Source organism: Monodelphis domestica, chromosome 6 (genome assembly GCF_027887165.1).
Source record: "Monodelphis domestica isolate mMonDom1 chromosome 6, mMonDom1.pri, whole genome shotgun sequence".
Taxonomy (NCBI): Eukaryota; Metazoa; Chordata; class Mammalia; order Didelphimorphia; family Didelphidae; genus Monodelphis; species Monodelphis domestica.
In genome coordinates this window covers 18,688,869-18,759,019 of record NC_077232.1, presented here as the reverse complement: position 1 = coordinate 18,759,019, position 70,151 = coordinate 18,688,869, and the positions used below count along the sequence as shown (strand labels likewise).

The 70,151-nt window shown below is 34.4% G+C and overlaps 3 protein-coding genes across 3 annotated transcripts; all 3 read right to left on the bottom strand.

Moving 5' to 3' along the window:
* Nucleotides 1-14,725: 14,725 nt before the first annotated feature.
* On the bottom strand, nucleotides 14,726-15,670 carry LOC100026445 (olfactory receptor 5B12-like). Its single transcript, XM_001377025.4, has one exon. The coding sequence runs from the start codon at nucleotides 15,668-15,670 to the stop codon at nucleotides 14,726-14,728; it is 945 nt and encodes a 314-aa protein (XP_001377062.4).
* A 21,065-nt stretch (nucleotides 15,671-36,735) lies between these two features.
* On the bottom strand, nucleotides 36,736-37,692 carry LOC100026459 (olfactory receptor 5B12-like). The gene has a single exon (XM_001377031.3). It carries the CDS (start codon nucleotides 37,690-37,692, stop codon nucleotides 36,736-36,738), a length of 957 nt encoding a protein of 318 aa, XP_001377068.3.
* An 18,228-nt stretch (nucleotides 37,693-55,920) lies between these two features.
* On the bottom strand, nucleotides 55,921-56,868 carry LOC100026475 (olfactory receptor 5B2-like). The gene has a single exon (XM_001377039.4). It carries the CDS (start codon nucleotides 56,866-56,868, stop codon nucleotides 55,921-55,923), a length of 948 nt encoding a protein of 315 aa, XP_001377076.4.
* Nucleotides 56,869-70,151: the final 13,283 nt, after the last annotated feature.

Sequence of the window (70,151 nt, the reverse complement as noted above, 5' to 3'; positions counted from 1 at the left end):
GCTGGTGGGAGATAGCCACTGTTCTGGCAGAGTCCCCAGGTTAGCTGGGTGGGTAGGGGAGGGGTGGTACAGGGAAAGGCCAGCAGAAGGCTGGGCGGAGCTCCAGCCCACAATGGAACAGTTCCTAGAACCAACTAACCAACTACCAGACACTTTTAACACCCTGAAAAATATAGCAATGGCTTTACTCACAATTTTTCCTTCTATGTACTTTTGTGAGACCTTATTCTCAGTGTTAAATAATATCATAACCAACAAAAGAAACAGATTAACAGATGAAGTTAGTAGCACTTGCTTGGGCTTGAAGTGTACAAAATAACAACCTTAAATTGAAGATTTAGCCATTGAAATTCAGCTACAGAAAAGTCATTAATAGGCAGGTTAGTTAAAGAATTCCTTCTCCCCCTCACTTATCTTAGTTTATGGCAAACCCACATAAGTTAAATAATATCAAGACCAACAAAAGAAAAAGACTGACAGATGAACAAAAAAGTCACTAAACAGGCAAGTTACATGATTAATTTTTGGTTTATTAAGTAGTTATATATTACAATTATAATTTTTTGCTATTTAAACTATATATATCATGAAATGATGATGCTGTTGTTTTTTTAAGTGACATGCCACTTGAGTAATGCTTGTTTTTTTTTGGAGAATTTTAACATACTAGCCTCAAAATCTTGCCCATTCCATCACTGTCCTAGGTCCAAATCTGGCCTCAGACACTTCCCAGATGTGTGATCCTGGACAAGTCACTTAACCCCCATTGCCTAGCCCTTACCTCTCTTCTGCCTTGAAACCAACACACAGTATTGATTCCAAGACAAAAGGTAAGGGTCAACCCCCTCCCCCTCAAACTTGGCATGAAGTGATGAGTAATTTCATTTATCTAAGCATCTGCCAGAATGTTTTCTCTTATTCTGGATCTCGACCTATCTCTATCTCTCTTTGTATCTCTCTCTTTCTCTGTGTCTGTCACTCTCCATCGATCTCACTATATCACTATAAATTTCTTTCTCTCCCTATGTGTCTATTTCACCCTTTTTTCTGTCTCTCTATTGCTATCTCTGAGTTTCTTTCTATCTATCCATCTACTATCTATCATCTATCCACCTTTGTATCTTTCTGGCTCTCTCTTCAAAGAACAGCTATTGATTTCTTATGGATAATGTTATTTTTATCCATCAAAAGCTGAAAAGCAAAATAAAAAATATGAGATTATTCTGCATTTGATTCATAAAAGTAATGAGGAATTGGTAGTTTGGGATCAAAATAAATAGGAATATTACAAGAGTCAGTGGAAAGTAGTTAAATCAGCTTGCAGTCTGAAATAGATAAAGGAAAACTAGGAATTGTCAAATATATATATAAGGTTTCAGGAGAGTCAATTATAACCATTCAAGAGAAGGATAAAGTATGATCCTATGGATTAAATCGAAAGAAAGTACAAATTGGAAAGGACAGAAAGACAAGAATGAAATTTTGAACACAAAAGAAAAAATTGTTAATTAAGTATCCAGATATGAAAAAAATATTCAAGAAAGGAAAAAAGGAAAAGTAAGAAAGAATGAATACAAATACCAATACTGGCTTATAGTAATCAAGGAAGAAGAGTACTAAGTCTCAGGAGAAGAGAAGGGAAGCCCAGAAAGCTGAAGATTGAAAAGGGGGCATGCATTTTTAAAAATTGGCCATTAATGGGGAAAAAATCAGTAAGGAATTGAAGTGATTCTCAAAGTTGATAAAAGTCCAAAATCAACTTGATTCATATTTTGTTTCTTTTTTCTCTGACAAAGAAAAAGAACTTTAGATTTAGAAGAGAACATCTACATCTACTAGGAAATTGATACCAAAGATAATAATAATTAGCACATATATTATTACAGGAATGGAAGAAGCATTTCTATAGCATGTGTCAGGGATTGTGCTAATAACTTTAGAAATATTATCCCATTTGATTGTGATTTTCACAGAAACCTTGTGACATATATACTATTATTATCCCCATTTGTGAGGAAACTAAGGCAAACAGAGATTAAGTGATATTCAAAGTATAACAAGTATCTGAAGATGGATTTGAACTCAGGACTTCACTACAGTCCTACTACTCTCTCCACTGTACCAGTTGCCTCTTTAAAGTTTGCAGTGAACTTCAAGTACATTTGGATTCTTGATCTCTCCAATTTTATGACATACATAGGAAAAAAGAAAACCAGCTTTACCTTACACTTCATGGGGAAGAATAGTATACAGGTGCACTAAGGTGGTTGTCTCTACTCTTTATTTGGAGCAACATAATCAGTTTTGGGTACATACTTTGTAGAGACATTAATAGGCAAGAAGTAAGTTTTCCAGAGGGGTTCAGCTAGGATAGAAAAAGAAAACCTTTAAATTTTGCCATATAAGGATTATTGGGAGGAAGTGAAGGCATTTAGCCTAGAGAAGATAAAATATGAGTGTCAAGGCAGGGATTCGGATTAGATAATCTTCAAACATCTGAAACACTGTCATGTAGAGGAAGGATTCCTATCAATATCCAAAGGGAAGAACTAGGAACAAAGGGTAGAAGTTAGGAAGAGACTAATTTCTATTTGATGTAAGGTAAATACTCCAAAAAGAAGGTTTTTATATTATATATTATATATTACATATATATATAGTATAATTATAATAAATTAGTTAATTAAGGCAGGGACTGCCTTAATATGTACTGTATTTCCCTTCATTTGAATTCTTGAGAGAAGGGCAACTAGATCATAGTATTCTTCTGAATATAGAAGAGGTAATTCTGTAAAGTGTTTTGCAAACTTTAAAGCTCTATAGAAATGTTATCTGAGGTTTTTATTTTAAGTACTATTGATACTATTTATTTTATGTTTCACTAATTCCTTAAGGTTTTTTATTACTATGATACTATGTGCCTCAGTTTGCTCATATATTAAAAAAATTCATTAGAGTACATGACCTCTGAGATTCCTTCCATCTCTGAATCAACGTTTTGAGGATACTTTTAACCTGCATTATTTTTAACGATATTCACTGGTCTTCTTAACACTACTGTAAAGCAACTTTTTTTTTTTAATGTGGGAGGGATAGCTAAGGCTAAAGTCAATAGTTAAAACTTCATCTCATACATTATCAGAGGAATAGAGAAAAAAAAAACCCTTTTTTATAATTAATGACTACTAGGGATTTCCTCTTAACCTATTAAGAATTATATAGAATATGAACCACCCACTTAGAGTGAAGATGTATTGTAGCATTAGTATCATATGAGGTACTATTGATCCATTTTAGTAATCAGTACTATTGAATCAAATACGTGTAGCCATAAGCTAGGACAATCATCCTACTGATGGACTTGATGTTAGGTCTTCTAGAATTCCCAAATCTAGAGAAAGTCCTTCTGGGTAACCAAGACAGATAAGATGAATTGTTTTCTGCTCAGAAATGTCCCAATGTTGGTGGATAGTATTAAGTTGGAGAGAGCACTTGATTGGGAGTCTCAAGTCTTGGGTTCCAAAGTTGACTGGATTTGCACTATTCTATTCTATAATTCTCTAATCTGTTCTATAATTTCACAGAAATTAATCAATCCTTGTGGTTCTCTGTTCTCATTTGGAAAAAGGGAATACTATTCCTGAAAGTCTGTAGTTTGCACTGTGAATGTAAGAAAAGTGTTTGCCAAGTATCAAGTGCTATACACATGAGAGCTACTCTGCTCAGTACAGGTTATTGGGCTTCTACCTGATAATGGATGAGTGGGTGTTCTGAGACCCACAAAGAAATAGAGAAAAGAGGATAGAAGTGCTACTGCACTATAAAGTATTAGTGTGACAATGTGATGTAGTGCTTAAAGCTTTTTCTTTGATTCAAGAAGATGTGGGTTGAAATCCCACCTCAGACCAGTATTAATTGTATCTATCTAGAGAAGTCATTCAAGTAACAGCCTCAAATTACTTAAGTGTAAAAGAGGTACAATAATAATGGTATTTTTCTTACATAGTTATTGGGAGAGTTACATAAGAATATCCATGGAAATCTCTTTGCAAATATTGGAGTCCAATATAAGCGTGAGCTATTATTGTTGATGGCACTGGCCACATCTCATTTCAACTTTCTTATCAACCCCCTCCCTGGACAATTCGATGGAGTGCTCTGCACATAGTATGCTCTTAATCACCATTATTTAATTTAGTGCCTGACCCTCAAATCGCTTCTTCAGTTACTGAAGAATGGTGAGAGTGAAAAGCTGCAAGTGGAAGATAATAACTGATGTTTATAGGAGTACGTAGATTTTGGAAAACAATTTATATACATGATCTCTTTGAAACCCCAAGAAAATGCTATGAGATAAGTACCTCAAGGGTGATTATACACATGTTTGTGGATAAAGAAGTTGCAGAATTCAAATGACTTACCAATAAAGAACTAGGGAATTAGTGTCTGAGATAGGGAAATTTTTTCTCCAGGGCTTCCAGCCTCCATATCCAGCAATGTTTTTTATACTATATTCTTATTTATATAAGTACAGCAGTCCTAGTTTGGATATCCTAGAACCTACTTGGCTTGACATGGAGAAAGGTGGCCAGGACTCCCAAGAAGAGAGTTAGCCAAAAATGTTATATTCAAGGTTTAGGCTGGAAGTCTCATACCTAGGAAGCATGAAATCCCATTGTAGAAACTTCACTAGTTGCTCGATTAAAAATCAAAAGATTCCCATTGGCAGAGTTGTAACTCCTGGCCATTGCAGTGGTATGGATTGCAGCAGGCTTTGTAATACTCACCGTTCTTTCAGCTCAGCTTCAGGAAACAGTAATTAATGAATGACTCAGGGAATTGGACTCACAAGCTGGTACCACATCACTGAGTCTTCTAATGAAATATTTCAAAGACAGCAACTGAAGTTAGAGTTGAGGCAGGGACTTTATTCAGACCTGGGAGCCATGGAGTGATTAGGAGATGGTGATCCCTTAGAGATATATGGTAGCTCTGTTGTCAACTCATGACCAAAATAAGCAATTAAATTTTGCTCTGACCATGGGGAAAAATGCATGAGTACACACAGAGACCATTTTCTCTTGGGTACTTTGACTTGCTTAGCTTATTAGCAAAGTCACATAGAAAGGGACCTGGACAAGTCCATAGGCTGGATTTTAATCCTAATTCTTCCACCTCCATTTTATATAACATAGTCTAAGTTGATGAATACTGCCAAGTCTCTTTAATCATCTTTGAAATGGGTATTATTATATTAAACCCCAATACAGTAAAAAAATTTTGGTGAAGATGAAAGATAATACTGAAAATGAAAGTGAGGTGGTTAGTGAAAAGATCTCCACAATGTGGGCTAATGAAAAGATCATTGAAGTTGGTGGCAGAAGATCTGGGATTGAATTCGACATCACTGTGAAATTTTAGGGAAGTCATATTCTGAAGGAACCTTGATGTCCTCATTTTAAAAATACATATGCACATATTTTGCATGCTCTAACTCTCAGGATCATTGTGAGAATAATAATTTGTAAATTTATAATGATATTCTTATTATCCTGAATATTACTGCTATTCTTTTTTAAAATCTACTCAGAGTTCCAAATATACCTATCTTTTCAAACTCCATCTGACCCTGTTCTACTCTGCTTTATACCTCTAACTCTAGATGACACATGCTCTAAAGGTTCTAGTTCAGTGATAACTGAAGAAAATGCTGGAGTAATTTGTCAAGGTTGAAGTAGGATATTTGACATACTCCTCATTCTCTTCTTGAGGAAAAGATGAGAGAAGAAAAATAAAGAACCCAGTGTAGCATATTCAGAATTTGTTGAATATTTATACCCAAGAAAGATTCTTGGCTCATTGATAACTTGAAAGGTGGTCATTCCTAATTTTCTGCCTGCTAGCATTCCCTCTGGATCACAAAATCACTTCATATTTTCTCTTTGTCTATTTTATGGTCATTTATTTGTATATGTAGTTTCACCCATAAAATTTTGTTCTTTACAGACAGAGTCTTTTGGACTTTTTTCTTGGTATGTACTTGGAACCTACACTGGACCTTCCTCAAAGTAGTGACATAATAAATTATTGTGGAATTAAATTGATCACTCATCCCCTCCTTGGACAAACACATATAGGGATCCTTATCAAATTCCCAGATAGGAAAAGCAAGAAGGGACAGCTAACATACCAAGCAATCTATTCATGGTTCAGAAGTATCTTGGAATGCTAAAAATTTCAGTTAAACAGAAGAAAAACAAGTGCTTGATCACATGGTTTGATGGGGATATGATTGGGGATGTAGACTCTAAATGATAACCCTAGTACAATTATCAATAATATGGAAATAGGTCTTGATCAATAATACATGTAAAACCCAGAGGAATTTGGAGGGGAGGAGAGGAGGAAAAGAACATGAATCATAAAACTATGGAAAATATTTTAAATTAATTAATTAAATTAAATTTTTAATAAAGAATTTTCAGTTAAATTTAACAAGATATAATGTTGAAGGGAAATGAGATAATGTTTGTACTTGGTGTTTCTGTACTATTAAGTGTACCATCCCAGATAATGTAGCTTATATTCTAGATGAAGACAGACCAGATTCATCTCATGAGTATATATTTATTTTGATGCATGTTTGGAAGCTTCTAACTATGATGAAAACTTTTGTCCTAAAAAGTCATAAGAAAACACACATTTTCTTATTATAATTAGTAATACAAAATACTTTCTACCTTTCATTTTGAAAACTAAGTAGGAATTTCTATAACTAATTAACTATTATAAATAATTTGTGGAATATTTTAGAATAATTAAAAAAGAAATAATCCAGAAATAACTCAAATGCTTTCTTTTATGTCCTATTTCTTAAACCACTACTTTTATAATTCATTTTATTGATTAGTAGTAGCATTTTATTAAAATCACAAATATATTCTTGTTTAACATAATGTAATGTTTAACATGATGAAATATAAGAGATAGGGAAAATTGTAAGATGTAAAATAGATAATTTTGAGTACATTCAATTAAAATGGTTTTGCATAAGTAAAATAAATGTTGCCAAGATGAGAAGAAAAGAAAAAGATTGGATAGGAAATTTAAGGTAGTATCTTAAATAGAGGTCTAATATCTAAAATATATAGAGAATTTTGCCAAATTTATAAGAATAAGAGTCATACTTGTTGATAAATGGGAAAAAGTTAAGAAAAGACAATTTTTGGATGAAGAAATCAAAGCCACATATAGATATTTTTTTAAAATGCTCCAAATCACTACTGATTGAAATATAAACCAAAATAATTCTGAGGTGTCATCTCACATTTGGCATATTGGTTAAAATGAAAAAAAAAAAGATAAAATTGCAAATGTTACAGAGGTTGTGGGAAAATGAGGACATTAATATACTGTTGGTGGAATTTTGAACAGATTCAACCATTTTGGTGACAAATTATAATTATTCACAGATTTATAAAATTATTCATATTTTTTGACTCAGTAATACTGTTGCTATTTCTGTTTCCCAAGGAGATCAGAGGAAAAGGGAAATAATCTATATATTCAAAAACATTTTAGTGGCTCTCTTTGTAGCAGAAAGAACTGGTAATCTAGAGGATAGCCATCAATTAGGGAATGGCTAAAAAATAATGGCATATGAATTTTTGGGAATACCACTGAGCTATAAGAAATGATGAGTAGGATAATTTTTTAAATACTTGAAAATAAGTTCATGAGACAATGAACAGCAAAATGAGTAGAACCAAAGCAACAATATATAGCAACAGACTTTATTTGTGAATGTTCACCTACAGAGAATTAACTGAAAGACAGAAACTCAAAAGACCTAATTTATATATACATATCAGACTAAATTTTAAAATATTTAGAAAGAACTACATGAGATTATGAACAGCAAAATGAGCATTACCAAGAGAACATTGTGTACCACTACAGGCTTAATACTTGAAGAATAGCTTGTGAATATTCACCTCCAGAGAGTGAACTGAAAATTGGAAACATTAAAGACATAATCTATACGTACTTATTTGTTTGCCAGATGATGCCTTCTATGGTGAGGAGAGGGGATTGTGGGGTTGAGATACTTGGAAAAAATTCTATTAATAAAAATAAAATTTAAGAGGTGATGGGAAATTACCATTTAGTGTAAATGAAATCACTATTTGGAAAAAAATTGTTGGGACAACTGGAAACTGGTTTGGAAGAAACTAGGTACAGACAAATATGTTGCAACATTCACTAAAATAAGATGAAAATGGATGATATTAGCATAAAAAGATATAAGCAAATTAGAAGAATAGGGAACATAGTAGCTGTCAGATTTATGAACAAGAGAGAAATTTATGAATCAAGAGATAGGAAACATTATGAAAAGTAAAATGGATGACATTAAGTACAGTAAATGAAAAAGTTTTGTAAAAATAAAACGAACACAGCCAATATTATAAGGAAAGCAGAAAATCGGGGGAAAATTTCTGATAGCTTTTAAGATAGAGGTCTCATATCTAAAATATAGAGAGAATTTTGTCAAATTTATAAGAAAAAGAGTCATTCCCAATTGATAAATTGGCAAAAGACATGAATAGACAATTTTCAATAGAAGAAATCAAAACTATGTATTGGTATATTAAAAATGCTCTAAATCATTACTGATTAGAGAGATGCAAACCAAAACAATTCTGAGATATCCCCTCATCATTTCCATTAGACTGGCTAAAATACAGATGGTCAAAATTACATATTTTGGGGGATGTAGAAAAATTTTGGTGGAGCTGTAATTGGTCCAATTATTTTGGAGAGTAGTTTGGAATTATACTCAGAGAATTAAAAAACTGTGTATACCCTTAGATCATATTACTGGATCTATTTCCCAAGTTGATAATGGAATGGGGAAAAGAACTCATATGTTCCAAAATATTTATAACAGCTTTATTTCTGATGATAATGAATTGGAAATTGAGGGGATGTTCATCAGTTGGGGAGTGGCAAAACAAATTATGGCATATGATTGTGATGAAATAGTACTACATTATAAGAAAAGAGCAGACAGATTGAGAAAAAAAAACGTGGAAAAACTATATGAGATAATGAAGAAATGACTGAAACCAGAGAACATTATTCATATGGAAGAATGAACTATGAATTTTATCTCTAGAAAGTGTACAGAAAACCCCAAAGAGATAATAAAGAAAAAGACTTGTACAAAAGTATTTATAACCATACTCTTTGTGGTGGCAAAAATAATGGAAAATGAGGAGTTGTCCATCAATTGGGAATGGCTTAATAAATTCTTCTATATGATGGTCATGGAATACTCTTGTGATTAAAGGAATAATTAGCTGGAGGAATCCCATGTGAACTGGAAAGAGCTCCAGGAACTGATGCAGAGTGAAAGGAGTAGAACCAGGAGAACATTGTATAGAGAGATTGATACATTGTAGCACAATTGAATGTAATAGACATTTCTATTAAGAGCAATGCAATTACCCAGGACAATCCAGAGGAATTTATGAGAAGGAATACTAGCCACATCCAGAGAAAGAACTGTGGAAACAGAAATGCAGAAGAAACCTATATGATTGATCATGTAGTTCTATAGGGATGTGATTCAGGTTTTGATGTTAAATAATCACTCTACTGCAATTACGAATAACATGGAAATAGGTTTTGAACAATGATACATGTAAAGCCCAGTGGAACTGCTTGTCAGTTTTGGGAGGGGGGAAGGAAAGAGTGGGGCTCATGAATCATGTAACCCTGGAAAAATATTCTAAATAAAACAAAATTTAAATAAATAAATAAATAAAGTAAAATAAAATAAAAAAGAAGAAAGTGAACAGAAAGATGAAAGATGAAAAACTTAATGTATCAATAACATGTTGCTCTTACTGACAATATCTTCTGTAATGTGAGGAAGTTGGGGAGGGACTGGGGCACTTGTGTATGGGATTTATTATATAGATGTGAAAAAATAAGCTAAACATATAGAAGATTTGTGATTTCATTTGTTTACTATCTTCTTTTTCTTTGTATATGGAAATAATTGTTTGATTTGTTTTTTTAAAATTTGGAAGAAATAAAAATAAATTTTAAAAAGTGAATGTAAACCCTCCTCTGACCCAAATATGTTATGAGTAGGACAATCGTGAGGTCTACAGAATGTACATTCCTCAAAACCTACAGATTGTCTCCTGCCAATGACTGTAATTCCTGTGTCCTGTAAAGCCTACTGTGTTTATTGAAGAGAGTTATGTGACTACCTAGTGTGATGAACTCACAACCATAAAAAAGTAATGAATAAATGAATGATGAAATAGCATTCATTAGGTTGCTACTATATACTACTATATGCAAATTACTGTGCCAGGTGCTGGGGATATTGAAAAGCAAAATATCCCCTCTTCTCAAAGGCTTAGATTGAATCAGGAAAAAGATTCATCCTGGACTTTTCAGATTAAAGTGTTATCTAAAGGACTAGTCTGCTTTGATGAAGCACGTGGCAGTACATATTCATTAATGTAATTTCCATTAATAGGCATTTTTCATTTCATTGATTAAAAAACATTGCAATGTCTAATGTTCACCATTTAAAAGTGGTCAATGTCTTTGGTGGCAAGAATAGTTTACTCCCTAGACCTTCAGTAGCATTGGTTATAGAGAAAGTAGGGAGTATAGAATTTGGATAATCAGTTGCCAGATACATCTAGAGAAGAGCTACTCCCCCTGGACTATGACTTCAGGGAATGTGCTGGAAGCAGGGCAGAAAGTCTCCGAATTTCCACTATTCCCAACACCCTTAGGTTTCCCTGTCTTTTAGTGGCCATTGTTTAGTGATTTGTGTTGGTGGAAAGGGAAATAGTTTATGTCCCAGGGATTTTGTGAGAATCAAATGAGATAATATTTATAAAGCACATAACATAGTGCCTGGCATATAGAAGTTGCTACATAAATAATAGTTATTATTGTTATTATTATTTGGTAATAGTAGTAGTTTTTTTTTCTTTGCATGAATTTATTCTTGCAATTATGAATGTTAGACATCAGTTAAAACTGGACTCTACTTTATTGGCAGTTGCCATGAGGTTGGAAGGTGACAGTTACAGTGGTTTGATGCATCTGCTACCTGCTGCCTTCTGTCTTTTTTCCCCCAAAGGTTAATTTATGTTTTTTAGGAAGTCATAAAAAGTACAACAAGAAAGACCACTGTATTGTTATAATGACCAAACTATTCAAATAAGAGAAATGTGACTGTGTCTCTCAGTCTGCCTTAAAGAGGTCAGGGATTATGGATATAGAACAGTTTATGTATTGTCAGAAATTATTGATGTAGTAATTAATTTTGTGGAACTTTTACTCCATATATTTAAATATGTTGTTATAATATCTCTATGGTTAGACAAAGAGGAAAATATATTAGGAAATGAAAATGATGTAAAAATAAAATATATTTACAAATTATTTTAAAATTTCCAAAGGATGAAAATACAATCCTTTATTTATAAGATTTCAATTAAAGGAATTTAAATTATTATTTATATGACATATAAATACAATATATTATATAAATTAAATAATGATAGGAATTTAAAAATTCCTATAAAATCACTTGTATTAGGGATTTGAAGCAGTTTTCTTTTTTGGTTAAAAATACATTTGATGTTTTTAAAGTGTATTATTTTATGGGTACTGGAATTTGGAATCTGTATACTTTGAGGTATTTAATAGTATATACTGATGAAACTGAAAAGCACAATGTAAAAAAGAATTTATCATTAACAGGAAAATGAACCTTGAAACTTTAAAGATTTTTCTCTCCTCAAATCTATGATTTCTCTGAATATAATTTTATATATTTTTTGCTTTTTATTTTAATCTTTATTTATTTTTTCATTTTAATAACAAATTTCCACATATGTTTCTTGAAATTATATGATCCATATTGTCTCCCTCCATTTTCCCCTCTTCCCTCCCAGAACTGACAAGCAATTCAATTTGGGTTATACATGTGTTATCATACAATACATATTTTTATGTTATTCATTTTTGTAATCTTATAAAACCAAAACTCCCCCCAAAATAACCAAATAAACAAGTGATAAATGATATGTTTTCATCTGCTTTTCTACATCAACAATTCTTTTTCTAGAGGTGGAGATCATTCCTTTTCATGGTCCATCAGAATTGTCCTGGATCACTATATTACTCTTAGTAACAAAATCTATCACATATGATCATCTCACCAATGTTTCAGTTACTGTGTATAATGTTCTTTTGGTTCTGCTTATTTCACTCTGCATCAGTTTACATAGTTCTTCCCAGCCTTTTTTTGAAATCATCATGTTCTCATTCTTTATAGCACCATTGTGTTCCATCGCCATCATATACAATTTGCTCAACCATTCTCCTTTATTTTCTAATTGCCACCACAAAAAAGTGAAACTATAAATATTTTTGTACAAATATGATCTTTTCCATTTTTTGTATCTTTTTGGGATGCAGACCTATTAGTGATGTTACTGGATCAAGATGTATGCATTTTTAATAGCCATTTGGGCATAATTCCAAATTGTTCTCCATAATGATTGGGTCAGCTCATAACTCCACTATCAATGTGTTAGTGTCCAATTTTGCCACATTCCTGCCAACATTTATAATTTTCCTTTACTGACAAATTGGCCAGTCTGATAGGTCTGAGATGCTACCTCAGTGTTGTTAATTTGCATTTCTCTAATCAAGAGAGATTTAGAACATTTTTTTCATATGATTATTAATAGTTTTGATTTATTCACCTGAAAACTGCCTATATATATATGGTCAAAGATAAATGGTCAAAGCGTATGTATACGCTTGTCCATTTATATATTGGGGAATGGCTTGGATTCTTATAAATTTTACTTATTTCTTTATATTTGAAATATGAGAACTTTATCAGAGAAATTTGTTCTAATTTCCCTCGCCCCCCTGTTTATTGTTTCCCTTCTAATCTTGATTGCAATGGTTTTGTTCACAGAAAAACCCTTTAATTTAATATATTAAAAATTATTCATTTTACATCTTGCAATGTTCTCTATCTCTTGTTTTGTCATAAATTCTTCCTTTCTCCATAGATCTGACAGGTAAACTATTCTATATTCCCCTAATTATAATATTACTATTTATGTTTGTCATATCTTCATCATATCATCACGCTTTTTGTATATACCCTTTTTGACCCTATACTGGTAGGTGTGAAGTATTGATCTAAACCTAATTTTTTTCCTTTTGTTTTCCCATATTCCCATTTGTCTAATAGTGAGTTTTATCCCCAAAGATGGGATGTTTGGGTTTATCAAACACTGGATTGCTGAGGTAATTTATCCCTAATCTATTCCATAGATCTACTCTTCTATTTCTTAACCAGTAGCAGATTGTTTTGATGATCAGTGCTTTAGAGTACAATTATGAACTGGTACTGCTAGACTACTGAGCTATTATCCCCTTTTTTTCATTAGTTTCCTTGACATTCTTGACCTTTAGTTCCTCCAGATGAATTTTGTTCTTATTTTTTCTAGTTCTGTAATACACAACTACGAACTCTGTGACCATGGGCAAGTTACTTAATCCCTATTGCCTATTTCAAACTGCTCTTCTGCTTTGAAAGCAATACAGTGTACCAATTCTAAAATGGAAAGTAAGGTTTTAAAAATATTATTGAGGGAGAGGTAGAGTGATGTATTTTTCATATATTACAATCCATATTCTTGATGGTACATGAAGTTATAGATACATGAAACAAAAGGCAATAGTTTGACGGTGTTAGAAAAAAAAAACAATAACGAGGCTTAATTTTTAAACTGTGTCATATACATTTTTTTCTGACAAGCTGGTTCTTAAGAATTTAGCAGCACACTTGTGGTTGAGTGGCTGTTGAATAAGCAATGCTATTGCCATCAATGTTACACTTCTCTAGCAATTTACTGGCTTTGCTCTGCAAGTACTATATCATTCAAAAGTTAAGTAGCTGCTCTTCCTCCATTAAAAGGATAATATCTAGAATTTCTTTATCATGATTATGTGTATATATATTTATATCTATAGGAACATCTAAGTGTATATCTCTATGTGTGTGTGTGTGTGTGTGTGTGTGTGTGTGTGTGTGTACACATATACCCTTCAATCCACAAAACAATAACTCATACATTTGAGATCCTTTAAACATAAGGTAAACATAAGTCTGAGGATCAGACTTTATGTGATGTAGAAAAGGTTGTTTTTCAGTAATTTTCCAGTTCTGGTCAATACTTCAAAACCCCATGAGAAGTTTTCTTGGCAAAGATACTGGAGTGGTTTGCTATTTCCTTTGCTAACTCATTTTTCAGATGAGGAAACTGAGGCAAACAGGATTAATTGACTTGTTCTAGGTCACAAAATTAGTGTCTATGGCCATATTCGAACTCAGATATTCCTGACTCCAGATCCATTGCATTATACCTTGTGCTGCCTATTTCCCTAGTTTACATAGGATGGGCCTAATGTTACACAACATGAAAATGTTTGACATGGAATTTAAATTCAAAACTTACTTAATTCCATGACATCTGCTTCTACATGATGTAACTCCAGGAAAAATTTATGGCTTATATTTCTGTGTGAATAAGAAAAATAACCTTATTGGGGGCTGGATCACAGAAGGAGGAGGGTACAGATTGATTATTTTCTCTAATTAAAAAGGCTGATCAAATTGAAGGCGTTGTCCTCTCACAGCTTTTCTGAAAGCATTCTTAACTTCTTTGTTTCTCAGACTATAGATGAGAGGATTCAACATAGGTATAACCATGGTGTAGAATACTGATGCCATTTTGTCCGAGTCCATTGAATGGCTTGAGCTGGGTCGGAAGTACATGAAGATGATGGCCCCATAAAATATGAACACTGCTGTGAGATGGGAAGCACAGGTGGAGAAAGCTTTCTGGCGCCCATCATTAGAACGGATCTTCAGGATGGTGATGAAGATGAATAAGTAAGAGAAAAAGATAACAAGAAATGGGAAGGATGCATTTAATGACCCAAATATGAAGATTATTGACTCAGTGGTGTGAATTTCAGAGCAAGAGAGAACTAAGAGAGGGGGACTATCACAGAAAAAATGATGGACTACATTGGACCTGCAGAAGGAAAGACTAAAAACATTTTCTACGAATATGAAGGAGGTCAGAAATCCCCAGATGTAAGCCCCAGTGGTCATATATGTACACATTTTTGAAGTCATGATAGTGGTGTAATGTAGGGGTCTACACACAGCTGCATGGCGATCATAGGCCATGAAGGCTAAGATGTAACTTTCAATAGCAGCAAAGGCCCCAAAGAAGAACAATTGGGTAGCACATCCATTATAAGAGATGGCCTTATCCCCTGTGAGGAGCCCAGTCATCACTTTGGGAATAACAGTTGAGGAAAGACTCAAATCCACCAGAGATAGTTTCCTGAGGAAAAAGTACATTGGGGTATGGAGGCAGGAATCCCAGGAGATCAGAGTTACTATTCCCAGGTTCCCAACTAGGGTGATGAGATAGAAGAGGGTGACCATTATGAAAAGAGGAATTTGAAGCCATGGGTCATCTGTTAATCCTATAAGGATGAACTCATTCACTTCAGATGTGTTCTCCATAAATGTAATTTGAGAGTGATGTCATTATCCTGAAACAAAAAAGAGTAATCATCAGAAAAATCAATAATTCATATTGAATTACTCTAAGACATAAAACATAGTCATAGACATATCTTATTTGGAATGTAGAAATAGAGAATTAGGTGACTAAGATCATCTAGACAACTGTTATAGCAATTACTCTAGGTACCACAAATTCACTAATCAAGTTTCTTATAGAAATTACTTTATGTATTACTCTTTACCTTTTTATTCAAAGGTATTTTATTTTCCCAATTATATTTAACAACAATTTTAATGTACATTTTCTGAAATTGAAAAATCTAAATTGTCTTCTTGCCCTCCATCTCCTCCCACCAATTTGATGGAGGTTATGCATGTGTTATTATGAGTCAGTACTTTTGAGATGTTTTAATTTGCATTTCCTATCAAGAGTGGTTTAGAGAATTTTTATATGATTATCCATCACTTTGATTTCTTCATCTGAAATATGACTTTTCATATCCTTTGCTCATTTATAAATTGGGGAATGACTTGTATTCTTATAAATTTTGACTCAGTTCATCATAATTTTGAGAAGTTAGACATTTATCAGAGAAATTTGGTACAAATTTTTCCCATTTTATTGTTGCCTCCTAATCTTAGTTACATTGGTTTTGTTTGTAGAAAAGCTATTTTATTCAATATAATAAAAATTATTCATTTAACATCTTATAATGCTCTCTACCTTCTCTTTAGTCATTAATTCTTCCCTTTCCATAGATCTGATAGGTAAACTATTATAACTTCCCCTAATTAACTTATGGCATCACTATTTATATTTAAATCATATATCCATTTTTAACTTATATTGGTTTAGTGAGTAACATATTGATCAATACCTAGTTTATACCACATTGTTTTTAGTTTTCCCATCAACTTTTTTCAAATACTGAGTTCTCTTCAAAGCTGGGGTCTTTGAATTAATCAAACATTAGGTCATTTATGACTCTTTATTGTATATCTAATCTATTCCACTGATCCACTACTCTATTTTTCAGCCAGTACCAGATTCTTTTGATGATTACTGCTTTATAATACAATTTGAGATCTGGTACTCCTTGACCATCTTCTTTGACTTTTTTCCCATTAATTCCCTTGATATTTTTGACCTTTTTTTCTTTCAGATTAATTTTATTATTTTTTAGTTCTATAAGATAATTATTTTATTATTTTGATTAGTATGGCACTGAATCTATAAAGTTATTTAGCATACCCATGAGCAATTAATATTTTTAATTGTTTAGATGTGACTTTATTTGTGGGAAATGTTTGCAATTGGGTTCATAGAATCCCTCCATTTTTCCTAGCAAATTCCCAGGTGTTTTATAATGTCTAGAGGTATTTTAAATGGGATTTCTCTATCTCTTGTTCCTGAAGGTTTTTGGTAATAGATGGAAATGCTGATGATTTAGGTGGGTTTATTTTGTATCCTTCAACTTTACTAAAATTATTTCAACTAGTCTTTTAGTTGATTTTCTGGGATTCTCTTAAGTATACCAATATATCATTCACAAAGTGATAGTTTATTTTCTTTACTGCCTATTTAAATTCTTTTGATTTCTTTTTTTCCTTTCTTATTGATAAAGTTAACATTTTTGTTGTAATATTAGGTAAAAACTATATTATTTTGAGGAATGGTCAATTTATTCTCATGCTTTATCCTATTTTAGGAATGGGTATTGTATTTTGTCAAATGCAATTTCTGCATCTAAAGAGACCATCATGTGATTTCTGTTACTTTGGTTATTAATGTGCTTGATTATGCTGAATGTTTTCCAAAGATTAAGCAAGCCCTGAATTTCTGGTTTAAATTATACCTAGTCATAGTGAATGATCCTTATGATATATTTGCTATTATCTCCTTGTTAATATTTTATTTAAAATGTTTACATCTATTTTCATTAAGGTTATTGACTTATAATTTTCTTTCTCTTTTTGTTCTTTCTGGCTTAGAAAAGAGTACAATATTTGTGTAATAAAAATAATTTGGTAGAATTCCATCTCTGCTTATTTTATCAAATAACTTATTTAGTATCAGGATTAATTGTTCTTTAAATGTTTGAAAGAGTTTACTTGTGAATCTATTTTGCCCTGGAAATTTTTTCTTTGGGTGTGTATTTATGTCTTGCTCAATTTCTTTTTCTAAGAAGGACCTATTTAAGTATTCTATTTCCTCTTTTGCTAATCTAGTTAATTTATATATTTTTATAAATATCCATCCATTTTGCTTATATTGTCATATTGATTGGAATACAATTGGGCAAAAATAGCTCCTAATTGCTTTAATTTCTTCATTGATGGCAAATTCACCCTTTTTCTTTTTGGTACTAGTAATTTGATTTTCTTTATTTCCTTTTTAAATAAAATTAACCAGCCTTCTATTTTATTTGCTTTTTTCATAAAATCAACTACTAATATTATTTATCAGTTTAAGCTTTCTCTATACTCTTCCATCTTGGCTCTGTCATTTGTGTAATTAGAATTACCCTAAAAACTATAATTCCTGGCACCCCACTTTCCTTCTCATGTTATGTGCTGATATAGACAAGATATCAATTCTATGTAGTTCCACCTCTCACTCTCTTCTCTTCCTGTGGTGCCAGCTGTAGACATGGGGTTTTTGAGCAAGTAGAAAAACTTGTCACATGGTTTTACTTTGTTAAATAATTACCCTTTTATTTCTTCACTTCTAGTGATTATTAATAAACTTTATAAAATATAATACCTGGAGTATTGGCCATTAATATAAATCCTACACCCTTTCTTCTTGTCTCTGTGTCCTCTCCTTATTTTTTTTTTCAATCTTCTACACACTTAATAATTACCAAAGTAAAATATCTCACTTCAGGAATTGTAAATGCTTTGTTCTCCAGTGAAAATAATCATAACAAGGGGCCTATTGTTTGTAAGAGTGGAAGAACTAGACCTACTTGAATATGGTTCACTCCAGTGAAGAATAATTAAAAATAGAATAAAGGAGAAAAATGGAGGAACAAAATGACAGGAAAGTTAAGAGACTGAGTGAAGTGAGCAGAGTATCCAAGAACGTTGGCTGAGATTTTATTGGGATTCTGCTTAGTCCTGGAATTGTTGTAGCTATCAGGGGTATTCAGTGAACTAAAGTCATCAGGTCCTGAGTTGAAACAGCAGCCAGTGAATGCCAGTTCCATAGTTGTGGGAATTTTTTGTCTAAAAGATCACCGGTAGATCACTTAACAATAAATACATGATTTCTCAGTTTCTTTTCCTCACATAGCCTGTCCCTTTTTCAATATTCTACCCTGCCACTGTGCAAGCAGAAGGCAGCCACCAAGAAGGGACATTTGTCCATTTATTTAGCATAAGATTTCCCTGGGAAATCACTAATTTCTGCTTTCATCTCCTTCAAGTTTGAACTAAGACACCACCACCAGGAAGTCTTTCTTGATCCATCTCAATTCCAGTACCTTCCCTCTTTTGATGATCTCAAATTTATCCTGGATAGAGCTTGTTTGTACATTTATTTGCATTTGCCTTAAGATTGTGAGCTCCTGGAGAGCAGAGCCTCTACCTTTTCTTTGTATTCTCTAGATTTGGCACAATGCCTGGGATACAGTAGTAGACACTAAATATCACTCATTGATTGACCAGTGGTAGCCTTCCCTCTCTTAACTTAGCTAAGGTAGCCTTTGTGCACCAGACAAATCCAGAGTCATTCCCAGCCCAGAGTATAAGCCATCAGAGATAGGAAGGTCCTGCCACAGTTATTTATCATTCACTTACACTTAGAGTACCTAATTGAACTTTGCCACCATGAGATGCCAGAAAATGTTTCCAAGGTAGTTCTGAGAAGGGCTGCCACATGCTCTCTAGAACAAGTTTCATCTTGAAAATATTATAGAAAACCAAATGAGAGAATCTCAAGTCAGGATGGTCAGAGCTGGTTAATTAGGAAGAATGAAAGTTAGAAAATACAACATCCATGTAGTGTATCAAGGTCCCTCTCAAGGAAGATGAATTGAAATATTTAACACATGAATAGAGATCTAACATTCAACAAAACATGTAGGCTTGAGGCAGGCAACTCAAAGAGAATATGGTTCCGGAAAGGTTACTCCATTATTCCAATGAAATGGAATAGTTAACAGCAGGCCATTGTAATTTTTTTTTCTACTTAGAAAACATACAAGGTAATATAGGAACCAGAGTGGAGGAACATTATGGAAATAATTTATACAGTTATCAGAGTTGTGATGAGATGCTTCAATTATCTGGACATCTGCCAGGATGTTTTCCCTTTTTCTTTCTCCCTCATTCTAGTTTTGTTTTCGTCTCTGGTTCTTTTTCTCTATTTCACAGTATCTCTTCATCACTATCTGTGACTCCCTTCTGTCTCTTTTTCCCTTTGACTTTGCTTGTTTTTTCTCATTGTCTTTTTCTATCGGTCTCTTTAACTATTATCATCTACATATCAACCTATATACCGTGGCTTCTTTCTCCTCAAAAAATCCCTTTGATTTCTTGATGACTGTGATAATTTTGTCTATCAGAATTTCAAAAGTGAAGGAACAATACGTGGAAATTCCATTTTGCATTGGATTCTCAGAAGGGATGAGGAATTGTTGGGTAGGATCAAAATAAGTGGGAATGTTGAAGAAAAGAGTGGAAACTTATTAAGATATCCTAAATTTAAGATAGATAAAGAGAAACTAGCAATTGTCAGACATTTATATTTGGTTTGTGTACAGTCGATTCCCTACATTCCAGAGGTAAAATAAAATAGAAATTTATGGACTAATTCTAGAAGTAGTTGTAACCAGAAAGAGCAAAATGATCTCAACAGTGAAATTTTGAAGGTAAAAAAGAAACATTTTCAATTAGCCAGACTTGGTTATAAAAAAAATAATCTGTAGTACTGAAAAGTTTCACAAAGTATTTTAAATACATTGGATCATTTGATCCCCAACACAACTTTGTGACCTACGTGGCTAAAAAGAAAAGGAATTTGACTTTATATTAAGCAGAGAACAATAACCAGGCACACAGATGCGGTCTTTGGTATGTGGCACTTAGAGCAATATGTTGAGTTGTATGTTTTCCATTTTGGGAAGGATATTGATTGGCTAGAGAATGTCAAAGTGGAGAAATACTTTGAAATTTCACTTTTTAGAATTGGTGAATGAAACTGGGGCTGTTTAACCTATAAAAGATAAAATATGGTTGTCAGGGCAGCTATTGTGATTAAAGTTATTTTCAAGTATCTGAAGGATTGTAGTATGCCAGAAGATTATGACTTATCCTCAAAGGTAAGAACCAGGGGCAAAAGGTAGACCTTAAAAAGAAATAAATTCAGGTTTGATATAAGGAAAACATTCCAAAAAAAAAAAACCCCAACAAACAATATTCAGAAGTAGAAGGAACTTCCTGTATTTAAATACCATTTCAAATTCTATTTAATATTATATATGAAAAAGTCACTTACGTCAATTGCCCTCAAGTTATTTATCTATAAAAGGGGGGGGATAAAAATAACTGTATTCATCTCACATAGTTCTAAAGAGATTCAAATGAGAAGGTCGATGGGAAGTTTTCACAAATGCTTAAGTCCTGTATAAATAAATGAATGATTAGCATTGACGGCAAAGAATGTCTTACCTAAATTTGGTTACCAGCCTCCCTCCCTCACAAATTTAATGCAATACTGTGCACACAATATACCCATTAATGACATTATTTAATTAAGTCTTCATTAGGACTGAATAGTGAACCACTGCTCCAAGTACTTTTGCAGTTATTGAAAAATGATGATCTTGAAAACTCTCAGCTGTTTCTAGAGCATTTGTATGTTGGAAAACAATATACAGACATGATTTTATTGGAGTCCAAAAAGAATCCTATGAGACGTGCACTACAAATATCATTATGAGTACTTTACAGATAAGGAAATGGAAGATGTCAATTGACTTACCAGTGGAGAAATGGTGCATTAGATGGAGAGGTTTTTTCCAGTTCTTCATGTCTCCAGGTCCTGAAATGTTTCCACTATAACATGTTGCTATCTACAAAAGCACTGTAGTCTTGGATTGGGAATACTAGAATCTATCTGGTTTAATATGGAGGAAGGTAGCTAGGACACTAAAGAGGAGAATTAGTGAAGAATTTTATATTTAAGATTTAACCATAAAATTCCAAGCTGAGGAAACACCTGCTATCATTATTGAAACATCTCCCTAATCATTGGGACAAAGAGATCAAAAGATCCTGGTGGCAGAGTGGTCACTCCAGGCCTTTGCTGTGTCATGGATGACAATATAGTTAACGACAACCTCTCCTATCCTCAATTCAACTCAGGCTGATGAAACACACACCCCAAAAAACAAATAACTAGATGAATGACTAAGTGAATTGGACTCACAATCTGGTCGCACCACAGAACTCGTTTCAATGTCAAGAGTTGAAGTTAGGACTGAGGCAGGGACTTTATCCAGATCTGGGAGACTTCAATCTCTGAGGAACTGGTTGTCCCTTGGAGACACAAGGCAGCTCTACTGCCAACTCGTGAAGAAAACAAACCATTAAATTCTTCTCTGACCATTGGGGGGGAAATATAAGCATACAGAGAGACCATTTTCTCATGGGTATTTTGTAATTCTTACCTTGTTTTTAGCAAGCTGAGGTAGATAGGGACCTGGACAAGGCTATTAACTAAAGCTTGATTCTCTTCCTCCTAAATATGTGATGCTGATGAAGTCATTGGACATTTCCAAATCTCAGTTAATCCATTTTTGAAATAGGATAATCCTCTCATATCTGAAAACGATCAAAAGGTTTTAGTTAAGATCAAACGCAATAGTGACCATGAAAGAAAGTGAGGTGCAAAGTGAATACCAAGATATCAAAAAGTTTGGCTAGGAAAAACACCATTGAATTGGGTGGCCGAAGGTTTGAGATAGAATTAGAGGTCACTGAAACTTTAGGCAAGTAATTTATCCTGGAAGAAGTAATTTTTCCTGGTTCAATCCTGATTTCCTCATTTGTAAAATACAAATAAGCATGTTTGCAAGTATGTGTTAACTTTAAGGACCATTATGAGGATTCTCATTTATAAATTATAAACTATATTATCATCATTATAAATATTATAACTATTCCTTTTTAAAATCTGCTCAGAGTTTCCAGTTTACCCATTTCCTCCAATCTTCATCTAATGCTGCAAACTCTGACCTTCAAGGACATTTGCCTTTAATGGTCTAGTTTACTGATAATGCAGGGGAACAATGGAGTCACCATTTGATTAGATTTAGATAGAGACTTTGACAAGTGTCCTACTACTATGCTTGAGGACAATATGTAAAGAAAGACAGGGAAAAGCACTGTGTGGCAGATTCAGAATTTATTGAATACTTGAATCCAAGAAGGATTGAATATTGGCTCCCTGTCATCTTGGGAAATAGTGTCTCCTCACCTCCTGCCCATTACTATCTACTCCTCACTGAAAAATTCTCTTGTATTTACTGTTCATATATATTTATGTTGACTTCTATTTATATATAAAGTTTATTATAAGTTTGTATGTTTAGTTTCACCAAATAGAATTTGGTTCCTCAAGATCAGACAAAACGTTTGTTTTTCTTACCATACTTATAACTTGATCTTATTCAAGGTAGTGGTTTTGTAAATTGTTGATGAATTTAATTAATCTCTTACTTGGACAAATACTGTCACCCTAATCACATTACAAGCTTAAAAAAAAGCAGGAGGGGGGATTAAAGTACTTTGTGGTCTATTCAAAGATCAGAAATAGCTCAGCAGGCTAGAATTGTCAGTTGAATTCAACTAGATGAAATTTTGAAGGAAAGCATGCAAACTTCTTTCTAAATTTATTTAAAATTTTAAAATATTTTCCCATGCTTACATGATTCATTTTCTTTCCTTCCTCTTTTCCCTCCCCCTCTCAGAGCTGACATGAAATTCCACTGGGCTCGAGGAATATTATCATTTGATACTTATTTCCATATTATTCACTTTTGCTTTAAAGCAATTTTTAAAGCCCAAACACCAAATCACCTATGCATATATACATGTGAAAAGTGATGCCTTATGTCTTGTTTATGCAGACTTTCTACTTGGGTTATATGAAGCCTGATATATACTGTCTCAGAAATTTTAGCTCATATTCTGGGGTCACACAGACCCAGTTCCTGGTAATTTACATGTTTCTGCAGGGTGAGGGGGATATGTTTTTTAATGAATACAATGAGAACTTTTGTCTGAAATACTACTAAGAAAATACAGACTATTCAATTATAAATATAAAATACAAAATTTTATTGATCCTATAATTAAAAAAATTAATTTACTTAATTTAGAATATTTTTCCTTGGTTATGAGTCATATTCTTTCCTTCCCATCTCCCCCAATGCCTCCTGTAGCCTATGGGCATTTCCACTGGGTTTTACATGTGTCTTGATCAAAACCTATTTCCATACTATTATGTTTGCACTAGGGTGAACCTTAAGAGTCTACATTCCCAATCATATACCCATTAAAACATGTGATCAAGTAATTGTTTTTCTTCTGTGTTTCTACTCCCACAGTTCTTCCTCTGGATGTGGATAGTGTTTTTTCTTATATATCCCTCCAAATTTTACTGCATCACTGCATTCCTGCTACTAGAGAAATCCATTACATTCGATTGTACCACAGTGTATCAGTCTCTGTGTATAAGGTTCTCCTGGTTCTGCTCCTTTCACACTGTATCAATTCCTGGAGGTTGTTGCAGTTCACATGGAATCCCTCCAGTTCATTATTCCTTTGAGCACAATAGTATTCCATCACTAACATATACCACAATTTGTTCAGCTATTCCTCAATTGGAGGGTATCCCTTCATTTTCCAATTTTTTGCCACCACAAAGAGTGCAGCTATGCATATTCTTGTACAAGTCTTTTTCCTTATTATCTCTTTGGGATGCAAACCAAGCAGTGCTATGGCTGGATCAAAGAACCATGTACCAAGAACCATGTATAGTACCAAGAAAATAAATATGAAAGCAAGTCAGTCTCTAATCTCAAAGTACTTATGAATTTATTTTGGTGTATGGTGTGAGGTGTTGATCCAAACCTTATCTCTCCCATATTGTCTTCCAATTTTCCCAGCAGGTTTTAGCAAATAGTGGATTTTAGTCCCCAAAACTGGGATCTTTGGGCTTATCATAGACTGTCTTGCTGAGGTCACTTAGCCCACTTTGTCATGTTTTTCTTTTTCTAATTCAGTAAAAAAAGTTTTTTTTTTTTTGGTAGGTCAATGGGTATGGCACTAAATTAGCAAATTGATTTGGAATTTTCATTTTTATTATGTTAGCTCATCCTATCCATGATCAGTTAATGTTTTTCTGATTATTTAGATCTAGTTTAATTGCGTGGAGAGAGTTTTGTAGTTGTATTCACATAGTCCCTGTGTTTGTCTTGGCTGATAGATTCCCAAGTATTTTATATTTTCTAGGGTGATTTTAAATGGAATTTCTCTTTCTAATTCTTGCTGCTGAAATGTGTTGGAAATATATAGAAATTTTCATAACTTATGTGAGTTTATTTTGTATCCTGAAACTTTGCTAAAGTTGTTGATTATTTCTACTAGATTTTTAGTTGATTCTCTTGGATTCTTTAAGTAGACCATCATATCATCCGCAAAGAGTGATAGTTTGATCTTCTCATTGCCAATTTTAATACCTTTAATTTATTTTTCTTCTCTAATTGCTATTGCTAGTGTCCTTAGGCCAATATCAAATAATAGAGGTGATAATGGGCATCCTTTTTTCACTTCTGATTTTATTGGAAATGTATCTCATTCATCCCCGTTGCAGATATTTGCTGATGGTTTTAGATATATACTGTTTATTACTTTTAGGAAAGGCCCTGTAACAGTTAAAATTTAGAGGAGAGGGGGAGACTGAGGCAGGAGCTGAGGCAGGTAGAAATTAGTTTCTCTCTGCAAGGAGTATTATTTTTTTTAGAGGTTTATTGAAAATTAAGGATTAAAGAAAATACAGGATAAGAAACACGTGTCCAGGCCATAGAGTGGCCTAGACACAACCTCACCTACATTATGAAAAAAAGCCACGTCTGTTCCAAAATGGAAGTTCAAAAAAGTGAGAGCCTCAAAAGCCTTTGAATCAGCTTAAATACCTTCTTGATCTCGTCCCAGGTGAGATTACAAGTCATTTTGGGGAAGTGGAGCAAAGGCTCATGGGGATTGTAGTCCTGTATTCGAGTCTATTTTTTACAGCCCTTCTATTCCTATCCTTTCTAGTGTTTTCAATAGGAATGTGTATTGCATTTTGTGAAAGGTTTTTTTCTGCATCTATTGAGATAATCATTTGACTTTTGTAGATTTGCTTGTGAATTTGGTCAATTATGTGAATGGTTTTCCTAATATTAACCATCCTTGCATTCCTGGTATAAATCCCACTTGATCATAATGAATAACTCTTGTGATCACTTGCTGGAGTCTTTCTATTAGTATTCTATTTAAGATTTTGCATCTATATTCATTAAGGAGATTGGTCTATAGTTTTCTTTCACTGTTTTTGACCTGCCTGGCTTTGGAATCAGTACGACATTTATGTCAGAAAAGGAATTTGGTAGAACTCTTTCTTTGCTTATTATGTCAAATCGTTTGTATTGTATTGCATTAGTTATTCTTAGAATGTTTGATAGAATTCACTTGTGAATCCATCTGAACCTGGGAATTTTTTCTTAGGGAGTTCTTTGATGGATTTTTAAATTTCTTTTTCTGATACAGAATTATTTAATAATTGTATTTCTTCTTTTGTTAATCTAGGCAATTTTTATAGTTGCAAATATTCATCTATATCACCTAGATTGCCATATTTGTTGTCATATAATTGGGCAAAATAGTTTTTAATGATTGCCTTAATTTCCTCTTCATTAGAGGTGAGGTCTCCCTTTTCATCTCTGATACTGTTAATTTCTTCTTTCCTTCTTTTAATTAGATTGACTTTGTCCATTTTGTTTATTTTTTCCAAATTACAGCTTCTAGTCTTATTTATTAATTCAACAGTTCTTTCACTATTGATTTTATTAATATCTCCCTTAATTTTTATCATCTCTAATTTAGTTTTCAACTGGGGATTTTTAATTTGTTCACTTTCAAGTTTTTTGATTTGCATGTCCAATTCACTGACCTCTGCCCTCCCTAATTTGTTAATATATCAACTCAAGGATATAAATTTCCCCCTGAGTACTGCTTTGGTTGCATCCCATATATTTTGAAAGAATCACTGTAATTTTTTAAATGAAATTATAGTTTCTATGATTTGTTATTTAACCAATTCTGTAGAATCATATTAATTAATTTACAAATAATTTTTGATTTGGTTCTCCATATACCCTTATTAATTATTATTTTTATTGACTTATGATCTAAAAAGTTTGCATTTATTATTTATGCATATTGCGCTTGTTTGCCATGTTTTTATGCCCTAGTTCATGGTCAATTTTTGTGAATGTACCAGGTGCTACTGAAAAGGAGGTGTATTCTTTTTGACCTTATTTGTTTTTCTCCATATATCTATTACCTCTAATTTTTCTAAGATTTCATTCACATCTCTTAACTCTTTATTATTTATTTATTTATTTCATTTATCTAGATTTGATAGTGGAAAGTTCAGGTCACCCACTAGTATAGTTTAACTATTTCCTCCTTCAATTCCACTAGTTTTTCCTTTAGAAATTTGGATGCTATACCATTTGGTGCATACATATTGATTACTGATATTTCATCATTGTCTATACTGCTTTCTTTCAGGATGTAGTTACCTTCCCTATCCCTTTTAATCAGATTTATTTTTACTTTGGCTTTGTCAGATATCATGATTTCAACTCCTGTCTTCTTTTTCTCAGGTGTGGTCCAATAGATTTTGCCCCAGCCTTTGATCTTTACCCTGTGTGTGTCTACCTGCCTCATGTGTGTTTCTTGTAGACCACATATGGTAGGATTTTGGTTTCTACTCTACTCTGCTATTTCTTTTCTTTTTATGGGTGAGTTTATTCCATTCATGTTCACAGTTATGATTGCCACTTGTGTATTCCCTAACATTTTGATATCCTCTCCTAATTCTGCCCTTTCTTCTTTCACTATTTCCTTTTAAACTAGTGGTGTGCTTTTAATCAATCCCCCAATCCCCACCCTTATTTTACTTCCCTTTCTGCCCCCTCCCTTTTTGTTCCCTTCTTCTTATTATTTTTTAAGATCTATTAAATTCCCCTCCCTCTCTTTCTCTCCTTTTTTTTGTACTCCCGCTCCACTCCCTCCCCTTATTTTTCCCTTCTAACTTTCCTTGTCTGGTAAGATAGAATTTGATACCCCAATGGATCTAGATGCTCTTCCCTCTCAGAATTGATTTCACTGAGAGTAAGTTTTAAGCATAACCTTTTAGCGCTCTCTTCTTCTCCTTATTATAATAGTATTCCTCCCCTCCCCTTCCTATGTGCCTCTTTGTGTGATATAGATTATCCCATTTATCTCATTTCTTCATCTTTCTTTTGGTGCCATCTTCGATTCCCCTCTCCCTTTTTCTTTTTTGTATATCATCATGTACCACTTATTAGTCCAGTCTCTTCCTGTGAATTATTCTTCTAATTACTATAATAGTGAATATAATTTTTGAGATTTACAAATAACATTTTCCCATATATTAATATAAACAATTTGATCTTATTGAAGCCCTTAACGAAAAAAGTTTAAATTTAAAAAATCCCTTTCTGCTCTCTTTCTTACTTATCTTTTCATGTTTTTCTTGATTTTTTTTGTGTTTGGATATCAAACTTTCCACTTAGTTCTTTTCTTTTCTTTACAAATACTTGGAAATCTTCTGTTTTGTTGAATGCCTATATTTTCCCCTAGAAGTATATAGTCAGTTTTGATAGGTAGGTGATCCTTGCTTGAACACCCAATTCTCTTGCCTTTCTCAATATCATATTCTAAGCCTTGTGGTCCTTCAGTGTGGAAGCTTCCAGATCTTGGGTAATCCTAATTGGTGCTCCTTGATATCTGAATTGTCTCTTTTTAGCTTCTTGTAGAATTTTCTCCTTAGCTTGGAAGCTCTTTAATTTGGCAATTACATTCCTAGGGGTTGTCTTTTGAGGATTTAGTGTAGAGGGTGCTCTATGAACACTTTCAATGTCTATTTTGCCCCCTCATTCAAGAATATCATGGCATTTTTCTTGGATTGTGTCTTGTAGTATGATGTCAAGATTTCTGTTTATTTCTCTGGGTTTTCAGGTGGACCAATGATTCTCAAATTGTCTCCTTGTGATCTGTTTTCCTGATCTGTCATCTTGTCAGTGAGATATTTTTTCAGTATTTTGACTTTGCTTTTTTAATTCTTGTTGTTTTGCAAGATTATGGTCTTCTGATTGCCTAATTCTGGTCTTTAAAAACTGGGTTTCCTTTTCAGTTTGGTCTATCCTGCTTTTTGTGGCTTCCAGCTATTTTTCCAATTGGGCGTTCTTGTCCTTTAAACTGTTATTTTCTTCTTGAACTATTTGCCACTTTCCTTGCCAGAAGGCTTCCATTTTTTTTTATAAGCTTCATTTCAAATTCTTCAAGAGGTTCTGGCCAATTTCTGTTTTTTGGGGGAAGGTTTGGTTTTATTTAATTGTATTATTTGCATTTCCTCTTCTGCTATTTCCTCTGTAGTCTGGATTTTTTCTCCATAAAAATTATCCAGGGCATTATCAACACATTCTTCTTGTTTTTATTTTGGTGTTGGGAAGTTCTTGTTCCTGGTCACTGTTTGCCATCATTATGGTGTTTTTTTCTTCACTTTCCAGTCAGAAATCTGAGTGGGGAGGGCAGTATCTCTATGTATGGAGCTAAGGAGCAATGTTTTTGCCTGAGGTCACCTCTTGAGTTTCTGCAACTTCTAAGGTTTGCTGACCTTCTCTGTGCTATTTCCCCATGGGACTGAGCTTCTCAGCCTGATGGGGTTTCAGGAATATCTGCACGTAGGGGTAAGTCTTTGGTGGTCTTAGTCAGCTGCCAAGGTCCTAGAGGTGCTCTTCACTTGCTCTAGAGGTGTACCTTGCTCACTCACTGATTCTAGTGCACTCTGGCTCTGTAGGATGTGGTGGTTGAGGGTTGATCAGCTCCCCTTTTGATGGAAGCTTTTCCACCCCCTTATAGTTTGGAGATGCCCAAATCCCATGTACCTTCAGTGCTGAGCCCTACGGTAGAGTCTCTCCATCCATATGAATTTGTTTTGTTTTTTTAACCTTTTGATGTATCAGTAGGTGATGGGGAGATGTAGATTCCCGTGTCTAGACTGCTGCCATGTTTATCTGGAAGTCTCTGATCCTAGGATTTTGAAAACCCGAAATACTAAGTTATAAAACTCCAATTAATTATTTCCAACATTTTATGTGGGACATGATGGAAGAATTAAAAGAACTTATTCAGCAAGAACTTAAATATTTGCTATTATCTATCAAATTGTATATTACATTTTTCTGTTCTATACATTTTATTGAATATAATTAACATTTTAATAAATTCAGTCATGTTAAAATATGTTTATGATATATCATGTTTACTATGTATATAAATATAATGAAAAATTTAAGCTAGATTTTAAGAATGGAACAAAGTATTACAATATTTGACTGAACACCAGAAACTGTTTTAAGCATGGCTACATATCAAGTTTATATCTTTATTTTAATTTATAATAAGAATAAAATTAAATTTTGCTCATTTGGTTGTTGATCTTGGTAATGGAAGAGGACCAAAATGACATAGTGGTGATGTCCCTTGACTTGTGAATTAATTAGATTTAAGTGAGGCAGAGTTCGAGTCTTCTGCCTTACTCTCTCTTCCAGAGTTATTGAAGTCCAAAGGAGGAGAACAGCTCTGAAAAGGACTTGGAAAACCCACAAACCATAGGTACTAGTCTTCTGTGAACATCTATATATTCTCTTTTCTCTTATAAATATCAAATATAAAGTGGTAGGACAATCTTATAATTTATTTTGTGCAGAAGAGGAATTATTTATTTGTAAATTTAGCTTCCTAACCAATCACTGAAAATAAATAACTAGATACAAAATGAACTATTTGCTTTTTCTACTGGCTAATAATCATTAAGTCAAAAATATTTAATAAGCTCTTACTATGTGCCAGACACTGTTCTATGTGCTGAGAATACAAAAAAGATGAAAAAGATAGTCCTCATTTAGAAAGTAAGGAAAAAAAGAATAAGAAATGTACTTAAAGTTCAATCTCAAATATTGCTTTCCTTTTACCAACATTTAGATAGAGCCTAAGCTCAATAGGGAAAAAATGATTAAAGAATTACTATTTTCTTAGAGGTAGAATCTGGACACACTGGAAAATTCAATGGGTCTGGACTCAGGGATATCTCATTTCAAATCCATGATCAGAGACTAGCTGTTTGGCCTGGTCAAATCATTTCACTTCTGTTTGCCTCAGTGCTCTCAACTTTAAAATGGTGTTAATAATAGTACCTGTATCTTCTGGATGTTGTGACACACTTAGCCCAGTTCCTGGCATATAGTAGGTGCTACATAACTACAATCTAGCATCATCACCATAATCACCATTGTCTTTATTATTATTACGTTAGCACTGGTACACTGGCTTTACTCTCAAAGAAATGTATGGAATGACTGACCAGTGTTCTCACCTGGGTTATTTGAAAATTCACCGGTAGAAGAACAATAATATTTGACAATGGGTTTAGATTGGAGATTTCAATTTTGGAAAAATATAAAAATTGGAAAAATACTGAAATGAGAGGCAATATTAGGTTTATTTCTGTGGAAAATTTGGGATGGTCTAAAGATGGTTTAAAGAAGGCTTGTAATGAGAATGTCTCATGAGTCCAAACAACCTGATATTTTGGCTACATCAACAACAGAAAACTTCATAATATAGCCATAATATAATGTCACAAGATTTCTCAGATATTTGGGTACAATTACATTGACCCAGACTATACTATCCCTAAAAAGACAAACAAATGAGAATGTTCCAAATTTTCAGGAAAAAAATTCTGTAAGCAACTCTAATGGGAGTAACAAAGTTTTTGAGGATATTCTAGAAAGCAATGCAGAAAAAAATCAAGAAGAATTTATTTGACCACTGTGATTGGATCTCTACATTATTCACTTTAATTTCTTATATTCCATCTCTGCTTCAAATAAGTATAGTGTTCTTTCAATAAGTTTGTATTGTAATCATATAACTGTAACTAGTTCCCTATGTGTTGTACTCATTCTTTTGGTCCTAAGATAAATAATTGCACAGATGAGCCTCATTACTGGAATGCCCTCTCTGCATTGTGCATTGATTCTTAGTGGAATATGTTCTGTAAGAACTATTGTAAATATCTTGCATGGCCCATCGATTATAATGATCCTTGGAATCAGAGGAGACCATGAAGAGAATGAGAATCCTTTGACCCCTTTAAAAAAAAGACTCCAGATATTAGAATCAATCAATATTCAACCAAAGGAAGTGATTGAGGATAATTAATGAGAAAGTAATGAAATTATAGTAACTATTTTTATAAGTTTATTAAGCAATCAGAATTTAGCTGTTTTCTATATAACATCATATTAACTGTCATTTCTATAACTTCTTATGAGTTAGCAAACTAGCATTTTGCAATAGTGTTGTCCTATTCAGGCAGATGGCCTGTATATCAAGTGACTCAGTAATGGGAAGACCAGCATCCTCTAATGGAAGGTCTACCAACCATATAATAAATATCTGTAGGAGGTCATGACATAACATCAGCTTAAGGACCATTCTAACAAATTAGGATTCAATAAGAAGCTAGTACCCACTCATTATAACAAAATGTATATACCACCCATTTCAAAAACATATTGTGAAAAGTCAGAAAAGGTAATCCCCACCCATTATATCTCTCAGCTATTCAGAAAAAAAGTTTTCTCCCTACCCATCATCATGAAAATATATATCAATTTTATGTAACTTTAGGGTATATAAGAAAAGAGAAATCTTCATTCAATTGCCTTTAGGAGTAAGGAAGTCTAAGGACTCACCTTTGTTGAGCAACATTGGTCTTTGAACAAACCTATTATTGTCTTGGAGCTTTGTCTCTTTGTTTCTCTAAGACTGATCAAAATTTGTTCATCATTTTATATAGCAGTCATTATCAAAACTGGCTAATGAATGCAAGGGTAGATTGGTGGAATAGAACAGACAGATAACAAGCAGTAATAAAAGATTTTAGTAACATTGAACTTGACAAAAGAGTGGATTTAGATTATTAGGATAAGAAGTCATTATTTGGTAAAATTTGCTGGGATAACTGGAAACTAGTTTGGTAGAAATGAAGTATAGACAAATATCTATACAGTTAACTAAAATAATATCAAAAGGGATACATGATCCAGACATAAAAAAGAAATTAAAAATCAAATTATAACAGAGAATATATAATCTATCAGATTTATGGATAGAAGAGGAATTTGAGTAAAGAAGAGATAGGGAGCATTGTGAAATGTAAAATGGATCTTATTGAGATCCAGATAAAACAAATGTTTCCAAGACAAGCAAAGCACAAATTGGGGGGTTGGGATGGGGCAGAACTTAAAGCAGTCTCTTGGATAGAAGTCTCATGTCTAAAATATATAATTTTCTCAAATTTAAAAGAATAAGAATCATCTTCCAACTGATAAATGGGCAAAAGATATGAGTACACAGTTTTGTATGAAGAAACCAAAGCTACATATAAATATATGAAAAAATGCTCTAAATCACTTATTATTAGAGAAATATAGACTAAAACAGTTGTGAATTAGTATCACACACCCAAATCAGCTAACGGGAAAAAAGAGCAAAATTATAAATATTCATGAGATTGTGAAATAATGAGGTCATGATTATCCTGTTGGTGGAACTGTGAAGTTAGCTAACCATTTAGAAAGCAATTTGAAATTATACCCAAAGGTTCACAAACTGTTTATACACTTAGAACCAGCCATGGTATTTCTGGAACTGTTTCGCAAGAATATCAAGGAAAGAGGAAAAGAAACCATATATTCCAACATATTTATAGCAGCTCTCTTCCTGATGGTAACCAATTAGAAGTTGAAGGAATATTCATTAATTTTTTGTTTTGTAAACTTTGGGGGAAAAGAAAAATAAATTTTAAAAAGTGAATGAATATTCCGCCCTACCCCAAATATATCATAAATAGGATAATAGTGATGTCTACAAAACGTACATTCTTCAAAACTTTCAGATTCTTTCCTGGCAATAATGACTATGTGATTTTCCTGTTTAATGAAGCCTATTGTGTTTATTGAAGAGAATCATGTGACTAACTACTGTTTTGTACTCCAACAATAAAAATTCTTAATGAATAAGTGAATGATAAAAAAAATTCATTAGGTGCCTACAATGTGCAGAGAACTGTGACAAATCCTGGGGATGCATACTGAAAAGAAAACATCTCCTATTCCCAAAGGTTCAGATTGAATCAAGGAAAAGACAAATACTGGACTTTTCCAATGCAAGTGTTACATAAAGGACTAGGCTGCTTTGATGGAGTAGATGGTGGTATATATTACTTAATGCCATTTCCATTTATATTAAGAAGCTTTTTTCATTTCATTGAAAAAATATCAATGTCTAATGGTCAATCCTTTGAATGTGGTCAGTATCTTTGGGGACAAGAAAATTTTCCTCCCTAGGTTTACAGTAGCACTTACAGAGAAGGGTTGGAGTATAGAATTTGGATAAATAGTTATTGGTTTACATCTCCAGAAGAGCTACTCCCCCTGAATTATGGCTTCAGGGAATGCACTGAAACCAGGGTAGATAGTCACAGCTTTTCCATTATTCTCAAGAACCTTAGGTTTACCTGTCATTCAGTGGCAATTGTTTAGTGATTTGTGTTGGTAAGAGAAATAGGTTCTCAATCTCCTAGCTAGGATTGATGTCCCACTTTCTAATAATAATTTTCTGATATTTTGCAACCACTGTTCTCATGCTTCTCCCTGCTAAGATTGCTGGCAATATTTTGGTGTAAGTAATTCCTTTCCCCCCTATATTTGATCTCTTAAGGTTAGAGACCCAGTAGAGGTGTTGCTGTGTGAAAGGTTAGCAAATATCTTATAACTTTGTCGACTCACATCCCCTGAAATATCTGGAGGTGAGCCAACATCCAATAATGAAGTTGACTCATATCTCAATGTGGTGAGGAGACCATCATAAATTTGGGTCTTGGTGGTTCTACTTTAGCCCAAAGAAATTAGGGAGGTTAAACTCTTGCAAATTTTACCACCAAAGCCCATAAGAATAGAGTTGATCCACAAATATTGATTCTAGTGCATAGATATAATTTTCAGTCAAAAATTAGTAGATAAAATGAAAAGTGTGATATAGAATTTCAACTTCATCTCTCTAAATAGAGTTGTCCTAAAAAATAAATTTACCACATAAGTTTATATTTCTATTTTGGAGTTTTGGTTTTATATCAGTGTTCTTTTTATAACAAGGACCAATATGGCCGTACATTTTGCATGATAAAACCTGCATAATACAGATCAAATTGGTTACCACCTCATAATCTCAGAAATTTAATGTTGAAAGTTGTTATCATCTGTAATTGGGAAAATAAAATATCTCTTAAAAATCTGTTTACATGCTAATAGCAGAGCATGTTATTTTGTTTCTACCAATGTGAGCTATATGGATCTCCAGCTCCTAGAAAATAATTTGTTACCACATATTGGAAAGCCTTTATTTGATCCCACAGAAAAACAAAAAAAATATTATAAAGAGAAATTCATAAGAATCTTTATTAAAAAAACAGAAACATGTAAAACAGTTAAGAACCCATTTGTTAGATTGAATTTCTATTGAGATTGGCTTTGGGATGCTACACTGACATTACAGTGAAAGGCCTCTCTCCTTGACTTTCCAGCCCTTAAAGGACCACCTAATAATTTATATTCCTTCCTAAATGTAGCCTTACTGTAGGTGTGTGCTGGATCTAGCTTTAACCAGCTCACAAAGTGATGATTCGATTTTGAGTGAGTATAGAAATCAGCAGACTATGTTGTGTACAATTATTTTCCTGAAGAGCTGGGTCTTAAGTATTTAGCAGCAGACCTCTGGTTGAGGGGGTGTTGAATAAGCAAAGCTGTTACCACCAATGTTGCCCTTTCCAAGCAACTTAGTGGCTTTTCTCTGCAAGTACTACACCTTTCAAAGTTAAGTAGCTGCTCTTTCTTCTTTAAAGGGATAATAGCTAGGATTTCTATATTACGATTATATATATATATATGTGTGTGTGTGTGTGTGTGTGTGTGTGTGTGTGTGTGTGTGTGTGTGTGTGTAGGGGTGTCTAGGTATGTGTATGTGTGGGTGTGTATACGCAGATCCCCTTCTATCCACAAACCAATATTATGTCAAACTATTAAAGCCTTTTATACGAAAGGAAATCGAGACAGACTTTAGTGACATGGATAGGGTTGTTCTTCAGTCATTTTTCAGTTCTGTTCAACACTTCACAACCCCATGGGAAGTTTCCTTGGCTAAGATACTGAAATGGTTGGTATTTTCTTCTCTAACTCATTTTTCAGATGAAGAAACATAGGCAAACAGGATTAAGTGACTTGTTCTGAGTCACAAAACTAATAAGTGTCTGTAAAGTCAGATGTTGCTCACTCCAGATCCACTGCTCTATCCCCTGTCCTGCCTAGTTTCCGTAGGCTACACAGTATGGAGCTAAGGTTACACAACAAGAAATATCTGACACAGAACTTATACTACAGGATCCCTTAATTCCTAGTCTTACTATGCTAACATCTTGGCTGTGACTCTTTAATTCCAAGTCTTTTAATTTTGCTGCTACATGATGTTACTCCAGGGGAAAATATGGATTACCCTTCTGTGTAAATAAGAAAAATAGTCCTTTTGACTGCTGGATCACAGAGGGAAGAAGGTACAAATGTATTTATTCTCTAATTAAAAGTATGGTCTAATTGAAGGCGTTGTCCCTTCACAGCTTTTTTGAAAGCATTCTTAACTTCTTTGTTTCTCAGACTATAGATGAGAGGATTCAACATAGGGATAATCATGGTGTAGAATACTGACACCATTTTGTCTGAGTCCATTGAATGGCTTGAGCTGGGAAAAAAGTACATAAAGATGGATGTCCCATAAAATAGGAACACTGCTGTGAGATGGGAAGCACAGGTGGAGAAAGCTTTCTGGCGCCCATCAGCAGAACGAATCTTCAGGACAGTGATGAAGATGAACAAGTAAGAGAAAAAGATGACAAGAAATGGGAAGGATGCATTTAATGACCCAAAAATGAAGATCATTGACTCAGTGATGTGAATTTCAGAGCAAGAGAGAACTAAGAGAGGGGGAATATCACAAAAATAGTGATGGATAACATTGGACCTGCAGAATGAAAGACTAAAAACGTTTTCTATGAAGATGGTGGAGGTCAGAAAAGCCCAGATATGAGCCCCACTGGCTATATATGTACACATTCTTGAAGTCATGATAGTGGTATAATGTAGGGGTCTACACACAGCTGCATGGCGATCATAGGCCATGAAGCCTAAAAGTAAACTTTCGATATTAGCAAAGGCCACAAAGAAAAACAACTGGGTAGCACATCCATTATAGGAGATGACCTTATCACCCGTGAGGAGTCCAGTCATTACCTTGGGAATAACAGTTGAGGAAAGACCAAAATCCACCAGAGATAGGTTCCTGAGGAAAAAGTACATTGGGGTATGGAGGCAGGAATCCCAGGATATCAGAGTTACTATTCCCAAGTTCCCTACCAGGGTGATGAGATATATGAGGGTGACCATTATGAAAAGAGGAATTTGAAGCCATGGGTCATCTGTTAATCCTATAAGGATGAACTCATTCACTTCAGATGTGTTCTCCATAAATGTCATTTGAGAGTGATGTCATTCTCCTGAAACAAAAAAAGGAATAAGCATCAGAAAAATCAATTTTTCATGATAAATTGTTTCCAAGACTTAAAACAGTCATAGAAAGGTAGAAATAAAGAATTAAGTGACTGAGAGCAATTACTCGAGTTCCCCCAAATTAAATAATAAAGTTTCTTATAGAGAATACTTTATGTATTACTCTTTACCTATTTATTCAAAGATATCTTATTTACCAAATTCCAAATTTGATAATAATTTTAATGGACTTTTTTTGAAATTAAAAGATTCAAATCATCTTGTTCCCCTCCCCTCTCTCAGAGATGGTAAGCAATTTAATCTGGTTTATGAATGTGCTATCATGGAAAACAGACTCCTATATGTCACTGTTATATGAGAAAACTCATATCAAACCCAACCCCCCTATAAAATAATAAATGAATGTGAAAAATAGTATGCTTTGATATTTATCCAAACTCAGCAGTTCTTTTTTGGGAGGTGGATAGCATTTATATCACATATCCCTCAGAACTGGCCCAGATCTTTATATTGTGAGTACAGAAAGTCTTTCACACTTGATCATCTCACCAAGTTACTATTACTGCGTACAGTATTTTCCTTGTCCTGCTGATTTTGCCCTGAATAAGTTCATATAGGTCTTTCTTGCTTGCTCTTTTGAAATTATCCTTATCATCATTTTTTAAAATACAATAGTTTTACCCCACTAACATATAATACAATTTCTTCAGCCATTGCTGATAGATGTGAGGTGGTACCTCAGAGTTGTTTCAATTTGCATTTCCTAATCAAGTGAATTTTAGAACATTTTTTTCATATAATTATTGATAACTTTGATTTCTTCTTCTGAAAACTGCCTATTCACCACTTGTCAATTGGGGAATACCTTGTATTCTTATAAATTTTATTGAATTCAATATAATTGTGAGAAATTAGACATTTATTATAATAATTTGCTATAAATTTCCCCCAATTTGTTCTTACCTTCTAATCTTATGTTGTTTTTTTCTACAAAAGTATTTTAATATAATAAAATCAAAATTATTCCTTTAATATTTTATATTATTCTCTACCTCCTCTTTAGCCATACATTCTTCCCTTATTCATAAATGTGACAGGTAAACCATTCTATGTTTCCCCCATTTTACTTATGATATCACACTTTATAACTACATCATATTCCCATTTTGAACTTATATTGGTATATGGAATGATATATTGATCTATACTTAGTTTCTGCTATATTATTTTCCAATTTTCCCAGCAATTCTTGTCAAATAGCATGGTCTTATCTCAAAAGCTTTGGGGCCTTTGACTTAATCAAACATTAGATCATTTACCCTATATATTACATATCTAATCTATTTCATTAATTCATCATTCTATTTCTTAGTCAGTACCATTAAATTTTCTCTGAAGATGTATTAGTTCTAATTTTTCTAAAATTTCACTTTTATCCTTTGGACTTCATCTCCCAGAATTCTTCCCTCATTCCAAGAATCATTTTCCTCTTTCTGTTTATGTGTGTCCTTTACATTATGGTTTTTAAACTGTGAATAGTGCCTCCCTTACTCTTTTCCATGTGGGAGGCTAGTAAGCTCTATTTCTCAAGGCTTTTATTTTCATTTTACTTCAAGTTAAATATAAATAAATCTTATTAACTATAATACTTGGAGTATTGTTATTAATTTTTAAATTTGCACTTGCCTCACTTCTTTTTGTTTATTTTTTGGTTCAATTTATTTAGATCTGAGATGAAGACGTTAAGGTCTTCCACTAATGTAGTTTCACCATTTATTTCCTCTTAAAGATAATTTAACTCCTCCTTAAAAAATGTGGATATTATCCTATTTAGTGCATATGTGTTTTAGTATTTATATCACTTTATTATCTACGGTGCATTTTAGCAAGGTATAATAATTTCCTTCCTTGTCTCTTTTAATTAGATCTATTTTTGCTATAGCTTTATCTGAAAATGTGATTGATAGTCCTACTTTTTCTTATCTTAGATGAGGCATAATACATTCTTCTCTAGTCCCTTACCAAGCTCTGTATGTTTCTCCCTGCCTCAAACATGTTTTATATGGTAAGATTATGGTTTTTGGTCCATTCTAGCTGCTTCTTTTTTGGGGAGTGATTTCATCCTGTTCACATACGTAGTTGTGATTATTAACTATGTATCCCCCTCCATCTTATTTTTTCCCCTTTTGATCTTGTCCTCATTTTTACCTCTCACTGTGTCCCTTCTCACAAATGCTTTCCTTTTAATCACAACCTCTTCCTCTCTCTTCCTTCTATTATACCCCCTCTTGTTGCTCCCCTCCTACTTCTTTGTAAGTTAAGGTAGGATTCTACACTAAAATGAGCATGGTTACTATTGCCTCTGAGCTAATTACTGTGAGAGTAAAGTTTAAACATTGCCTGTCACCATCCTCATTTTACCCTCAACTGTAATAGTTTTTTGGATCTCTTTAGGTGAGATAATTTACCCCATTCTTCCTGTCTCTTCCCTTTTCTCTCAGTGTAATCCTCTTTTTTGCCTCTACATTTTTTGCTGCATATCCTGCCATCCTAATCAGCTTACTTCCATCCTATTTTTCCTATTGTTTCACTCTCTGGATTTTGCTTCATTGTTTCTTTCCAACTCTTCAAGTCATTAGCTTCTACTTGTCTAATTCCAATGTTTTTAGGGATGGTTTTCTTCCATGAGGTTTTGAACTTCATTTTGTATTTGATCAGTTCTATTTAAGTCTATGGGCTGGGAGTTCTGTAAGTCACCTAACATTGCTGATCCATTGACCCCCTACCATGAATGATGCTTTCCAAAGCTCAGTGCCCTGGGAGCTATCTTGTGCTGGAGCTCAGAGTCTAGCCTCAAACTTGGGATGGGACTTTGTGACTCAGTCTGGGATTGCATAGGCCAGGTGCATTGAGAATCGTCACGTCCCAGAGCTTGTGGCCGCCCTAACACTTGGGCTTGAGCCGGGGCTTTGACCTCACCATGAGCTTGTATGGAGCAGGTATGCTGCCAACTGACTTACTCTCTGGATTTTGACCTTGCCTTTTGTTTGGGTGGCAACTCTGGGTCTCACTCTCAGTTTACACAGATCAGAAGTTCTACTCGTACACTACCTCGTGCTGGGGTTTAGGTTTTCATTTAAGGTTTGACAAGGCCTCTGGCCCTCCCCTTTGGCTTGACCATCTAGGGAATAGCCTTGAGCTGGAGCTTGAGGCTTCAGTTTGATCTTTGGCAGGGGCTCAGAGCATCATCTGGCCCTGTACCAGTCAGGCACACCATTTACTATCGCTTGCTAGGACTTGGGGCCTCACTGTAGGCTTGATCTGGGGCTTGGAACTTTAAGGGACGTGCACCACTCTAAGCATGGGGAGGGTTTAGTGGTCTTGAAGTTTACTTGGGCCCACTTTTCTGAACTTTGGAATAGAATATGTGTGTTGAGGGAGACTTGCTGTTGGCTTCTGCCAGTATTACTTGGAGTAGCCTTGCTAAAGTCTGTGCAGCTAATCTGTAGATTGTGTTCCCTTTGCAGCCTAGTGACCAGAACATCTTTGGCTATTTTTCAAATTGTTTCCTACAAGAAAGTTGGTTCATGCCATCTTGTGAATTCTTTAAATCCAGAATTCATTTTCAAATGTTATTTTAAAGTTGGCGGGAGAAAATTCCCAGAGTTGTTCAAGATTCCTTGGTTTATACTCTTCTATCTTAACTCTATCCATGGAACTACCCTCACTTTCTTTTCCAAATTTCTTTTTATTTTTTTAACCCTTACCTTCCATCTTGCAGTTAATACTGTGTATTGGTTCAAAGGAAGAAGAGTGGTAAGGGCTAGGCAATGGGGGTCAAGTGACTTATTTGCTCAGGGTCACACAGCTAGGAAGTATCTGAGGCCTTATTTGAACCTAGGATCTCTCGTATCTAGGCCTGGTTCTCAAGCTAAGATAGCCTTTGTGCAACACACAAATCCAGTCATCCCCAGCCCAGAGTATAAGCCATCAGAGCTTGGAAGGTCCTGCCACAGTTATTCATCAGTCACTTACACTTAGAGTACTTCATTGAACTTTCCCATTATGAGACATTAGGAAAAAAATGTTTATAGCAGTTCTAAAATAGGGCTGCCAAATGCTATCTAGAACAAGCTTTTTATTGAAAATATTATAGAAAACTGAATCAGAGAATCTCAAGCAGGATGCCCCCTAAGAGGTCATTTACCACAAATCACATCTTATTATTATTTTTTTATTTCTTAATGATTATGATATTTTTATCTACTAGAAGTTCAAAAGTGAAGGAATAATATCCAGAAATTCCATTTTATATTGGATTCTCACAAGGGATAAGGAATTGTTGGGTAGGTTCAAAATAAATAGTAGTGTTGGAGTAGTGAGTAGAAACTCATCAAATCATCCTAAAGTCTGTCATACATGAAGAAGGAAAAACTAGCAATTGTCAGACATGTACATTAGATTTGAGTACTGCCAATTCCCACCTACCAAAGGTAAAAAATGGGATTTTATGAACTAATTCTTTGAAGAGTTGCAACCAGAAAGGCAGAATGATCTTAACAATGAAATTTTGAGTATAATAAAGAAAAAAAATGCTCATTTAGACGGACTTAGATATGAAAAAAAATCTGTAGTATCAAAAAAAAAACCCATGTGACAAAAGACAAATTCAAAAGGTGATCTTATCTTCTAGTAATATAATCAGCAATGTGATACTGCTCAAGATCAGGTGAGGGGACCATAGGAGGCTAAAGATGACAATGGGGGAAATTTATTAGCTGTTCATTTAAGGAAACAAAAGATGAACCAATAAGGATAGGATCTGATTCTCAAGGTTGATGAGAAGTGCAAAGAATGATAGAGAAAATAGAGCCACTCACTTTGGATTTTGCTTCTGTCTTATGAAAAGTAGAATGATCTTTCCAATTACAACGAAATAATGACAGTTAATAGGGAATTGATACCAACGATAATGAAAACTACAAGCTATAGAGAAGTGAAGGAACATTTCTATAGCATCAATTATGGAACAAGTACCATACCAGACACTTTAATAACATGATATTACTTGATTCTCATGATGACCCTGAGATATAAGGGCTATTATTAAACAAACACATTTTAAAGTTGAGGAAACTAGATCAGATAAAGATTAAGTGACTTTCCCAGAGTCACACCATATGAATTTCAACTTAGGACTTCCCAAATCTATTCACACAGCTTTATCCATGGTACCAAGGCTGCCCATTTAAATTTCACAGACCACTTTAAATACATTAGAATATTTGATCCCCACCACAACTTTTTGACCTACATGGCTAAAAAGAAAAGAAATTTGATCTTATATTGAACAGAGAAAAATAACAAGGCTCACAGATATGGTCTTTGGTATTTGGCACACTGCAATGTGTTCAGTTATATGTTCTCCATTTAGAGAAGGAAATTAATTGACTAAAGAATTTCAAAATGGAGAAATACATTGAAATCTCACTTTTAGAATTGGTGGAAGAAACTGATGGATTTTAAGACTAGAAAAGATAAAATATGGGTGTTGGGGCAGGAGTTTAGATTAAAGTTATATTCAAGTATCTCATGGATTGTTATGTGGCGAAAGGATATGACTTGTCCTATTTGTACTCAAAGGTAAGGACCATGGGCAAAAGGTAGATCTTTTTTTAAACCCTTACTCCCATCTCTGGGCATGACTCTTAATCCACTGAGGCACCCAGCATCCCCCCAAAAGGTAGATCTTAAGAAAAAAATTTTGGTTTGATGTAAGGAAAACATTCCAGAAATAGTAATATTCAGAAATAGAAGGAGCTTCCTGGATTTAAATGCCATCTCAGATTCTTATTAATAATATAGCAATGGGAAAGGGACTAAAGTCAAATATCCTAAAGCTATTTATCTATAAAAAGGGGATAATAATAATATTAATAATATTCATGTCACATAGTTCTCAGGAGATTCAAATGAGAAGAGTAATGGAAAGCCTTTGCAAATATTTAAGTCCTATATAAATGTGAGTTATTAGCATTAATGGAAAGGATTATGTTTCACTTAAACTTGGTTATCAAACCCCTCATTCACAAATATAATACAGTGCTGTGCAACCAATATATTCATCACCAACATTATTTAATTAAGTCTTCCTTAGGACTGTGCTGTAAACCATTTCTCAAAGGGCTATTTCAGTTACTCAAGGATGCTGAACTTGAAAAGGCTCATAAGATGTTTCTAGAGCATCTGTTTGTTGGAAAACAAGTTATAGACATGATTTTATTGGAGCCCCCCAAAAAAGCCTATGAGATTTGTGCCACAAATATCATTATACATATTATCAAGATAAAGAAATGGAAGAAGTCAACTGACTTACCAGTGTGGAAATGGTGGATTGGATAGCGAGATTTTTCCAATTCTTCCTGCCTCCTGGTCTAGAAATGTTTCCACTATGCCATGTTGCTGTCTACATAAGGACTTCAGTCTTAGACTGGGTATCCTAGAACCTACCTGACTTGATATGGAGAAAGGTGGCCAGGAGGGTTGGCCAAGAATTTTATATTCAAGGTTTGACCTTGAAATTCTAAGCTGAGTCAGTATGTGATTCCATTATAGAAACACCTCCCTGGTTACAGGGGAAAAAATGTCAAATGTTTCCACTGGCACAGTGGTCACTCCTTGCCATTGCTGTGGCATGTATGACATTACAGCCCACTCCTATCTTCCATACAACTCAGCCTCATGAAACACAAAAGAAGCTAGATGAATGAATAAATGACTAAATTGGACCCACAAGCTGTTAACACAGTATGGAAAACTGGAGAGGAATGTTTCAATGTCAAGAGCTATAGTTAGGACTGAGGCAGGGCCTTTATCCAGATGTGGGAGACCTGCATCTCTGAGGAACTAGTGGTCCCTTGGAGAAACCTAGCAACTCTGATGCCAACTCATGAACAAAACAAGCCATCAAATTCTTCTGTAACCATTGAGGGAAAAAGGAGAATATGCACAGAGACGATTTCCTCATGGATATTTTGTTATTCTTAGCATGTTGTTAGCAAAGTGAGGTAGAAAGGGTCTTGCCCAAGTCCACGGACTAAAGCTTGATTCTCTTCCTCCTAGGTGTGTGACATTGACTAAGTCATTGAATATCTCCAAGTCTTATTTAATTTATTTTTTAAATGAAGAAAATAATCTCAGACCTGCATATAATCAAAAGGTGGTGGTTAACACAAAATGTGATACTGACCATCAAAGAAAGCCTAGGTAGTGCAAAGATTTCATCATGGTCCCCAAGGGAAATGACGACTAAATTCGGTGGCAGAACTTTTGACATGGAGTTAGAAGTCACTGTGAAACTTTAAGCAAGTAATTTATCCTGGATGAAGCCTGATTTCGTTAGTTTTAAAATACTAATATACATATATTATTATTTTAAAACTAATGATAATGTTCCTGGGAGATTAACTCCCAGGAACATTATGTGGATAGTTATTTGTAAATTATAAATTATCCCAGTTAATTATTTCCCCAAATCTATGTGTACTCCTGCATCCTTTGACCTTAAAGGACACTTGTCTTCAAAGTTCAAGTTTATTGGTAATGGAGGGGAACCCTGGAGAAATCATTTGGCAATATTTGTGTAGAATCTTTGATAAATTTCCTACAGTTGCTCTTGAAAACAAGATGCAAAGAATGACAGATTCAGAATTTGTTGAATATTTGAACCCAAGAAGGATTCCATAATGGCTCACTGTTACCTTGGGAAATACTCTATCCTAAGCAATGGTTCATACTGAACCTATGGGTTTATCATGGCATGATTTCCATAGAGGAGCTTAAGTTTATATTAAGAACTTTCAACATCCCAGTAGATTGTAACCTACTTGGGAAAACACTTTCCAAGTTCTCCTGATCATTCCAACTGCAATTGAGATTGATCAAAAAGAGTCCTGTATTCATTGATCTTAAGGAAAACCTACACCTCTTCTTCACTCATAATGGTGCCCTACAATGTTACTGAAGACCAATGGTACTCTGCCAATCTTTGTAAATGTCTCTGACCTATTATATTATGGAAAGGAATTCTGTTCAATCTTATGATAGCCCTACTTATAATCTGGATTAAAGGAGTGTTTTCCCTGTTCCAAAGATTGCCTGATCCAAGCTTATTTAGACAACAGGTTTCATGAATGGTCTGTTTTCTGTTAATATGTCCTTTTCTTTTTTGGAAGTTCAAATATAATAACACCAGCTAATCTTTGCTTAATGAAACCTATAAATGCTCTCCTCCTTTTTTTTTGTCTCTGGAGATACTTAATACTGTCCTTCCTCCACGGAATGTTGGTGAGATGAAGTAGGCTTTTTTAAAAATCATATCAGAAAGACCAATATCTTCCTCCAAAGATATATTGCTACCACTCAACAAAAGATGAGTTGTTTCACTAATGCTGCAGCTATTATGTGTCCCCTGAAAATTCAAGTTTTGGTGTCCCATACAAATGTAGAGGTGAGGGAACTTATTTTGATAAAAAAGAAATATTACATTAAATCACTAGTCTCATTGGGATAAAGTTATATCCATTACCAACAGAACAAAGGGTTTGTTTGCCTAGCTGGTCTAAAATAGAATCACTAATACTGGTGATTTCCCTTCATTATTTACTACAATAAACTCACTGAGGTTACCAAGTTCTAAGGGACCCTCTGGGCACAGGGTATAGATTGAGATCACTGGAGTAAAGGAGTTTATGTTATTTACTAAGTCCACTGTATTCATGAAAACTATCAAAATACGATCTGATAGTAGCACTATCATGAGCCCTTTGGAGGATAATATCAAGACACAGAACCTGACCAAAAACAATTTTACTCTTGAGGAGATCATGTAGGAAATTACTAATGTAACCATTTGCTTTAATACTATTAACTAGGATTCATGTATCACAGATGAAGAGTCTGGTAAATACATCAATAAAAACCTGTAGCACAGTATCTATAGTATAGATTATTGAAACCTCTTACTTAATGAAGGTTTTAATCAAGTTATCTCAGAGCTCATGAATCTAATCACTCACACATCAGTTTCTGAATGCCCTACTATGTTTCCTGGATTTTTTGTGAGGACCACAGCCCACAGTCTTAATTATAAGCAAGTTTCCTATTGTTAGGATAAAATTTAGGGTTGTTGAGTGAATAAATTATATTAGTGTTCACCAAGGATTAAAATTCAATCCCAATGAATTATGCAAGTTAGTTTGGGACTTTATGGTGGTTTAATTACAATAGAAGGAAGAAATTAAGAATCAGGAGAAGAGGGAAAGAGTAGAAGATCTGCTCTGGCTTGGTGTAATCCAAGAGGAGTTCAGAGTCCTCAGCCAAGGGGCTTTCTCAGAAGATTAAATCTAGTTTGACTGCCAGCCATGAGGCCTCCTCCAAGTCAAGGGGTCTTCTCAGAGGATAGTCTTCAGAAGGTCAAGATAAAAGGGAGTCAGCCTTCTCACTCACCAAGGTCCTTCAGGAGAAGTGCCTCACCTAAACCACTCTAGACTCTTCCCAATAAACTCCAATGCCAAGTCTGCCAAAGCCACAAGCACACAAAATGCCACCAAAAGTTCCCAACATCTCCAAGAGCTTCTCACAGGAAGTGATATGAAATATATAGGCAGTTTTCTCATCACTTCCTGTGTCTCACATGTACCAACAGTGGCTTAATCTTGGTTTAGGACAGCCCAGGGGTTAGTGAGTTGTTTCTGATTCGTCACTAGCTAGCACATGCCAGTCATAGGCCATCCTACCCTACAGTTAATCCTCAAGTGGGGGTGTATACACTCCTGGTTGCTATAATTCTAAAGACTAATCAAGGTGAGATAAATCTAAAATACACACTATTCTTAATTTCCATTAAGAAATAAGAATTCTTGCATTTCTTTTTGGCTTCTCATCATTCTTCTAGTAATAAGTGTAATTATTTTTGGTTATCTGAGGTGTTGTTCATATTTAACTCTGTGGAATAAAAAAATACTTAACTCCAAAGACAGTAAAGCATTTTATGGGATAGTCCTCACCAAATCTATTGACCATATTATGTTAGAAAGTATTCCTATATTGAAGTTTAAATCCTTCTTCTGAGGTTCATAAGATTGATGTCTATACCTAGATTATACTATTCCTAAAACATCTAAAAACCATTCTCAAAAAAAGACCATAACTCTATGAGCAATTCTAGTGAGAGTGACAGTTTTGAGAATATTCTAGGAACCAAAGTAGAAAAAGAAATTCAAGCAGAATATGTTATTTGATGACTCTGATGGGATCTCCACATTGTTGAGTTTGGTTTCTTACATTCTATCTCTGCTTCATATAAATATATTGTTTTTCCATTAAATTTGAGTAACTGTAATAAATTGTCTATAAATTTTATCCATTCTTTTAGATAAATAATTGTACAGATGAGTCTCATTACGAGAATGCCCCCTCTGTATTGTGTATTGATCCTTAGTGGAATATCCTCTGTGAGGACTGTGATAAACATCTTGCATTGTTAATAGATTATGATGATCCTCAGGATCAGAGGAGGGACTGAAGAGAATGAGAATCCCTTACTCAATTAAAAAAATAAGATTCAAGATATTAGAATCACTCAGTATTTAGCCAAAGAGAGTGGTTAATTAAAGATAATGTCTGATTACTAATTAGTAAAATTATAGTAACTACATAAAGCAACCAGAATGTAATGTATTTAGCTGTTTTCTATGTAACCTCTTATTAACTCATTCCTGTAACTTCTTATAAGGTAGCAAGCCAGTATTTTTCAATAGGGTGTGCTCCTATTCAGGTTCAGGGCCTGTTCACCTTGTGACTCAGTAATAGGAAGATGAGTATCTTCTAATGAAAGGTATACTAATTGTATAGAAAATTTCTGAATGTCATGAGCTAATAGTTTAAAAATCATTCTAACTAATTGGGACTCAACAAGAAACTGAGGCACATTCTCAAGAAGCTAGTACCCAATCATGATAAGATGCATATTTCACCCATTTCAAAAACATGTCCATCTGGAGGCAGCTGGGTGGCTCAGTGAATTGAGAGTCAGGTCCAGAGATAGGAGGTCCTGTGTTCAAATATGGCCTCAGATACTTCCCAGCTGTGTGACCCTGGGCAAGTCACTTAACCCCCATTGCCTAGCCCTTACCACTCTTCAGCCTTGGAACCAATAAGATAGAAGGTAAGGGTTTAAAAAATATCAATCTCCAACACCCTTCCCCACTGATGACACTAGGACTTGCAATAAGAATCCTGCTGAATTGGATTCCAGGACAGAGGCTGAAACCTTAACAGAATACCTTGATAACAGGGAAGGAAGCACAGCTCACTTCAGCCTCCACACACCTGCACCTACATCTTCAGCTTCTGCTGTCAGCTGGTAAGATCTGACCTCAGGGAGCATTAATACTCCATCAGCCAAATCTAGTCAATCAGCAGAGCAGAAAGGAATCCCCTTCAGGACAGCAGTCCAAATGCACAGATCCAGCAAATAATAAGTGAAGCAAGATTACAGCTAATGACAGGGGGGAAAGATGGCAAAAATATGAATAGCAACAGAAAAAGCAAAAAGAAATTACAATCAATAACTTCTATCCAGGTAATGAACAAAGAGCAAATGGAACAGAGGAGGACCAAGGAGCACCAAGTATAAACACAGAAACTAGCAAATTAGACTCATGTTTTGGAAGAACTCAAAACAGAATTAAAAAAAAATGATTAAGAGAGGCTGAAGACAATTGGGAATGGAACTTAAAAAGAAAATAAGTCTTCTGGAAACAGAGGTACATAAACTAAAACAAAATAATGTCTTGAAAGCCAGAATTGATCAGAATTGAAAATGAGGCAAAGAAAGTGAAAGATGACCTACAAAGAAAAGCAGACCAGAAAGAGAAGGATGGCCAAAAAGCCAGGGATGAAATTCAGTCTTTAAAAAATAAAATCCAACAACTAGAAGCAAATAACTTCACAAGGTAGCAAGATTCTATTAAAAAAATCAAAAGAACTAAAAAGTTGAGGAAAATATGAAACATCTCATTGATAAAAGTACACACCTGGAAAATAGATCCAGAAGAGGCAATTTAAGAATTATTGGACTACTGGAAAATCATGACAAAAGAAAAAGCCTGGACATCATTCTACAGGAAATTTTGCAAGAAGACTGCCCCAACATCTTTGAATAAGAGGGAACAGTGGAGATTGAAAGAATCTAAAGATCACTACTTGCATTTCATCCCTAATTGAGAATGCCCAGGAATATTATAGTCAAATTCATGAATTATCAGACCAAGGAAAAGATACTACAAACTGGTAAGATTAAACTTTTCAGATATCATGGAACCACAGTTGGGATAACACATGTTAAGGTTAAATTTAGGGGTTGAGACTGAATATAATAATTATTGGTTGCCAAGGATTTTATCTATAAAATCCTAAATGAAACACTCAAGTCAGAATGGAGTTTTTATGGTGACTTAATTACAGCAGGAGGGAGAAATTGAGAGAGAGAGAGAGAGAGAGAGAGAGAGAGAGAGAGAGAGAGAGAGAGAGAGAGAGAGAGAGAGAGAGAGAGAGAGAGAGAGAGAAAGGAGTTTAACTCAAAATCACTTTGGCTCAGATTGATCCAAGGTGGGAGTTTAAGGCCTTGGAGAGCAAAGCAAAGAGTCAGTCCTTATCACTCATGTGACCAATCTGAAGGAAAGCTGTCTGAGGGGCTCCTCCAAACTTGAGCTCCAGGATCAAACTGGTGCTCATCCTTCTTCACAGGAAGTGATGAGAACTCCAGAGGCTTTTCTCTACCTCACTTCCTGTGTCTCACATGTGCCAATGGTGACTCAAGATTGGCTTAGGACAGCCCAGGGGGGAGGTTAGTTGTTTCTGATTTGTCATTAGCTAGCATATGCCTGTGTAGTGTGGGTGTACACATTCCTGGGTGCTAGACCAAGCAAGATGGAGAGAATTTAAAAATCACAATCCCCCCTGATGATTATTGGGGGACTAGTCTCCCCAATTGATCACTAAACATAAGCATCCTGCACCCCAAGAATTTCTAACTGCAGGTGTATACAAAATTTTTAGTTTTTAAGAGGAAGACTACAATAGTTATAGATAAGGCGGAAATAGAAGAGAGAGAGAGACACACACAGTAAAACCAATGTTTTTGCTGGGTGCATTGACAAAAGCCAATTAGGGGGCATTCCCCTTTGGCATGAGTGTACATTAAAAATAAATGTTCAATCAACCACACCCCAAGGTTCATTCTGGATCTTCCTGTAGTGTAAGGGTTTAGGTATCTTTCAGCATTCTCTGGATTTAGGAGTTAGCAAGCTTCTTCTCTGAAGATCTTTCTCGAACAAAAATTTAAATCTTGGATTTTATGAAAATACAATCCCACCTGAAGAAGGTATTGAAAAACACCCAGTTCAGCTCAGGATGCAAGGATTAATTATGGGGGTATGTGAGTCAATTTTAAAAACAAAATCAAAAATGAAAACAAAACAAAAGAAAGAATAAATAATAAAAGAAAAATTAAACCCTTTTAAGTTATTTATATATGTGTACATATATATATATATTTAAAGAGGAATTCAAAATCAGTATCAAAATATCAAAAATCTATGTATACAAAATTTTGAGTAAGAAAGAATACATTTCTCACAAGCCATTGTATTAGGGTCCAATTAAGTAATTTCTAATCCCACAAGTCTGTAGGACAGAATGCAGTAATATTTCACTTATCCATTTGCAGCTACGGCTATAGGAAGTTGCCATACTATAGGAGAGAAAAAGGACCAGATTTTTATTTTTATAGGGAAGTGTCATTCCCTGGTCTGATTTTACCTTTATTCTTAGAGATAGAGGGATCCAGGATGATAGCTAACCTTTGTTACTTGTCTGTAAGTATTTTCACGAAGAGTGTGGATACAAGGAAGGCCTTCATCTTAACGTATGTCAAGCATCGCAACCTCGAGTCTCACACTCAGTTCAAGTCCTTAGTATTGGCTTAGAAGTGCATCAATCCTACCTAGATTGGTTTCTTTTTCTTTTTCTTCTTCTTCTTTTTTTTTAATCTGTGTGCTCTTTTGGCACAATTCAGGTTATGTTTATGCTCCTTTTTGATCCAGTTTCCTAGAATCAGACACAAGCATAATCAGACACAGTCCCATAAAAATTATCAATAAGTGGCAGGATCCCACAGTCTTAAGCTGTTTCTGTATGTATTAATATTATGGCAAGTATATATCTTTAAAGTTTTATTATAGTAGAATAAAATTAATATTGACTATATGTACCCGAAGTACATAGAAATGAGAAAAGGGAAAAATCAAATATTTTAATAAAAATAAAAGAAAAAAATAATAAAATAAGGAAAAAGAGAAAACAGAAAAATAAATTCAGGAATTCAATATGTTAAAAAAAACAGGATCCACTTGTCAATGGGTTATTATCTTCAATGCATGTGATAGGATAGAGTCAATCAGTCTCAACAGAAGATGCTCTCTTTACATGTGAACAATGAATCCAAGAGTCCTTCTCTCCAATCTTTATAGCTGTTGGAGTAGTTAACAATATTTGGAATGGTCCTTCCCAGGAAGGATGAGTTGCTCCCCTTAGCTGGAAGTTCTTTATATACACCTTGTCTTCTGGGTTCAGGTCGTGAAGTGAAAAGTCTAGTGGTCCAGCTTGTACTGCAGCTCTGGATTCATGAAGTTCATGCAGTTTGTGCTATAATTCCTGTATATAGGAAGCAGTAGGAGAATCCCCCCTAAGTGTGATGATACCGCAGAACTGAGGTGCCTCGGCGGACCATGGATAGCCGGGCTGCCTGTGCTCCCTCCCCCCATTTTGGCAGGTGGGCTCGAGGGCCGTTCATACTGGGTGCTGGAGAGAGGCCCTGAAGTTCACATAGAACCTAGCTGCATCCACACTGAAGGACCAGAAGGCATGGAATATGGTATTCTGGAAAGCAAGAGTACTGCGTCTACAACCAAGAATCAACTACCCAGCAAAATATAGACTAAAATTATTCTGAGGTAGTATCATACACCCAAATTGGCTAAAATAAAAAAGAGCAAAATTGTAAATGTTCATGAGATTGTGAAAAAAAATGAGCATATTAATATCCTGTTGGTGGAACTGTAAAGTTATCTAACCATTTAGAGAGCAGTATGAAATTATACACAAAGACTCAAACTGTGTATATCCTTAGAACCAGCCATGGTAATTCTGGGTCTGTTTCACAAGAGTACCAGGGAATGAGGAAAATAAATGATATGTTTATAGTATCTCTCTTTCTTGTGGTAATGAATTGGAAATTGAGGGAATCTTTATAAATTGTTTTATAAAAATTGGAAAAAATTAAAAATAAATTTAAAAAAGTGAACGGAAACTCTGTTCTAACTCAAATGTATCACAAATGGGACAATAGTGATGTCTGCAAATATGTACATTCTTTAAAACTTTCAGATTCTCTCCTGGCAGTAATGAGTGAGATTTTCCTGTACAATGAAGCCTATTGTATTTATTGAAGAGAATTATGTGACTACCTACGGTGTTGTACTCACAAGGATAAAAAGTAATAATGAATAAGTGATTGGTGAAAAAACATTCATTAGGTCCCTGCTATTCTGGTGATACATATTTAAAAGAAAACATCCCATATTCTCAGGGGCTCAGAAAAGACACTAAATGACTTTTCTTATGCAAATGTTATATAAAGGACTAGACTGCTTTGCTGGAGCACATGGTAATACATATGCCTTAATGCCCTTTCATTTCTATTAATGTGCATTTTTTTTTCAGTGGCAAAAAAACCCATCAATATCTAATGATCAACCATTTGCAAGTGGTCAATATCTTTGGTGTCAAGAATATTTTTCTCCCTAGTCCTAGAACTGATTACAGAGAAAGTAGAGAGTATAGAATATGGAGAAACAGTTGCCAGATTACATCTCCAAAACTGCTGCTCCCCCTGGATTATGGCTTCAGGGAATGAACTGAAACAAGGGTAGATAGTCATAGCCTTTCTATTATTCCCAAGACCCTTAGGTTTACCTGTCATTCATTGGCAACTATTTAGTGATTTATGTTGGTAAGAGAAATAGTTTCTCGATCTCCCGGCTAGCATTGATGTCCCACTTCATAATAATAATTTTCTGATATTTTTCAACCACTGTTCTCATGCTCTCCCTTGCTAAGGTTGCTGGCAATATTTTGGCATAAGTAATTCCTTTCTCCTCTATATTTGATCTCTTAAGGTTAGAGACCCAGTAGAGGTGTTGCTGTGTGAAAGGTTAGCAAATATCTTATAACTTTGTCGACTCACATCCCCTGAAATATCTGGAGGTGAGCCAACGTCCAATAAGGAAGTTGACTCATATCTCAATGTGGTGAGGAGACCTTCATAGATTTGGGGCTTGGTGGTTCTACTTTAGCCCAAAGAAATTAGGGAGGTTAAACTCTTGCAAATTTTACCACCAAAGCCCATAAGAATAGAGTTGATCCACAAATATTGATTCTAGTGCATAGATATAATTTTCAGTCAATAATTAATAAATAAAATAAAAAGTTGATATAAAATTTCAATTTCATCTCTCTGAATAGAGTTGTTCTAAAAAAATCAATTTACCACATGAGTTTATGTTTCTATTTTGGAGTTTTGGTTTTATAACAGTGTTCTTTTTATAACAAGGACCAATATGGCCGTACATTTTGCATGATACCTGCATAATACAGATCAAATTGGTTACCACCTCATAATCTCAGAAATTTAATGTTGAAAATTGTTATTATCTGTAATTGGGAAAACAAATAAAATATCTCTTAAAAATCAGTTCACATGCTAATAGTATAGCATGTTCTTCTGTTTCTCCCAATGTAGGCAATATGGATCTCCAGCTCCTAGAAAATAATTTAAGTTACCACATATTGGAAAGCCTTTATTTGATCCCACAGGAAAATAAAAAAATATTATAAAGAGAAATTCACAAGAATCTCTATTCAAACACAGAAACATGTAAAACAGTTAAGAACCCATTTGTTAGATTGAATTTCTATTGAGATTGGCTTTGGGATGCTACACTGACATTACAGTGAAAGGCCTCTCTCCTTGACTTTCCAGCCCTTAAAGGACCACCTAATAATTTATATTCCTTCCCAAATGTAGCCTTACTGTAGGTGTGTGCTGGATCTAGCTTTAACCATCTCACAAAGTGATGATTCGATTTTGAGTGAGTATAGAAATCAGCAGACTATGTTGTGTACAATTATTTTCCTGAAGAGCTGGGTCTTAAGTATTTAGCAGCAGACCTCTGGTTGAGGGGGTGTTGAATAAGCAAAGCTGTTACCACCAATGTTGCCCTTTCCAAGCAACTTAGTGGCTTTTCTCTGCAAGTACTACACCTTTCAAAGTTAAGTAGCTGCTCTTTCTTCTTTAAAGGGATAATAGCTAGGATTTCTATATTACGATTATATATATATATGTGTGTGTGTGTGTGTGTGTGTGTGTGTGTGTGTGTGTGTGTGTAGGGGTGTCTAGGTATGTCTATGTGTGGGTGTGCATACGCAGATCCCCTTCTATCCACAAACCAATATTATGTCAAACTATTAAAGCCTTTTATACGAAAGGAAATCGAGACAGACTTTAGTGACATGGATAAGGTTGTTCTTCAGTCATTTTTCAGTTCTGTTCAACACTTCACAACCCCATGGGAAGTTTCCTTGGCTAAGATACTGAAATGGTTGGTATTTTCTTCTCTAACTCATTTTTCAGATGAAGAAACATAGGCAAACAGGATTAAGTGACTTGTTCTGAGTCACAAAACTAATAAGTGTCTGTAAAGTCAGATGTTGCTCACTCCAGATCCACTGCTCTATCCCCTGTCCTGCCTAGTTTCCTTAGGCTACACAGTATGGAGCTAAGGTTATACAACAAGAAATATCTGACACAGAACTTATATTACAGGATCCCTTAATTCCTAGTCTTACTATGCTAACATCATGGCTTTGCCTCTTTATTTCCAAGTCTTTTACTTCTGCTGCTACATAATGTTACTCCTGGGGGAAATATGGATTACCCTTCTGTATAAATAAAAAAATAGTCTTTTTGACTGCTGGATCACAGAGGGAGGAAGGTACAAATGGATTTATTCTCTAATTAAAAGGATGATCAAATTGAAGGCTTTGTCCCCTCACAGCTTTTCTGAAAGCATTCTTAACTTCTTTGTTTCTCAGACTATAGATGAGAGGATTCAACATAGGGATAACCATGGTGTAGAATACTGACACCATTTTGTCAGAGTCCATTGAATGGCTTGAGCTGGGTTGGAAGTACATGAAGGTGGATGTCCCATAAAATATGAACACTGCTGTGAGATGGGAAGCACAGGTGGAGAAAGCTTTCTGGCGCCCATCATTAGAACGGATCTTCAGGATGGTGATGAAGATTAATAAGTAAGAGAAAAAGATTACAAGAAATGAGAAGGATGCGTTGAATGAACCAAAAGTGAAGATTATTGACTCAGTGGTGTGAATTTCAGTGCAAGAGAGAATTAAGAGAGGGGGAATATCACAGAAAAAGTGATGGACTACATAGGACCTACAGAAGGAAAGACTAAAAATATTTCCTGTGAAGATGGAGGAGGTCAGAAAACCCCAGATATGAGCCCCACTGGCCAAATATACACAGACTTTTGAAGTCATGGTAGTGGTATAATGTAGGGGTCTACACACAGCTGCATGGCGATCATAGGCCATGAAGGCTAAAAGTAAACTTTCGATATTAGCAAAGGCCAAAAAGAAAAACAATTGGGTTGCACATCCATTATAGGAAATGACTTTGTCTCCCGTGAGGAGTCCAGTCATCACCTTGGGAATAACAGTTGAGGAAAGACCAAAATCCACCAGAGATAGGTTTCTGAGGAAAAAGTACATAGGAGTATGGAGGCAGGAATCATGTGAAATCACAGCTACTATTCCCAGGTTCCCTACCAGGGTGATGAGATAGATCAGGGTTACCATTATAAAGAGAGGAACCTGAAGCATTGGGACATCTGTTAATCCCACAAAGATGAATGCATTCACTTCAGATGTGTTCCCCATAAATGTCATTTGAGAGTGATGTCATTCTCCTGAAACAAAAAAGGAATAAGCGTCAGAAAAATCAATTTTTCATGATGAATTGTTTCCAAGACTTAAAACAGTCATAGAAATATTTTATGTGAAAGTTAGAAATAAAGAATTAAGTGACTGAGAGCAATTACTCGAGTTCCCAAAATTAAATAATAAAGTTTCTTATAGAGAATACTTTATGTATTACTCTTTACCTATTTATTCAAAGATATCTTATTTACCAAATTCCAAATTTGATAATAATTTTAATGGACATTTTTTGAAATTAAAAGATTCAAATCATCTTCTTCCCCTCCCCTCTCTCAGAGATGATAAGCAATTTAATCTGGTTTATGAATGTGCTATCATGGAAAACAGACTCCTATATGTCACTGTTATATGAGAAAACTCATATCAAACCAAAACCCCCAAATAAAATAATAAACGAATGTGAAGAATGGTATGCTTTGATATCGATCGAAACTCAGCAGTTTTTTTTGGGAGGTGGATAGCATTTTTATCACATCTCCCTCAGAACTGGCCCAGATCTTTATATTGTGAGTACAGAAAGTCTTTCACACTTGATCATCTCACAAAGCTGCAGTTACTGCATACAGTATTTTTCTTTTTCTGCTGATTTTGATCTGCATAAGTTCATATAAGTCTTTGTTGTTTGCTTTTATGAAATTATCATGATCATCATTTTTAAAAACACAATAGTATTACCCCACTAACATATAATACAATTTCTTCAGCCATTACTGATAGGTGTGTGGTGGCACCTCAGTTGTTTCAATTTGCATTTCCTAATCAAGTGTGATTTAGAACATTTTTATATGCTTATTGATAACTTTGATTTCTTCCTCTGAAAACTGCATAATCACCATTTGTCAATTGGGGAATGCCTTATATTCTCATAAATTTTACTTAATTCAATATAATTTTGAGAAATTAGACATTCATCAGAATATTTAGGTCCTATATAAATGTGAGTTATTAGCATTGATGGCAAGGATTATGTTTCACTTCAACTTGGTTATCAACCCCCTCATTCCCAAATGTAATGCAGTGCTGTGCAACTAATATATTCATCACCAACATTATTCAATTAAGTCTTCCTTAGGACTGTGCTGTAAATCATTTCTCAAAGGGCTATTTCAGTTACTCAAGGATGCTGAACTTGAAAAGGCTCATAAGATGTTTCTAGAGCATTTGTTTGTTGGAAAACAACTTATAGACATGATTTTATTGGGGCCCCCAAAACAAGCCTATGAGATTTGTGCCACAAATATCATTATACATATTATCAAGATAAAGAAATGGAAGAAGTCAACTGACTTACCAGTGTGGAAATGGTGGATTGGATAGCGAGATTTTCCCAATTCTTCTTGCCTCCTGGTCTAGAAATGTTTCCACTATGCCATGTTGCTGTCTACATAAGGACTGCAGTCTTAGACTGGGTATCCTAGAACCTACCTGACTTGATATGGAGAAAGGTGGCCAGGAGGGTTGGCCAAGAATTTTATATTCAAGGTTTGACCTTGAAATTCTAAGCTGAGTCAGTATGTGATTCCATTATAGAAACACCTCCCTGGTTACAGGGGAAAAAATGTCAAATGTTTCTACTGGCACAGTGGTCACTCCTTGCCATTGCTGTGGCATGTATGACATTACAGCCCACTCCTATCTTCCATACAACTCAGCCTCATGAAACACAAAAGAAGCTAGATGAATGAATAAATGACTAAATTGGACCCACAAGCTGTTAACACAGTATGGAAAACTGGAGAGGAATGTTTCAATGTCAAGATCTATAGTTAGGACTGAGGCAGGGCCTTTATCCAGATGTGGGAGACCTGCATCTCTGAGGAACTAGTGGTCCCTTGGAGAAACATAGCAACTCTGCTGCCAACTCATGAACAAAACAAGCCATTAAATTCTTCTGTGACCATTAAGGGAAAAATGAGAGTATGCACAGAGATGATTTCCTCATGGATATTTTGTTATTCTTAGCATGTTGTTAGCAAAGTGAGGTAGAAAGGGTCTTGCCTAAGGCCACTGATTAAAGCTTGATTCTATTCCTCCTAGGTATGTGACATTGATTAAGTCATTGAATATCTCCAAGTCTTATTTAATTCATTTTTTAAATGAAGAAAATAATCTCAACCTGAATACAGTCAAAAGGTGGTGGTTAACATAAAATGTGATACTGACCATCAAAGAAAGCCTAGGAAGTGCAGAGATTTCTTCATGGTCTCCAAGGGAAAAGATGACTAAATTTGGTGGTAAAATGTTTGGGATGGAATTAGAGATTACTGTGAAACTTTAGGCAAATAATTTATCCTATAAGAAGGCTGATTTCCTTAGTAGTAAAATGCTCATATGTATATTTTTATGTGTGCATTCACTCCCAGGACCATTATGAGGATAGTAATTTGTAAATTAGAAATTATTACAGTTAACTATTTTCCCCAATCTCTGTCTAGTCCTGCAAACTCTGGTCTTCAAGGACACTTGCCCTCAAAGATCTAGTATATTGGTAATGCAGGGGAACACTGGAGAGATAATTTGTCAAGATTTTTGTTGAATCTTTGACAAGTTTCCTACAACTGCTCTTGAGTAAAAGATGCAAAGAAGGACAGATTCAGAATTTGTTGAATATTTGAACCAAAAAGGATTCAATAATGGCTCACTGTCATCTTGGGAAATACTCTATTCTAAGCAATGGTTCAGACTGAGCCGATAGATTTATCATGGCATAATTTCTAGTGAGGATCTTATGTTTATGTTAAGAACTTTCAACATCCCAGTAAATGGCAACCTACATGGGGAAGCATTTTCCAAGTTCTTTTGACCATTCCAAATCAAATTAAGATTGGTCAAAAAGACTCCTGGATTCATTGATCTCAAAGGAAAACTGCACATTTTTTTTTCACCATTAATGGTGCCTTATCATGTTAATGAAGACCAATGGTACTCTGGCAACCTTTTTAAATTCCTCTGACCGATTACATTCTGGAAAGGGATTCTGTTTAATCTTATGATAGCCCTAGTTATAATCTGGCTTACAGGAGAGGTTTACCTGTTCCAAAGATTGCCTGATCCAAGCTTATTTAGACAACTGGATTAATGAATGCTCTGTTTTCTGTTAATATGTCCTTTTATTTTTTGAACTTAAATATAATAACACAAGCTAATCTTTTTTTTTTGTAGTCTGATGTTTAATGAAGGATATAAATGCTCGCCTCCTTTTTTGTCCATGAAGATATTTATTATTGTCTTTCCTTCATGGAATGTTGGTGAGATAAAATATTTTTATCAGAAAGACCAACACGTTCCTCCAAAAATATATTGCTACTACTTAACAAAAGCAGAGTTATTTTACTAATGCTCCAGCTATTATGTGTCCCCTAAAAATTCAAGTTATTGTGTCTCATACAAATGTATAGAACTGATTTTGATAAAAAATAAGATATTACATGAAATCACAAGTCTCACTGGGATAAAGTTACATCTCTTACCAACAGAAAACAGGGTTAGTTTGCCTAGCTGGTCTAAAATGGAATCACTACTACTGGTGAAGTCCCTTCATTATTTACAATAGTAAACTCACTGAGCTTACCAAGTTCTAAGGTACCCTCTAAATATAGGGTATAGACTGAGACGACTGAACTAATGAAGTTTATGTTATATACTATGTTCACTGTATTCATGAAGACTCTCAAAATAGGGCCTGATAGTAGCCCTATCACAAGCCTTTTGGAGGATAATATCAAGACACAGAACCTGACCAAAAACAATTTTACTCCTGAGGAGATCATGCAGGAAATTACTAACATAACCATTTTCTTTAATACTGCTAACTGGATTAATGTATCACAGATGAAGAGTCTGGTAAATACACCAATAAGAATCAATAGAATCTATAGTATAGATTATTGAAACCTCTTCCTTACTGAAGGTTTTAACCAAATTATCTCAGAGCTCATGAAGCTAATGACTGACACATCAGTTTCTGAATGCCCAACTATGTTTCTTGGAACTTTTATGGGGACCATAGCTCACAATCTTAATCCTAAACAGGTTTCCTATTCTTATTTTCCATTAAGAAATAAGAATTCTTGCTTTTCTTTTTGGCTTCTCAGCATTCTTCTAGTAATACGTGTAATTACTTTTGGTTATCTGAGGTGTTGTTCATATTTTTCTCTGTGGAATAAAAAATACCTAACTCTAAAGACAGAAAAGCATTTTATGGCATAGTCTTTAATGAATCTATTGACAATATTAATTATGCTAGAAAGTGTTCCTTTATTAAAGTTTAAATCCTTCTTCTGAGGTTCATAAGATTGATGTCTATACCTAGATTATACCACTCCAAAAAGTCCAATAAACATTCTCAGAAAAAGACCATAACTCTATAAGCAATTCTAGTGAGAGTGACAGAATCTGAGAATATTCTAGAAACCAATGCAGAAAAGGAAAAATCTAGCAGAATATGTTATTTGATCACTCTGATGGGACCTCCACATTATTGAGTTTGGTTTCTTACATTCTATCTCTGCTTCATATAAATATATTGCTTTTTTTTCATTAAGCTTGTATTGTAAAGAAGTAACTGTAGTAAATTTCCTATAAATTATATCCATTATTTTAGTCTTAGATAAATTACAGATGTATCTCATTACTAAAATGCCTCCTCTGTATTGTCCATTGATCTTTAGTGTAATATCCTCTGTGTGGACTTTTGTAAACATCTTTCATTGTCCATAGATTATGATGATCCTGTAAAAATTAAAATTAAATCTCAATAATGAAAATATAATATTTCAGGTTTATTAAGTGATCATTAAAAATCAAGGAATAAATAGGATATAAAATAAAGACCATGGGCCCATGGTTTATTAGCCATTTTCAAAATCTCCTTCAATGCCATCACTATGCTGGCTACATGGCAAAGAGAGGGAGAACCTCAATGCCCACTTACTCTATCCTCTGTCTATAGGAAGTATGTAATGATAGGAAGTCAGTGGGCTCCTGGGAAATGTAGTTCTTTTTTTAAGGGAAACAGATTTTCAATTATACAATCTTCAGGATCAGTGAAGGGACTGAAGAAAATGAGAATCCTTTGATCACTTTAAAAATAAGAAGATTCTAGGTATTAGAAGTACATAATACTTAGCCAAAGAGAGTGATTAAAGATGACTCATTAATAATTAGTAAAATTATAGTAAGTACATAAAGCAACCAGAATGTAATGTATTTATCCTTTTTTCTATGTAACCTCTTATTCATGTATCTTCTTATAAGCTAACAAGTCAGTATTTTTCAATATGGTGTGCTCCTATCCAGGTTCAAGTCCTGTTCACCTTGTGACTCAGAAACAGGAAGAAGAGAATCTTCTAATGGAAGGCATACCAATCATATAGGAAATATCTGAAGGAAGTCATGAGCTAATATCAGTTTAAAAACCACTCTAACCAAGTCTAACTCAGTAAGAAACTGAGACACATTATCAAGTAGCTAGTACCAACTCACCTTAAGATTACTTTTCACCCATTTTAAAAACATATCAATCTCCAACCCTTCTCCCATCAACTACACTGGGAGCTGTAGTACGAATCCTGCTGACTTAGATACCAGGACAAAGTCTGCAACCTTAACAGAATATTTTGATAAGAAAGCAGGAAGCATAGCTCACTTCAACCTCCACACATCTACACCTACATCTCAACTTCTGTTGCCAGCTGGCAATCTCAGAGCTCATTAATACTCCATCAACCTAATCTTGTCAATCAGCAGAGCAGAGAAGAAGCCCCTTCAGTACAGAACAGCCCAAACCCACAGATCTAGCAAATAATAAGAGGAGCAATATTACAGCCAATGACATGAAGGAAGGAAGGAAAAAGGTATGAATAACAACATAAAAAAAAAGAAATTACAATAAACAGCTTCTATCCAAGTAATGAACAAAGATCAAATGGAACAGAGGAGGACCATGGAGGACCAAGCAAAAACACAGAAATGACAGCAAATTGGACTCAGGTTTTGGAAGAACTCAAAACAGAATTCAAAAAATGATTAAGAGAGGATGAAGACAATTGGAAAAGAACTAAAAGCTCTTCTGGAAACAGAGGCACATAAACTAAAAGAAGAAAATAGTGCCTTGAAAGCCAGAATTGACTAGCTTGAACGTGAGGCAAAGAAAGTGAAAGATGACCTACAGAGAAAAACAGACCAGAAGAAGGATGACCAAAAAGCCAGGGATGAAATTTAGTCTTTAAAAATTAGAATCCATCAACTAGGAGCAAATGACCTCACAAGGCAGTAAGTGTATAAAACAAAATCAAATGAATAAAAAAATGAAGAAAATATGAAGCACCTAACTGGTAAAACTACACACCTGGAAAATAGATCCAGAAGAGACAATTTAAGAATTATTGGACTACTGGAAAATCATGCAAAATAAAAACCCTGGGCATCATTCCACAGGAAATTTTGCAAAAAAAAAAAAAAACTGCCCCAACATCCTTGAATAAGAGGGAACAGCGAAGATTGAAAGAATCCACAGATCACTACCTGCATTTAATCCCCAATTGACAACACCCAGGGATATTATATCCAAATACATGAATTATCAGAGCAAGGAAAAAATACTACAAACTAGTAAGAAGAGACCATTCAGATATAATGGAACCTCAGTTAGGATAACACAGGACCTAGCTGCATCTACTCTGAAGGACCAGAAGGCATGAAATATGATATTCTGGAAAGCAAGGGAACTAGGCCTCCAACCAAGAATTAACTACCCAGCAAAATATAGACTAACAGTATTCTGAGGTAATATCTCACACCCAAATTGGCCTAAGTGAAAAAAGAGCAAAATTGTAAATGTTTGTGAGATTGTGAAAAAATGAGTACATTAATATCCTCTTGGTGGAACTGTGAAGTTATCTGATCATTTAGAGAGCAATTTAAAATTATACCCAAAGGCTCTCAAACTGTGTACATCCTTAAAAGCAGCTATGGTATTTCTGAGTTTGTTTCACAAGAGTATCAGGGAATGAGGAAAATAAATCAAAAGTGTATAGCAACTCTCTTTATGGTGTTAAGGAATTAGAAATTATGGGAATTTTCATTATTTGTTTTCTAAAATTTTGTGAAAAATTAAAAATAAATTTTAAAAAGTAAATGGAAACTCTTCTCTAACTCAAATATATTATAAATGGGACAACAGTGATGTCTACAAAATGTACATTCTTCAAAACTTTTGGATTCTCTCCTTGCAATAATAAATGAGATTTTCCTTAAATAAATCCTATTGTGTTTATTTGTTTATCTTTTTACAATTTATGTGACACTTTATTTTTTAATTAATTTATTTAGTCAATTTAGAACATTATTCCTTGGTCACAAGAATCATATTATTTCCCTCACTCCCCTCTCACCAACTTTTCTGTAGCTGATGTTCAATTTCTATGTGTCCTAGATCAAAACTTATTTCCATGTTGTTGGTGTTTGCATTAGGATGTTCATTTATAGTCTATATTCCCAACCATATCCCCTCGACCCATGTAATAAAGCAGTTGTTTTTCTTCTATGTTTCTACTACCACAGATTTTCCTATGAATGTGGATAGTCGTTTTTCTAGTAGATCCCTCCAAGTTGTTCAGGATTACTGCATTGCCACTAATGGAGAAGTCCATTACCTTCAATTGTACCACAGTGTATGAGTCTCTGTGTACAATGTTCTCCAGGTTCTTCTCCTTTTGCTCTGCATCAGTTCCTGGAGGTTGTTCCAGTTCCTATGGAATTCTTCCAGTTTATTATTCCTTTGAGCACAATACTATTCCATCATCAACATATACCACAATTTGATCAGCCATTCCTGAATTGGAGGGCATCCCCTCGTTTTCCAATTTTTTGCCACCACAAAGAGTATAGCTATGAATACGCGTGTACAAATGTTTTTCCTTATCTCTTTGGGGGTACAAACCCAGCAGTGCTATCTCTGGATCAAAGGACAGTCTTTTGGTGCCCTTTGGGCATAGTTACAAATTGCCCTCCAGAATAATTGAATCAATTCACAACTCTACCAGTAATGCATTCATGTCTCGACATTGTCACATCCCCTCCAGCATTCATTACTTCCCATTGCTGTCATATTAGCTAATCTGCTAGGTGTGAGGTGGTACATAAGAGTTGTTTTGATTTGTATCTCTCTGATTATAAGAGATATAGAACGCTTTCATGTACTTATTAATAGTTTTGATTTCTTAATTTAAAATTGCCTATTCATGTCCCTTGCCCTTTTATCCATTGGAGAATGGATTCAATTTTTGTATGATTGATTTACCTCTTTATAAATTTGAGTTATTAGACAGTTATCAGAGGTTTTTGTTATGAATATTGTTTCCCAATTTGTTACTTCACTTCTAATTTTGGTTGCATTGGTTTTGTTTGTACAAAACCTTTTTAATTTGATACAATCAAATGTATTTATTTTACATTTTGTGTTTTTTTCTAGCTTTTGTTTGGTTTTAAAGTCTTTCCTTTCCCAAAAATCTGACATGTATACTATGCTGTATTCACCTAATTTACTTATAGTTTCCTTCTTTATATTCAAGTCATTCACCCATTCTAAGTTTATCTTGGTGTAGGGTGTGAGGTGTTGATGCAAACCTAATGTCTCCCATATTGTCTTCCAATTTTCCCAGGAGTTTTTAATCAAATTTAGTGGACTTTGGTCCCAAAAGCTGGGATCTTTCAGTTTATCATAGACTGTCTTGCTGAGGTCACTTACCCCAAGTCTATTCCACTGATTCTCCTTTCTTTCTCTTAGCCAGTACCAAATTGTTTTGATGACCACTGCTATATAGTATAGTTTGAGATCTGGGTCAGCAAGGCCTCCTTCCTTTGAATTTTTTTCATGATTTCCCTGCATATCCTTGATCTTTTTTTCTTCCAAATGAACTTTGTTATGTTTTTTTCTAATTAAGTAAAAATGTTTTTTTTTTTGGTAGTCCAATGGGTATGGCACTAAATAAGTAAATTTATTTGGGTAGGATTGTCATTTTTTTAAGTTAGCTCATCCTACCCATGAGCAATTGATGTTTTTCCAATTGTTTAGATCTAATTTTAATTGTGTGGAGAGTGTTTTGTAGTTGTGTTCATATAGTTCCTGTGTTTGTCTCGGCAGATAGTTTCCTAAGTATTTTATATTGTTTAGGGTGATTTGAAATGGAATTTCTCTTTCTAATTCTTGCTGCTGAGATATGTTGGTAATATATACAAATGCTGATGATTTATGTGGGTTTATTTTGCATCCTGTAACTTTGCTAAAGTTGTTGATTATTTTGACTAGTTTTTGGTTGATTTTCTAGGATTCTTTAAGAAGACCACCATAAAATCCTATTGTGTTTATTGAATCGAATCCTGTGACTACCTACTGTGTTATGCTCACAAGGATAAAAAGTAATAATGAATAAGTGAATGGTGAAAAGCATTCATTAGATCCCTACTCTCCTGGTGATAAATATTTAAAAGAAAACATTCTATATTGTTATGGCCTCAGAAAAGACACATGCTGGACTTTTCTCATGGAAGTCTTATATAAAGGACTAGGCTGCTTTGCTGGAGCACATGGTAATGCATATGCCTTAATGCTCTTTCCATTTATATTAATATGCATTTTTTTATTTCAATGGTAAAAAATATTAATATCTAATGATCAACCATTTGCAAGTGGTCAGTATCTTTGGTGACCTTCAGTAGAACTGGTTAAAGAAAAAGTAGAGAGTCTAGAATATGGATAAACGGCTGCCAGATTACATCTCCAGAAGAGCTACTCCCCCTGGATTATGGCTTCAGGGAATATGCTGAAAGCATGGTAGATAGCTTCAGGTTTTCCACTATTCCAGGATCCTAAGATTCTTTCAGTGGCAATTGTTTAGTGATCTGAATTGGTGGTAGGGGGAATAATTTCTTGATCTCCCAGATAGCATTAATGTCCCAGGGATGTGGGAATCAAATGAGATGCTATTTATAAAGCATTTAGCACTGTGCCTGGCACATAGTAGGTACTATATAAATATGAGTTTTTGTTGTTATTTTTATTTAGTAATAGTAGTTGCTAGTTCTTTTCTCCACATGAGTTTTTATTTGCAATTATGGACATTAGATAGTGGCCACATACTAGACTCTACGTTATGAACTGTATCCACGAGAGATTCTAACCTCCATGAGAGATCTAAGATTCTGGTGGTGTTGAAGATGGTGATTATGGTGATTTGATACATCTGCTCTCTGCTGCCTTCTCTCCCTTCCTTCAGTGGCATTATTGCATCAGCTAGGCTAACGTCCTGCCTTAATAATGAAAGCTAGTCAGAAATTTCTTTTGATGGTTGATAATAGTGATCTCCTCCAGAGTAGTTATGCTCCATGATATTGACGGCAGAACCTAAGGTCATACTCTGGGAATACTTTTCAAAAGGAGCTTCTAATGTGAGCAACTTGTTACCTTAGTGGATAAGAAACTAGGCCTGGAGATAGGGAGTCCTGGGTTCAAATATGGCCATAAACACAACCTAATTTAGTGACTTTGAACAAGTCATTAATCCTAGTTGCCTAGCTCTTGCCAATCTTCTTATTCTAACAGACGGTAAAAGGTTTTTGTTTTTTTTTTTTCCAAAAAATGGCCTGTGCATTGGTTAACGTTATCCATTTGTTTTAGTCATGTCCAAACTTATGTGATAACATTTGGAGTTCTTTTGGCAAGGATATTGGAAAGGCTTGCCATTTCCTTCCCCAGTTAATTTTAATGAAGAGGAACTGAAGCAAAGTGATTAAGTGACTTGCCCAACTTCACACAACTAGAATGTGTCTGAATCCAGATTTGAACTCATAACGATCAGCTGTTATGAGTCCACCCTCACTGCTCTATCAAAGCTCCACTTAAATACCCCACAAATGAATTCTATAACTCTTAAAAAGGACATTTTATGGGGTAAACATGACAAAATGTTTCAAAGTAATCCTTCAAGTAACAAAACAATCTAATATAAAACAGCTGAAACAGGAAAGAGATTTTTTTTTTGTAAATTTAAATGACACCATTTTCATCCTGGCCTGCTGCTAAACAGTATTGAGTGTCAAAGCCTACAAAATAAGCAAAATAAAAGTATATCAGGACTTGGCATGATTGTTAGGTGATATATGGCAACCATGAGCATGGAATTTTATCTTCTTTACCCCCTCTTATTAGAGAACTGAACTCTGTTTTAGAAAAAAAAAAGTCAGGAATGGAAAACAAAAATAATGAGAGTTTATTTGTACACAATCTTCTTGGCAGACTTGTGCTATAATAGTTAAAGTACTGGGCTGAGAGAAAGGAGACCCAGATTCAAGTCAATGATCAGTCATGAATAAACTTTGTGATGTGGTAAAAGTCATTTAGCTCCATTGGTGGTGAAACCTTGCGCTCGTATATATAGATGAAGATATTGAGGATAGGAGAAGTTAAGTGACTTGGCCAAAATCACAGAACTAGTTAATCACTATGGCAGAATTCAAATTCAGGACTTCTTGACTTCAGTTCCAGATTTTCAACCTCTATATGACCAAACTGCTTATAAAATAATAACAAACTACTTATAAAATAATAAATTCCTTAAAATTAGGAAGTATCATGGTTTTATATTTCTTTTTTTGCTGCTAACCATAGTGCATGATAAAAAATAATTATTTAATAAATTTGTTTTTCTTCATTCATCTTCTATGAAGATAATATGTTAAGGGCTAGTAAATCAAAGACTAAAAATCATAGATCCTGGCCCTCATTAAAATTATAAACAATGAATACTAATACATAAATTGTTTTCACAGTTTTAATATAAAAGGATATTGATATTTTAAAAATAAACCTGAACATCCTTATCATTTCCTATTTGATTTTAAACTTGTTGAGGGAATGGTAGAGTGTGTTAACTTTTCATATTTTATAATCCAAAGTCTTAATGGCGTATGAGGTTATAGATAGATAATAACAAAAGGTACAAGTTTGATTTGCCCCAATAGGGTTCCAGGGATCTGGATGCAGTGGTATTATGTGTATATCAGGTCACGTACCAGAGGTCTGTGGAAAAAGCTTGAGTTGAATAGAGGAGTAAGTCACAGATTCTTAGAATCAGAGTGGTCTCAGAAGTCATCAAATCTTATGTATTCCTGAAAAGGGATATTTTCTACAACACATTCAGCAAGTGGATATCCCACTTGAAGGATACAGTGAAGACAAATTCTTCAGGGGACAAAAACAGTTTGGAATTGCTCCATTTTAAAAGAAAATGTTTCCTTGGAAGAAATCAAATTTGCTTCAAAATTCTAGCCACAATTCTAAACAATTCTAAACAAATTCTAAATTCTAAACAAAATTCTAAAAAATTCTAGACACAATATGTCTGTATTCCCTCTTCCATGGGACATAGAATCCAATACTTTACCCACCCATATCAACATTTTCCCTCTTCTAGATGAATATATGCCCTTATTGATCCTCATGAGGAATAGTCTACAGTAGATTTTCTCGGTGGCTTTTCCAAGTCTTATTCTTCTTCCCAAGATGTCACATCCTGGACTGAATAAAATTTTCAGATGTACTCTAAGATGATCAGAGAATATAAATAGGATCACCTCTCTCAGTAAGGACAAAAATCTCTTCAATATGGCCATGTATGGCATTATCATTTATGTTTCCAAATCCTACAATTGACTGATACTTTTCTTGAAGCCCAATAATACTCATTGAACTTTTGCAGATGAACAATGTCTTCTATAGAGTGACCTAGTGCCAGCTGTCTTGAGTCCAAAGAAAGTGTGAAGTTCAATTGGGGAAAAAAAACATCAAAGACCTACAATAGACCCTCATGTCTGACCATGACTTCTAGGCTCTGATAGAACACCTTTACTCCTGGGAAAAGACCTGCAAAAAACATTTCTCTCTTTCTCTCTTCTTGGTGTCTTACTGTCACAATAAAAATCTGCGAAAAAGAGAAAATGAGGTACAAATATCAGAAGATAATCAATTGGAAAGAATGTCCAACAATGACCAACAAAAGGGATCTAAGGCTACTCAGTAGCAAAGATGCATTGGATAATCAAAGCAGCTCTTTTAAAGAGTTGGTTTAATAAGATAACCCAAGTAATGTGATGGAAAGTAAACTAAGGTTGTGTTGATTGCACAATGATAAAGGATAGAGTTTGCTTCTTTTGATTCATAGAGG

Excerpts from the sequence above, each read along its gene's own strand:
- LOC100026445 (XM_001377025.4), bottom strand. The coding sequence starts at position 15,670 with ATGGAGAACACATCTGAAGTGAATGAGTTCATCCTTATAGGATTAACA.
- LOC100026459 (XM_001377031.3), bottom strand. The coding sequence starts at position 37,692 with ATGACATTTATGGAGAACACATCTGAAGTGAATGAGTTCATCCTTATA.
- LOC100026475 (XM_001377039.4), bottom strand. The coding sequence starts at position 56,868 with ATGGGGAACACATCTGAAGTGAATGCATTCATCTTTGTGGGATTAACA.